The 66,824-nt window shown below is 32.4% G+C and overlaps 11 protein-coding genes and 2 long non-coding RNA genes across 22 annotated transcripts in view; 9 read left to right on the top strand and 4 right to left on the bottom strand.

Annotated features, from left to right (window-relative positions):
- LOC114418013 (rop guanine nucleotide exchange factor 12-like) overlaps positions 1-333 on the top strand; it is a 3,153-nt gene extending 2,820 nt beyond the window's left edge. For both annotated transcript variants that reach the window (XM_028383137.1, XM_028383138.1), the window contains exon 7: positions 1-333. This exon is cut by the window's left edge and continues 438 nt beyond it. The gene's annotated coding sequence lies outside the window, so the exon portion shown is untranslated.
- Positions 334-960: 627 nt separating this feature from the next.
- Positions 961-2,269, bottom strand: LOC114418014 (photosystem I reaction center subunit VI-2, chloroplastic-like). 2 transcript variants are annotated; one of them, XM_028383139.1, is made up of 3 exons: positions 2,074-2,269; positions 1,794-1,938; positions 961-1,316 (listed from the first exon to the last, which is right to left on the bottom strand). In XM_028383139.1, exons 1-3 carry the CDS (start codon positions 2,199-2,201, stop codon positions 1,137-1,139), a joined length of 453 nt encoding a protein of 150 aa, XP_028238940.1. In that variant the 5' UTR covers positions 2,202-2,269; the 3' UTR covers positions 961-1,136. The 2 variants fall into 2 exon arrangements, with proteins under 2 accessions (XP_028238940.1, XP_028238941.1); XM_028383140.1 differs by having other exon boundaries at positions 1,794-1,920; positions 2,074-2,265.
- Positions 1,242-1,878, top strand: LOC114418016. Its single transcript, XR_003667967.1, has 2 exons — positions 1,242-1,354; positions 1,769-1,878. It is a non-coding gene; the product is annotated as an uncharacterized LOC114418016 (long non-coding RNA).
- Positions 2,270-3,155: 886 nt separating the features above from the next.
- LOC114418015 lies at positions 3,156-4,522 on the top strand. Its single transcript, XR_003667966.1, has 2 exons — positions 3,156-3,973; positions 4,087-4,522. It is a non-coding gene; the product is annotated as an uncharacterized LOC114418015 (long non-coding RNA).
- A 293-nt stretch (positions 4,523-4,815) lies between these two features.
- On the bottom strand, positions 4,816-10,604 carry LOC114418012 (homeobox-leucine zipper protein GLABRA 2-like). Its single transcript, XM_028383136.1, has 11 exons — positions 10,407-10,604; positions 10,003-10,256; positions 9,033-9,150; positions 8,734-8,928; positions 8,190-8,573; positions 7,879-7,980; positions 6,830-7,039; positions 6,580-6,754; positions 6,219-6,490; positions 5,726-5,812; positions 4,816-5,598 (listed from the first exon to the last, which is right to left on the bottom strand). Exons 1-11 carry the CDS (start codon positions 10,479-10,481, stop codon positions 5,215-5,217), a joined length of 2,256 nt encoding a protein of 751 aa, XP_028238937.1. The 5' UTR covers positions 10,482-10,604; the 3' UTR covers positions 4,816-5,214.
- Positions 10,605-19,756: 9,152 nt separating this feature from the next.
- On the top strand, positions 19,757-23,720 carry LOC114418011 (protein CURVATURE THYLAKOID 1C, chloroplastic-like). Of its 2 annotated transcripts, XM_028383133.1 has the most exons (7): positions 19,757-19,864; positions 19,986-20,098; positions 21,781-21,875; positions 21,958-22,044; positions 22,877-22,939; positions 23,035-23,072; positions 23,426-23,720. In XM_028383133.1, exons 2-7 carry the CDS (start codon positions 19,999-20,001, stop codon positions 23,478-23,480), a joined length of 438 nt encoding a protein of 145 aa, XP_028238934.1. In that variant the 5' UTR covers positions 19,757-19,864; positions 19,986-19,998; the 3' UTR covers positions 23,481-23,720. The 2 variants fall into 2 exon arrangements, with proteins under 2 accessions (XP_028238934.1, XP_028238935.1); XM_028383134.1 differs by lacking the exon at positions 19,757-19,864 and having other exon boundaries at positions 19,885-20,098.
- Positions 23,721-25,565: 1,845 nt separating this feature from the next.
- LOC114418010 (probable plastidic glucose transporter 3) lies at positions 25,566-33,028 on the top strand. 2 transcript variants are annotated; one of them, XM_028383131.1, is made up of 15 exons: positions 25,566-25,710; positions 26,094-26,224; positions 27,131-27,230; positions 27,321-27,388; positions 27,475-27,607; positions 27,886-27,985; positions 28,096-28,208; positions 28,349-28,442; positions 29,161-29,314; positions 29,475-29,618; positions 29,712-29,785; positions 30,991-31,079; positions 31,475-31,589; positions 32,340-32,548; positions 32,861-33,028. In XM_028383131.1, exons 2-14 carry the CDS (start codon positions 26,158-26,160, stop codon positions 32,526-32,528), a joined length of 1,440 nt encoding a protein of 479 aa, XP_028238932.1. In that variant the 5' UTR covers positions 25,566-25,710; positions 26,094-26,157; the 3' UTR covers positions 32,529-32,548; positions 32,861-33,028. The 2 variants fall into 2 exon arrangements, with proteins under 2 accessions (XP_028238932.1, XP_028238933.1); XM_028383132.1 differs by lacking the exon at positions 25,566-25,710 and adding an exon at positions 25,880-26,007.
- A 1,831-nt stretch (positions 33,029-34,859) lies between these two features.
- LOC114418831 (cytochrome c-type biogenesis CcmH-like mitochondrial protein) lies at positions 34,860-37,193 on the top strand. The gene is made up of 4 exons (XM_028384353.1): positions 34,860-35,015; positions 35,267-35,416; positions 36,298-36,429; positions 36,541-37,193. The coding sequence occupies exons 2-4, from the start codon at positions 35,273-35,275 to the stop codon at positions 36,742-36,744; spliced, it is 480 nt and encodes a 159-aa protein (XP_028240154.1). The 5' UTR covers positions 34,860-35,015; positions 35,267-35,272; the 3' UTR covers positions 36,745-37,193.
- A 1,026-nt stretch (positions 37,194-38,219) lies between these two features.
- Positions 38,220-46,189, top strand: LOC114418008 (malonate--CoA ligase-like). Of its 2 annotated transcripts, none has more exons than XM_028383126.1 (17): positions 38,220-38,824; positions 39,665-39,834; positions 40,496-40,648; positions 41,222-41,411; positions 41,513-41,601; positions 41,863-41,932; positions 42,036-42,088; positions 42,236-42,343; positions 42,673-42,771; positions 43,030-43,122; positions 43,256-43,333; positions 43,717-43,821; positions 44,198-44,288; positions 44,717-44,790; positions 44,920-45,099; positions 45,659-45,712; positions 45,829-46,189. In XM_028383126.1, exons 1-17 carry the CDS (start codon positions 38,656-38,658, stop codon positions 45,871-45,873), a joined length of 1,821 nt encoding a protein of 606 aa, XP_028238927.1. In that variant the 5' UTR covers positions 38,220-38,655; the 3' UTR covers positions 45,874-46,189. The 2 variants fall into 2 exon arrangements, with proteins under 2 accessions (XP_028238927.1, XP_028238928.1); XM_028383127.1 differs by lacking the exon at positions 38,220-38,824 and adding an exon at positions 38,945-38,984.
- Positions 46,190-46,302: 113 nt separating this feature from the next.
- On the top strand, positions 46,303-51,798 carry LOC114418009 (ruvB-like protein 1). Of its 2 annotated transcripts, XM_028383129.1 has the most exons (13): positions 46,303-46,810; positions 47,719-47,861; positions 48,053-48,241; positions 48,344-48,475; positions 48,563-48,712; positions 48,893-49,048; positions 49,687-49,821; positions 50,100-50,165; positions 50,253-50,359; positions 50,789-50,888; positions 50,986-51,077; positions 51,148-51,217; positions 51,316-51,405. In XM_028383129.1, the coding sequence occupies exons 2-13, from the start codon at positions 47,772-47,774 to the stop codon at positions 51,403-51,405; spliced, it is 1,377 nt and encodes a 458-aa protein (XP_028238930.1). In that variant the 5' UTR covers positions 46,303-46,810; positions 47,719-47,771. The 2 variants fall into 2 exon arrangements, with proteins under 2 accessions (XP_028238930.1, XP_028238929.1); XM_028383128.1 differs by lacking the exon at positions 46,303-46,810 and having other exon boundaries at positions 47,682-47,861; positions 51,316-51,798.
- A 723-nt stretch (positions 51,799-52,521) lies between these two features.
- On the top strand, positions 52,522-54,503 carry LOC114418784. 4 transcript variants are annotated; one of them, XM_028384291.1, is made up of 4 exons: positions 52,531-52,982; positions 53,339-53,593; positions 53,682-53,838; positions 53,956-54,503. In XM_028384291.1, exons 2-4 carry the CDS (start codon positions 53,420-53,422, stop codon positions 53,991-53,993), a joined length of 369 nt encoding a protein of 122 aa, XP_028240092.1. In that variant the 5' UTR covers positions 52,531-52,982; positions 53,339-53,419; the 3' UTR covers positions 53,994-54,503. The 4 variants fall into 4 exon arrangements, 3 of the variants coding, with proteins under 3 accessions (XP_028240093.1, XP_028240091.1, XP_028240092.1); XM_028384292.1 differs by having other exon boundaries at positions 52,522-53,593; positions 53,682-53,822; positions 53,983-54,503; XM_028384290.1 differs by having other exon boundaries at positions 52,530-53,593.
- A 278-nt stretch (positions 54,504-54,781) lies between these two features.
- Positions 54,782-59,432, bottom strand: LOC114418007 (protein NRT1/ PTR FAMILY 1.2-like). The gene is made up of 4 exons (XM_028383125.1): positions 59,136-59,432; positions 58,822-59,039; positions 56,163-56,710; positions 54,782-56,079 (listed from the first exon to the last, which is right to left on the bottom strand). The coding sequence occupies exons 1-4, from the start codon at positions 59,242-59,244 to the stop codon at positions 55,134-55,136; spliced, it is 1,821 nt and encodes a 606-aa protein (XP_028238926.1). The 5' UTR covers positions 59,245-59,432; the 3' UTR covers positions 54,782-55,133.
- A 4,039-nt stretch (positions 59,433-63,471) lies between these two features.
- On the bottom strand, positions 63,472-66,587 carry LOC114418006 (protein NRT1/ PTR FAMILY 1.1-like). Its single transcript, XM_028383124.1, has 4 exons — positions 66,221-66,587; positions 65,921-66,138; positions 64,869-65,416; positions 63,472-64,777 (listed from the first exon to the last, which is right to left on the bottom strand). The coding sequence occupies exons 1-4, from the start codon at positions 66,330-66,332 to the stop codon at positions 63,820-63,822; spliced, it is 1,836 nt and encodes a 611-aa protein (XP_028238925.1). The 5' UTR covers positions 66,333-66,587; the 3' UTR covers positions 63,472-63,819.
- Positions 66,588-66,824: the final 237 nt, after the last annotated feature.

The following is a 66,824-nucleotide window of genomic DNA, read 5'->3' as shown; positions in this document are numbered from 1 at the left end:
AGCACTTGAAGAGGGAGAGAAAAAAGGAAGGAAAAAAAAAACAAGTATTTGTGAGAAGCCTGTGGTCTTCGGAGGAGTTGTTTAAAATATAATCATTTATTCTTTATCATCTATTCTTTCTTTTTGTACACAGGAATGGATGAATATACAAAACACAAAATCATGAGGGTTTGAAGCATTGTCGCGTATGAATTTTTAGTCTGGCAGCCCCAAAATGTGATATTTTATGAATTCACAGATGTCATGCATGCGTACTTGGAAATACTATATAACTCTATTCGACCAATGTAGAATGAGGATCAGGCGTAGTAGTAAAAAGCATTTCTAACTCCAGTTTTATTACAAAGTAACTGTAGTTATCTCTGACGTTATGTGTGTCTCCAGCTAGATAACATGAGTATGTAATCATTTTATACTCTCCTTTCTTTCTATTGATGAATCTTATGAAATGGAGGAGGCAAAAGTCATAGGGACTCGATCATTTTCCATTCGTTTAACCCTTTGAGATGACATTAAAATGGTGAAATTCAGTAGATACTTAGGAATTAACCATTGTACTAAAATATTCTCTAGGTGGTTGATTCAGTTATCATCAATTCTTCCTGGAGCTATATGCCATTTTGAAGGCGCCATTTTATTTTTAAATAAATAATGGTTTTATACATATTTATTAATAATGTTGGATTTGAATCCAATAATAAAAACAATTTGTACAAAGGGAGTTTAGCTCAATAGAGCCGGATACGTGAATTGTTGTAGACTTCTTATCTGGCATTAGTTCCTACCAATAAAATAAAATAAGCAATTTGTTGAGAGTCACTTTTTTTATTTTAAAAAATCACTATGTTATTTATGAATTCGTAAGTGTTGTGAAAAGTAAAGTTGTATTGTTTGATGAACCAAAGGATATTATTATACAACTTAAAGAGGTAGTCGGGTAATCAAATTAACAATTTCAGATCAACATCCAATCAAGCATGTCTTTGCTTCAATTGAAAACCAAATCAATGCCACTCAATTAGACGGGAAAGAAGCATCTTTGAATAGTAGTCTGTAAGTATACTTACACATTATGCAAACCAGAAAAAAAATAATTAAAAAGGAACTCAATAGATGGAGTTCTGATACAAATCAAATTAGATCTTGCCACGAGGACCGAGCTTTGGTGGGAGTTGTGGTCCCTTCTTGATTGGTAGAATGTCACCTGAGGCAGTTGCACTGAAGTATGCAAGGGTGGAACCACCTCCCAATATCAGAAACTTGAGTAACAATCCCCTCTTTGTGAATGGAGCAGCAAATGTCTCGAAGAACTTGCTCTGCAAATTCATATCAATGGAAGAGCTATGTAGTTTGAGTATGTATGCAATATTTGTTTGACTATAATTTCTATCAAATGTAAGTGCATATGCCAATTAATCACAAATCATTCTAAGTATGATTTTTAAGTTAGTTATTATAGAAGTCAAAAGACTTCTTATATATAATTTCATTAATTTGTGACTAAACAAGAGGGTATGTCTAAATTAAATTAAATTATATTTCTTTATCAATGAGGCAATATATATGAATTAGATAAAATAGTTTATCTACTGACAGTATAAAAACATTCATAACTTCATTCAATTACAAATTAACATATATGATACCTTTGTTGATTTTTATAATTATTGTTTTAAGTCATATCTGTCATGATTTCTTATGTTACCAAAGTATATATTATATCATTGAATTATCTTTAATTTTCCATGTTTGATTCTCAATGACGAAGATGCACTTGTAGAGGAGGGACGAACCTGAAGAGGGTTGTAGGGTGAAGGTGCATCTGAGCCATACAAGTCCCACTGCCCTGTAGTGTTGCCCAGATCCTCCAAATCAAAGTACACACTCTTGTCACCATACTTTGCTACCACGGCACCACTCCTGTAATGCTTAGTTACACTGTTTTAGCATACAATTACAACACATGCGAATCATAATATACAAGGATATTTCTTTTATGCAAAATTCTTGTATGTATGTGTGTGTGTATATATATATATATATAGCAATTTATGGAAATGCATGGAATGGAACCTGAAGTTCTTGGATTTGACACTGTGGCGAGAGGGCTTGAAAGAGAGCTTAGTTCCAGAGAGGGAACTTCCAGCAAGGCCATTGATCGTAGCTGGTTGAACAGCAGCCAAGGTTGCTAGAGAAGCCATGATCTTCTTTACTTCTAACTTTGTTTCTCTGCTGTTCCTGTATCAGTAATTTAGTATCAGCTGATCAATGGGGAATATAGCTGTTTCTGTTACTTGGAGCTCATGTGTCCACGTGGCCAGCTACTTCCACTTCACCAGATTTGGAAATTCATTCCTGAGGTCACACGTGATTTGGAGATAGATAAGCTTATCCACTTCTCAATTCTTGGCCAATAACAATTAACAACGAGAGAAACAGTGTAACATATGGCATCTATTATTGTACTTATAAATATCACTTAAACTAACTCTACCAATTTTATATAAATAAACACTATGAATTTTAATTTTGTTTCAATTAATTTTTATAAATGGATACCTTAAATTTTGGTTTGAAAGTTTAACACGATGTTAAATTTAGACATTTTTAATATCGGTTTCAAACCAATATAAAAAGGATTTGCTGTAATAGTGTATTAACAATTTTCTATTGTAAAAATTCTTTTTGACCGTTCTAGAGTGCAAACAATTATAGAAACAAAATTAATAATTAAACTAAATGTATCTTTTAAACAAGTGGGAAAAATCTAAACTATCAAATTAATCTAGTGTAAAGGAAAAATCCGAAGACTTTTTTTTTATAATTTTTTATCCATAAAAATTAAAAATATGTTTCATATATTTAACTCAATTAATTGAGTTACACTCCCTTATTTTTTATGATAGAAATTGTCATGAGTATTTTTTTTAATGTCCCAATGTAAAGGAAAAATCCGATGACTTTTTTTCATAATTTTTTTATATGTAGAAATTGTCATGTGAATTTTTTTTTAGAAGAAGACTTTATTGTTGGTCCAAACATATTTTTTTCATTTATTTTTCTTTGGTTTTCATTTTTATAGGAGATTTAAAATATCCTATATTTTACATCGAATTCTTAATTTTGTTTTAAATTTTTATTATGTGAAATATTTAATAATTTAATTTGTGACGAGTTATGGTTAGTGTTGATTTTAAAATCAAATTTTAATTTTCTGACACCTCCGTAAGGTCCGGTCCACCTCAATTCCTCCCCAAGAAAAACACCGCCTCACGTGTGAAACTCACCCTTGACATCAAAGTCACTTGCCGTGACTTCCACAAAGACTCCTCCACCCTCCGCCTCCACGGTCGCAACCTCCAACCCAACTAGCACGTCCCTGCCGGCTCCTTCCACACCCTCACCCTCACCCTCGAACCCCTCAAAGACTCCTCCATCCCCCGACTCCACCGGCCTCCACCACGATCCACACCAGATCGTATGGCACCAGCATCAGTGTGTGCATCACACCGGTCAAATGCAGCGTCTGGAACGTGCGAACGTGCGTCGGCATCACCGTGATCGCCGTCCTAGGGTTTTTCACTCCGAATAGCGCCCCTACTCTTTCTGCACTCTCTCGATATGCGGTGCGCCTTCATCACCTCCCCGAGATCCGAATGCGGCCACGGCCGGATTCGGATACCGTGCCGCCCGACTACCACGAGTCTTGCGGTGCTCGCCATCGCCGTCCGGTTCTTTGTTGGAGGAACGTCATGCAGAGCTACGATTTCTAAACCTCCGGAACGACGCGATGTAGAGGCTTGTTGAGAAAAGGAAGAAGACGAGGCGCGAGAAGTGGAAGTCGAGAACCAAGCTAATGAGACAGCAGACGCTGGATTACCAGCCAGAAAATCGCCGCCAGCAACTTCACTGCGTCGTCGCCGGACGAATCCAACTACGCCAATCCTCTAAAGTTGTTCGCCCAGCGCGAGAGGTAACTCTGCTGCAACGCCGAGAGCTTCATTTTCTGTAAAAAAATGTGTAAGGTTTGTGAGTTGAAGTGCAAATGCCCTGATACTACTATTATGTGTTTGGATTTTATTTTAGAATTGTATGTAGTTCGTAGCAGAATAGATAGAGGTTTAAATTTGAAGAGAAAGGTTGGAGATGGTGCTGACTTTAGGTTTGAGGATCACGAATGCGTTGAACCAGAACCCCTTCAACAATCGTAGGTAATATGATGCAATCTCATGTGCGTCCCACACGAGTTTCCCGCAACAGGCCGCCAGCGTGAACTGCAGCCACACGTGCAAGAGGTGCACCGCATCCCACACGAGTTTCCCGCAACAGGCCACCAGCCTGAACTGCAGCCACACGTGCCAGAGGTGCACCGCATCCAGCACGACAGCGAGTAGAAGATGAAGGCGGAAGGGATAAGAAAAGAAGGTGTATGAAGGACGGAAGAAAGTCCTGAATGATTGATTTATTTATTTTTCATTTTAATTGATTTTAGTGATTTTTAATTTTAAGAAAATTTAAATTTGATTTGAGTCATCACAAATTATATCATCAAATAATTAACTGACATGTGATGACAGTATAGATCTAAAATAAAACTCTTTCAAAGATGAAAGAAAAAAGGAATCAAAGACAGAAATAAAATATATATCAAGAATAAAAATATGTTTAAACTTTTAAAATATCTCAAAAATAAAATATAAGACCATATATTCTGTTTGATTCTTTTCAAGAAGTTACCACAAACTACCCAAGAGTTCAAGATTATATGCGAGCCAATAAAACCATCTATATATATATATAAATATAAGGCCTTAATAAATGGTAACCTTGTGCACAATACTTGATTTCTAGGATCTGAAAGCTTTTTGTCTCTCTTCATGCAGATATACATTTGCCGTTCTGCAAATTCTATTTCCTATTGTAAATAATAAATGATACTAACCCAGAATAAGGAGGTAGACAAAAAAAATCTATTCTACTGCTGAACCGGATACTACGATTCAATTTGATATTCCTTAAAGTTAATCAGAGGTCAAAATTCAAGGATGAGTTTTCCATATAAAATAAAGTCCATCCATGAATTTCGCCTCCTATAGTTTCAAGGGAACACTAAATAAATATTCATCCCAACTGTAAAAGGGGTAGAAATTAAAGCCTATATAACTGTAGCAGCTAATCAAATCCTATGATCTATCTAATTATCTTTTATCTTGACTAACCATCTTCACACTGCAAACTTGTTCTAATATTTCTTAATGTACAAGACACAAGATTATTGACCGATTCCACAGACTCCATTGTTAACTTGGTTGTTGGAGAAGGATTGGCAAGGATCTGGAATGCCATTGTAAACAAAGAGCCTCCTTCAGTGTATTTTTCTTCTTGCCTTGACGTAATTACCAATGGCCTTCCCTCAATCCCATCAGGAAGAATTGAAAATCCTGACGGCAATATAGCAAGATTACTTGAATCACATCCTGTCAGCACAGATTGTATACCAGCAAATTCCACAGGAGCATATACCACCATTGACTCATAAGCACTTGTGCAGCTATCTTGCAATATCCACACACTGTTATCTTTTGATTGTATTATTTTCTGCCAAGTGAAAAGAATCAGATACTTCATTAGTAACCATGTTTTAAACGCATTTTGCACTTAAATTTCATTGTGTGTATTGACCATTCAACCATCCACAAAAGAGAGAGATAGTAGAACAACTTACTTGGATGTTTACAACATTGCCTCGGTCTTTTCCTTTAGCTAAATTTGCAATGGACTGCACTGACCCACCACTGGACATGATATCCCACTGTGACAAAGATAATTTTCAACAGTCAACAACACAATGGCCCCATTTGCCATTATTACTCACCAAACTGCCTATATATATATTTATGGAACTCAGCATCAGCAACTTTAATTTGTATCTTTCAAGATGCCTCTTAACACTACTAGCATTAACTAAAGAAACTAATTATATGACTGTAATATGGATAATAAATAATAGATAACCTTTTCTTTTAAGTATATGTAGTCAGGATTTTAATTTTCTGGACTTGTGTATATTAAAAACTATATGTTTGAAAATATTAATTTTTTAAATAGATATCAATATTTTGGGAAAAAAAAAAAAAACAATTCCTTGAACTTCAGCCCAAGAATACCCTAGGTTTATTAAAAAAAGGATGCAGAAGAGTTGTACACTTGTACTGTACCTCATTTCGACGAGCTTCATCCCTCAAGAAATCAAACAGCACATTAGGAGAGACAGGAAGCCACACAGAAGAAACGGCACACAAGATAACCCCAAGAGGTTCACCAGGCTCATTCAAGTTCTTCCTAGAGCTAATCCTTATGTCTTCTCCTGTTTTACTTGTGACCTTGGTCCATGTATGGAAACTTGATGCACCAACTGCATGGCAGAAACTCCATGTCATTCTTTGTGCCAACTTCAATATGCTCTTCCTCCCAGCCAACGTCGCAACACCTACCATTTCATCATCAATGTTATTAAGAGGATGTTAATTTCAGTAAAGACTCCAACAAAGTACCTTGGAATTCATTAATATTGCTCACCAGTTGAATCCTTCATTGGAACATTCGTTGCCATGTAAAAAACCAAACGTTCACATTGAAGTTGTAGTGTTTCTATCCAATGCCTTGCCCCAAAAGCTAGACCACTATTGACAATGGTTCGATACATTGTATGAATTGTGCTCTTTTGGCACTCCAAGTGCTCCACCCATATCACCTAAAACCAAAAGCAATATCAATATATATATAGCCCGGATTTCACATAAAATGTTAAAAACTTTTGTTCATACACCTTGCAATGGCCATTTGACTTATCCTCAATAATACAACCAGATGGGCGTTTTCTGCATTTCACAAGGGATGCGTCAATGTTGTCTTCTACTTTGTCTATGGAGACATCAACTATAGCCCACTGTTCATCACTTAACTGTTTGCCGCACCTCACGAAATACACTTCTCTGGTGGGCACCATTGGAGTGAGCATTTGAAGCTCAGCAAACATCTGCAGTCATTATAGCTCATGGTTATTAATTACTTAAGACTTTTCATCATCATGTCATACAAAACAAATTAAACCTCGTGCCTTTGTGTACTTTGATGGAGAAAGTCTCATTGTCATTAATTATTGTCCACGTCTAAGGACCTTGAACAGTTTCATGTTTGTCTTGCTAACTTAATGTATTGGATAGGAATAAAGCAGAATTCTACGACCCTGTAGCTTGCAGGATATGCTGGCTAGGAGAGAGGAAGATCTTTTTTCTAGAGATAAAGAGAGATGGAGAGAGAGATTTTGTGTTATATTGGGAAGTGCGAGGAAAGTGCCAAGAGTTACTAAATGATGTTCGATCTTTTCTATATATGTATCCTTTTTAAGCTTTTTTGTGTCCTTGTCAATACTTTCTGAGATACAAATAAAAGGCTATGTTTAAATTAAAGGGACGGAAAAAGGCATCAGCACTTACAATCCCCCTCGGAAGAGTAATGCATAATGGGTTATTAACTTATAATAAAACCTTAATTTATGTTAAGCAAAATTATAATCATAATCCACATGCATCTGAAGTGTTTTTGTTTTTGTTTTTTAAACCGTAAACTTGTATAACAGTTGGTTGAAAATTACAAGTGTGGGAAATGTCACTTTAAAGAGAGGAAGCCCCATCTTTTTCTCTTGCTTGTCAAGGTTGGACCACTTGAATAAATAAAAAAGGATCCACGTTCTAACGTGAGGCCGAAAATGAATGGTTAAAGACATTTATTTTTTGTACGTATATATATATATATATATATATATATATATATAGTAGTGTGCTACCTAACAAAGTGCAGTTATCTTCCCCTTACCAATTGCACTGCACCATTCCTGTTAGAACCTTCCCCATTGCATATAACATCAACAGTTGCAGCCTTTGATATTAAGCATGGAAACATTTCCTTCCATTGATTCTGCAAGAAACATGCATGTTAAGAATATTATAACAAATTATAAAGAGAATAAAGAACATATTTAACACTAATTAATTAATCAAAAAGTTGTAAAATCATATGAAGCAGTCATGTGGTGCAAGATTTAACTCAAATATATCTCTGGTACCATTACCTATGGTACATTCTTTATATATATTTATGCACAGACATATATGTCTTACACTTACCACGTCTAGAAAACTTTGGAGAAGCCGAGGAAGATCCATAAAAACAACCTCAGTTTCTCTTGAGGCTTCGATGAATGTCTTTGGCCTTTCACTACCAGAATTTTCAACTTCGAACTCCTTCACATATTCATCGTAGTTAAGTATATCACGACCTGTTTCAACGCTACGAACCCATAAGGGTTCCCCCATATTTGCCATCTTTATGAGCTCCTCCGTTGCTCGGTTTGCTATATCCATTATCCTTGATTTGTCGAGCCCGAAAATTCCATTGTAAAAATCCAAAGAGCTTCTATTCTCTTCCTCATCATGATGGCCAGCAGAAGATGTAGTAGGAGACGTTGTTCTTGGTGAGAATTTCCCTAAAGCTGTTCGGAGCTTCTCTACCTGTATAATGATTAATTAATTAGAGAATACTTTTCAATAAGATTGTAGTTTGTACTTTGTACACATAGATACACACATTACTCTAGCACTAAATACATTATTCTTTTTTTAAAGTTTCATGTTCCTTGTATTTAGATTTAGTTTTATACAAATTAATTACCTCGGCTTTGAGTTTGGCATTTTCAATAAGAAGTTGTTTTTCTTCAGTGGACATGGAAGCATCTATGGTAGCCGTTACCATGCCACAATTGGGGCAACAAGATTTGTTTATGGTCTCTCTCATGGCCTTATTTTCCTCCCTAAGTCTGTCTAATTCTGTCTTCAACAATGAATTTTCATGGCGCTCTTGTATTGCCTGCAAAAGGCAATAATATTGCATAATGCTTACATAATTTCTAATTAAATAAATTAAGTTTGCATATATTCTTGAGTAATAATTAGGTAAATAAATTTAGATACCTTGATTTGGGTTCGACGATTTTGGAACCAAAACTTAACTTGCCTTGGAGCAAGGCCAAGTTGGTTGCTGAGTTGTTGCCTCTGCTTTTCATCAGGATGCGGTGATTCCTTGAAAAGCCTACAACAATAGTACATTATTCATGTCAGTTTGTCAGTCTTTTTTGCTGTTCTATCTTTCACTACAAGCTTCATCTCAGAGAGACTGATCCAACAATTAACAAATGGAGTTTAATATAATAACGCAACAACCTAAAATAACACAAACTAATCAAGTGGAAAAGTGCTTTTTAATGGCATAAGATAACAAACTAACCGACAAAGCAAAAAGCAGTTAAAAATTTTAAGCAAGCTTTAGCTTTAATAATCTTCTTTTTAGTTTGACTATATGATGTCGATCGCAAACTTTTCTCATAATCTTTGCCATTAGTACGGCATACATACAAGTTATACATAAGCTATATGCTTTAAACCCCACTTGTAATGTCGGCATGCAAATTATTTAACTTCGGAATAAACCATTTCATTAGTACTAATTACTTAACACCTAACATTTTGGTATAGATCACATTGATATTCTCCTTAGTATTGTTTGAATTAAGTAGAATTATTATAAGAAACAAAATCTTATTTTAAATATTTAAAGACTTGTAATGATTAATGATTAATGATTAAACTGAAACAATTTTATATTAGTTAATTGAGTGCTAGTTAACACCCAATATACGAAAGTGTGCATATATAAAATGATCTCACAAACCATAAATTATAATTAATAAATTAATAAGAAAAGCTGCTTCTTAATACTTAGTTAATAACTCCGTCAGTACTCTCTCTCTAACAATGAAGGTGGAACTGAAGACACCTCACAAAGGAAAAGTGGAAGAAAACTATAATTCTCAACCATGATTCAATACTAAATTAATTAATACGTAGAATCGTAGATATACGCAAGGTGAGAGAGTTTACGTACGCTTCCATTTCTCTGATCTGTTCAGCGGTGTGCCTGTGATACTTCCTCTTCTTCTTCTTTCTGTTCTTGTCATCGCCGTCGTCGTCATCCTCATGAAGACCTTCACCATCAAAATCTTCTTCTGACCTGGATCTCACGGGTCCTGAGTTGTCGCTGCTAATCTCAACAGTGTCCTCTCGCCGGACCTCATTGCCGCCTGCCACCTCCATGCCGGACGTCTCCGCCGCCTCCCCAGCATGCCGGAAAATCCCAGCCTTCAGTATCCAATTCAAACAAAAACAACAACACAGAATTCAATCACAACAAAAACAAACCAAGTTCAATTTATTCATATATCATATTTTATGCACACATACATGTATATATAATATATTCATACATATAAGGAGTTGATTATTACTTACTAAGCTAAGAGAGAGAGATGAAGAGGAAAACAAGTCTTTGGTGTGAGGTGGTGTGTTGGACATGTTGACTCCCATTGACAACCACGTTTGCTGTGCTTTTTGCTGTTCTTGATGATGTTTTTTAAGGAGCGAAAATGGCGAGGGCAAGTTCTTTTTTTTTTTTTTTTTGAAGGAATGAAAATGATATTGGTGTTAAGGACCCTTTCTCATGTTGCACGCTCTCATTATTCTTTTTTTTTTTTTGAAAAAAAAAACTAAATAGAAACAGTCTGTCAGAAACAATTTATGAAAATAGCTAGAGATAAATATAAAGTAATAAAGTAATAAATGCTCACAACATTTATTACATGAATAAAAATAATATTTATTGAAACAAGTATTTATTGCATTGGATTATTTCTTGAGTTTCTAATATTATTGTCATTAAATGTAGCTAATATTTACATTATTTAAATTTATGAGTGTTATTTAATGAAAACGGTATTTATTGTATTGGATTATTTCTTGAATACTTCTAATATAATTGTCATAAAATATAGATACTAGCTACTCCATTAATTATGATTATCCTTCTAGATTATTTTACATAAGAAAAACTAATAAATTAATAAAAGAGAATAATAATTTTATAAATTTAACCTTATTATTATTAATTCTTGTATAATTTATGTAGATCATATCATTAATATTATGAGTAATATAAGTGAGAAAATAATTAATGTTACTTTGAAAAGTTAAAATATTTTTTTTCTTTTTATACAATAATTATTATGGAATAGAGAGAGTATTTAAATAATATAAATTTATGACTGTTTTTTTAGTAAAATTTAATGAAATAAGTATTTATATATTGTATTGGATTATTTCTTGAATTTGTAATAATGACATTAAATATAGATACTACTTAAATTATTTAATTTATGAGTATTTTATAAAAATTTAAACTTATATTATTAATCAAAATTAATTAACTTAACTACTTTCATTAATTGGTCTTGATGAATTCATTGTTTTTATTATTTAAAAGACTCAAGATGATGTTTTTAAAGATTTTAATAGAATAGTAGATATTTTTTTATCAATGTAATATATATATATATATATATATATATATATATATATATATAATATCAACCAATCATAAATTATTTTTAAATAATTATTAAAAAAGTCAATAAATTTATATACCATGCTGATTTGTGTTTGTATAACAATATAAAAACAAATATACTATTAATGTATATTTATTCATTTTTTATTAAAAACTATTTAATAAAGCGTGTCAGTAAATATTTATTGAAAAGTTCTTTAAAGCTTAAAACAACACTCAATTAGTACGACACCTATTGAACTTGAATTTAATTAGAATCTAATGATATTATAAAGATTTTTTTAGAATTTAATTTAATATAATAATAAATTTATGGTAGGATTATTATTTTGTAATAATTAATTTAAAATATTTAGAATGATTAAATTTAAATCAATTAAAAGTATAAAAATCTTTACATAATAGTGTGTAAAAATTAAACTTATATAATTTCCACTTAAAAAGTCTTTAATAGACCTTAAAAAATGAAAAATGTTACTTGAACACCTATATGCTATTATATATCTAGAGAGAGAGAAAAAATGTAACGTTTATTTAATGTAATAAGAAAAGAGAGATAGAGACAAATAAAAATGTTAATGATATGTCTAAAATATTAGAGTATTCAAATATTAATATGCTTAAAAAATAGAACACCAATGAAAATTGGATCCAAAAAAGAGATTAGTTGCTCACAATGTGATTTAGTACCTGTGGCTTCCAACAAGATTACTTTCAAAGAAAGTTATTCGTGGAAAAAAAAGTCTTATTAAAAATTATGAATAAATCTTCTAATCATATGTAAATTTAAATATCTATTCGGGAAAATTTAGATAAATACTGACAATATATAAGACACTTGATTCTTAGGAAAATAAAAATATAAGTTATGTAGTAAAAAAACATTATTACAAATATAGAACTTATTTAATACAATATCTTATGCGCTAATAGTTTTCTAATTGTATCTACGTATACATGTTAAAAATACAAAATATATCTTATTAAATAATTTTACATGCATTAAAAAAAAAAGCCTTTATTTGTTAGAATTCTCTTAGATAGAGATGATCATAGGTTAGGGTGGATACACATATAAATTCTTCATCATCCGCCTTGTTAGAGGAAAATTCATTTCATACCTAAATATCTATGGATTTTATTAATACATTTTAGCAGCTACGATTATCCGTTGATACTTGTTTAGAATATAAAACTTTAAACAAATTGTAAAAAGTATTTAAATAAATTATGATTTTAAGTATATTTTAAATTCTTTTTAACTTTTAATTATTTTGAAAAATTATAATAAATACATGAAAAATTAGAAAATATTTTTTAAATGACCCATTCTTTGATGAAAAAAGCATTTAACAAAAGGGTTCCCAATTAAGGAAATTTAAGTAATTTTAAATTAGGTGTATTGACAGATACACAAATACTTTATTATCAGCCTTTATGTCATCATTAAGTGCACAAAGAAAGAATCTATATATTTTATCTATATATACTCATTAAATCATCTGTTTTTAAATCTATAACGAGTTGTCTACGGATATATGAGGTATCTATTTTTCTGTCCTTATTTTTATCTCTTTTATTTGTATTTTTTTTTTATCCTTTCGGCAATCGTTTTCTCTTGGAGAGTAAAAAGGGAGAGAGAGACGTAGGACAGCTGAATTTAAGAATATAAAAACAAAAGAGAGGAACTCGCTAAGGATTTTTTAATTATTTCTTTTTCTTTTTGTCTTTTTTGTTGGCGAGCAAGACAGGGAAATGGCTGGTAGAATTGACGGATAGATATGCTAGGTTCCATAAGTTCCACTGTTCTACAAAGACCCAACTAACCTTAAGCCTTAAGCATTCAGCAGTTGAATTGAATTTATGGCCTCAAGGGTTTTCTTAGGGTATCTCAAAGGATAGGGCTGTCTGCCTCAATGATATCTTAAAAATGATACTAATAACTTGATATATCATCATTCAATTTATATATTTTTCAATTTTTTTAATACGTTTAACTTTTTTCTAAAATTTTAATTATTTTTAAGCCATCAATTTTTTTTATCAAGTACAAAGAGGTCATAATTATGTATTTTAATGATGATTCATTTTTGAAAAAAAAAATACTTATTTAGTCCCTAAAATTATATAAGTTTTCTCTTTTAGTCCAAAACTTAAAAATCATTCCTTGGATTAGTCACAGCAACACACAACAAATGATGTTAGTCTCTGATCAAGTAAATTATCTTATATTTAGAAAGAGCTAAAAAAGAGAAAAAATTATAAATACAATAGAATTTATAATGAGATAAAAAGAGAGTTAGAGTGAAATGAGAGATGTTAATGTGTTATTTAAAATACATGGATGTATGCTTATCATTACCAAAAAAAACTTAAAAATCATATTTTTTTTAGTCCTTATACAAACACTTTCGGATTTACTACAAAAATAAAACATATTTTTGACGGTCAATTTAAAATCTAAAAAATCTGTTCAAAATTTTCGATGGATCAAAATTTGTCGAAAATATAATTATAAGAAATTTTAACCAATAAATTTTTATTGACCATCAGAAACATGATGTTTTTAACTTGAGTTACAATATAGCAAAGATTAAAATGTGAAATTTGTGTAACCGCATAGACCGAAACCGAAAGGGATCCAAAAGTATTTATATAAGGATTAAAAGAGATGTTTTTAAATGTAAGAACTAAAAGATAAAGTTTGTCTAACGATAAAAATTAAATTAGTAATTTTTTCTTTGTTTTTTATGTTCAAAAAATATTATTAGAAAAATGAAGAAATAAAAATACTTTGCAGCAACATGTTTATAAAACTACATTTTTCTTATAATAAATTTGTGTGTTTATTTTAGGTTAAATTACTCATTTGGTCCCTATATTTTTATAATTCTTTCTTTTTTAGTCTTTATAATTTGAAAGTGATCTTTTTAGTTCCTATAATTTACATTTTAATTCTCTTTTAGTTCCTGTCATTTTCAAAGTGGTCTTTTTAGTCCCTTCATGATTCTTACTTTTTTAGTCTTTATAGTTTTCAAATTATAGTAACTAAGAGATAATTAAAATGTAAATGATAGGGACTAAAAATACCACTTTCAAACTATAGGGACTAAAAAGATAAGAATCATGAAACTATAGGGACCAAATGAGTAATTTAACATTTATTTTATGAAAATAATGATTTAAAATAAGTGTTTGTGTGAAATAAACAAAGACTATTTATTTATTACAATTTAAACATCTATAAATATGTTATTATATATTTTATTTGTAACGCCAATTTTTGGAGAAAGAAGATGATGTCTTAATTTAAGATAGAAAAAAAAACCTTCTTGACTTTAAATATGCACACACAAACTTTACATTTGTTTCATTTTAAGGAGATGTGTTATTTCATTTAAAAGAATATATTTTCACGTTATTTTTCATGATTTTTTAAAATTAAAATACATCTTGCTATTATGGAATGAAAATGACAATGCACCATAAAATGAAACAGAAACAATATAAATAGGTAAAGAATAAAGCATGTATAGTATGTTTTATATATAATATAATGTTATGAATCATTTTATTATTTTACCAAATATTATCATTATACATTAGAAGAATTGAACTCTTCATAATAGTAGTAGATTGATTGATAGTAGCTAGAATTAGAGGCCTGACTTGTTTTCTTCATTTCTTTATTTATTTTAACATTATTTTTTAAGAATTTAAATGGCATTTTACTTGAATTTTCATGTCAATTATTGAACCTAATGTTTACATATCGTTTAGTAACAAAAGTAATATAAAGATTAATTTGAGTAATGAATTTGCTGTTTTTTCTTTCTTTCTTAGATTGGTTGATAGTAACTAGAGTTAGAGGTCTGACTTCTTTTCTTGTTTTGTTGTATTTTTTCCCATGAAGGTGTATTTGTCTAGAAACAAATTTTTGTTTGAGATTATAAGTATATATAAGATGAATATTTTTTTTTTGACACAATTTATTTCATTCTTAAGGATTAATAAAAAGTTAAATCCTGAACCACTTGAAAACATAAATCACTTGAAAACATAAATCAGTATCACTTGTGTCAAATGTTAATAATCTTTAATTGTATAACATTATGTTTTAGAAATCAATTTTAGTAACTCTCTTAGTTTGTTTGAAAGGAGAAAAAAATACGACTTACAAAATATTTTTTTATGTTTGGCTGGAAAGAAAATGAAAGAAAAAGTTGATTTCTAGAAACAAAATTTAAAATTTTTCCTCCCTTCTATTTTCTTTTCAATTTAAATTTTAAACTTTTCCTTCCATCCAGCCAAAATGAACCATTTATGTTTTCCTATTTAAAATTATGTTTGACTCAAATTTTCGTGTCAATTGAACCTAATATTTAAAAATATCACACACTGTAAATCCCACACTCGCGCACACATATCTTTTATCATAAATAATATTATTCGAGTCTCATATGTAAAGACTTAATTTTTTTATATTCAACTCCTTTTATTTATTTATTTTGAGATTACTTCACCTTAATTAGTCAATTAATCACACCCTAAGGAAATGTTTTGTGTACTGAATTATAGTCTTGAATGACATTCCTAAGAATATTATTCCCAACAACATATTTGATAACTATTTAACATTCCTTGAAATATTTTAAAATTTATTTCAATTAAAAATATGTAATAAATTGAAAGTAGGAATTTATTTTAAACAATTGCTACTATTCCCATGGAAATATAATATTCCCATCCATTTACATGAGAATGAAAAGTTAAGAAACCAGGTGTAATATATATTTATGAGAATAAAATATGATTAAGAATAATTTTTTTATAACTTTTATCAAACATAAAAATGATCCGTTTCCAACTTATATTCTCATGAATAAATATGACTTGAAATAAATACACTCTAAGTAATAAGTAGTGATATACTTTTCTATCTAAAAATGTTTAACTTTAATATTTATCTTTTAAAAACCAACTTAATTGTTTAAATTACGTTTTTGTAGAGGCATCACGCGCGTCGTTATGTCAACTAACATTTTGTCCAAGAACTTTTATAGCAAGAGGTCCACTTATTGACTCTAGAGCACCAGTTAAAAAATAACTCGGTACAAGAAAAGAAGGTTGATATTTCCAGCATATTAATTAAACTTTGTAATAACATCTCCAATACATGAATGCTAAAGTTGTGAGGTTACAATATCATATAAATTAAAAAAAAATTACACAAAAATTTACTTGAATACTAAATTGTTATAATGGGTACTTAATTAACAAGCCATGTACTTTCTCCTTGCACGGAGTAAAATGTGCAAAATAATTCTACATAATATTTCAAACTCAATGGTGAATTTTGTAACAAGATAAGTCAATAATACTGCTCATAAGTAACTAGAGCATCATTGCATTTTAATTGGTAGCTTCCAAACCTTTGATTATATTCTGAATTATACTCATCATGTTATCTTGGATGAAATGAAGTAAATTTCTTTTTGTCAAAAAAACTTAGAGTAATTAATATTTTATTATTAAAGAGTCTAACTCAATTAATTAAGTAGAATGTATGTACAAAAATATATATTAGAGAGTTTGTTGTTAGTATTATTTTCATATTAATGTTTTACTATTAAGAGATTTAACTCAATGAGTTACTTACAATGGTTAAACAATGTTTAATGATATTAAATGTTTTTAATTAGTTGAAAATAAATAGTAGACAAATTCCATTTTTTTTCATTTATATCTTAATTTTTTTATCGACAAATATTTATTGTTTACCTTCTTAATTATTATCCTAAATAGAGTTATTGAAAATTTTTATTATTAATGTCGTAACAAATAAGATAAAATTGTCAGATGCCTTGTTAACAATTATAACTAAAAGAATGAGACACTTTGATTCCACATTCAAAGTTTTGGTGTGATGCACTCGTCACTCATGCGGGACCGTGCGTAATAGAGAAGTTTATCCGCACGCAATTCATACCAAAGTTTTTGTTGTAGTAGTTGGCAAAAGGTACGCAGATAGCTTGAAGTAGTCGTGTGATTCGTGCACAAATTAACCTAGCTATAGTCCAGAGCAGTATCACTGTCAACTCATTTAATAGATAATCTCCGACCTTCTAACTCATTAGGGTTGGTCTTTGGAGGCTTAGAAAAAATACATGAGATCTTAACTTGGAACTTCATTGCTATCATGGTAAAAAGAATACCTTTTTTTCTTTATTTTATTTTGTCATCATAATATTAGAGAGAATATCAATCAATTTTGTTCATCAGTAATTTCTATCCAAAAAACTGAGTGAATTTTTTTCTTCCAATCACTTCTTTATTTTGGTGCAATAAAATTTTTTAATTTGTTATTTAACCAAAGAAAATGAATTAATTTATTTAATTATTTTAATCAATATTAAAAAATTACTCAACATTTATAAATTATTCAACTTTTTTAAAGATTAAATTACTATTTTCAAATATTTTCTTAACATTTATTTTGTTTTCCAAATATTAATGATGTTATGTTTTTAAATTTTTTAAAAGACATAAAAATAATATTTATATAGATTAATAATAACTTGATAAAGTGGTTATTTTATAGTATTTAAGAGACTTGTTTAATATTATAATTTTTGAATATCTAAATTGTTATTGAATGAATTTTTAAGATATTAAATAAATAATTTAATATTTTTCTAATCTATACTATTTATAAATGGAATACCCCTTTTGGCGTTCACAAATTTTAGATAATTTTATCTTTTTTTAGTTTTTAAACTTCTACTACTTTCTTTTAATCACTACCCACTACTCTTATGTTGTTTATTTTTTATTAGTCTTATTTTTTTTATTTTTTAACTTCTAAATGTTTTTCCCTTTTCTTTTATTTTTATTTAAAATATGTAGAGAGGCACCCCTAGTAAGTTATAACAACAAATTATTTAACTATCAAAATATACACCAATTTAAATAAAAAAAACCCATTTAACATCATTATTAATAAATTATAAATAATTAATAATATAAAAATAAAATATTACATATTTTACAAATTGGGATACAAAACCCAGTTTTACAAGTATTTCCTTGAATTCTCTATCCCATGCTGTTTGCCCCTTTCTGATGTGATTGTGTCTGAAAAAAAACAAAAACAAAACCAAAAATAATTATTAATTAATTAAGGATTTCCAATTTCTTATTTATCTGTGTATCTACCTACTGCACATGTACAATAATAGAGACCAACCTCGCCTTTCTTTAGAATCGGCTAATGCTAATTCCACTCCCCCTTGTTACCAGTGGACTCTCCTTTATATTTTTCCCCCCAAAATACCCAATAAAATACACTTTTCTTATTTCTCTGCCTAACTCCATGAAAACTTCATCACTAAAGTAAGTCAAGATGATTAAGGGAATGGTGTTGCGAATGTGGAATTAGTTTTCTATTTTTCCCCTTTCTTGTGCGTTTATGCCTTTCACTGTGAACCAAAGAGGAGGTTAGAGTCATATTTTGATTTTTTTTTTTAATTTTCTTGCCTTTGTAAGAGAATTTGGGATGATGTTATGCAAAGGAAAGTCACACTTGGAATTCATATTTGTATCTAATTTCTAGAACACACATGGAAACACTTTTTCAAAAGCAAACTCATGAATATGTGGGTTCAATGGTTTTAATTGATTTGGGGCAAGCAAATTCACTAGATCACATATTCAAACATAAAACTTAAAATACTCACTCTGTTTGAAATTGTAATTCAGGAGAGAGAAATTTAAATATTGGGTAAATAAAATAATATGAGAGTGCATTAGTAATAAGGAGGAACATACATAGCAAAAACCTTAGAATTCTATGGCTAGATACTGGAAAGCTGAATAAAATAAAGGATAAATAATTAAATTAATCTTCCAAAATGTATTACAGTGATAAATTGATACCTAAATGTTAAAAACTATAAATTTAATATTTAAATATGTAAAAAATAAGACAAATTTAGTTTTAAACTTTACCAACAAATTAATTCCTAAACTTTAATACTTAATATTAAATTGGTCTCGAACAATAATTTTTAAATATTACAACTTAATAAAATAATTTTATAAAATTTAACAGAAAAAATTAATTTATCATATTTTTTACACGTTCACAATAAAATTTATAATTATCATCTTTAGAGACCAATTTATGAATGCATCCTACTTTTGACATGGATTTGGTTATTTACCCACAAATAAATAAAAAAAAGGGATAATATTTTATTTTGTGGTGCACATTCCTTCGTTGGAATATTCTGTGGCTCTGTCTCTCACTCATCCTTTGCAGGAGTAGAGTAATACATTACAATACAAGGTAATCTTATTTTTGATTTCTGTCATCTGATTATCATTGCAGGGAACCTCAACCCAAATTTTAGTCTTTTTAATTTTAATTATTATTATTATTATTATTATTATTTCTGCCACAACTTTAGGGGTGCATTGCAAATGGCTTCCGTTGTTGCAAGCTTGCCGCCACCATTGCTGCTCCCTGCTAGAAAATCACATATGGGCAACTTCCCAAGTTCCCCTGTTTCTCTTCTTTCAGGTAACCCTTTTCTTCTATTTTGGCTTTCTTTAAAAGTTGAGATTTGTGTTCCCATTGACCCAATATGGTTTTTATCCCCAGTAGTAATTTTTTTTTTTTTAAATTTTCGAAGCATGATTGGTTAAAGTCTAAGTGAGTGAGTAAAGTTTGAACTGGAAAATTCATTTTCAAAGAGAAAATTTTGATTATGTTGAAGGTAATCACAGAGGAAGAAATAGTTAGGTTATCCTCTGCATATTTCCCGTAGTCAAGTGATACAATTAGTAATTACAAACTCCCTCTCGGTCTTTTTTCTTTTGGAGATTTTTGGTTGGCAAACTCCCCTCGGATGAAGCCCTCCAGCAACGGGGTTGCGTTATTGTGCCCATTTGCTCTCATTGTGGACAAGCTTGCGTAACAGCGAGGCACCTTTTGATAGAGTGTCCCTTTGCCAAGTATTTGTGTAGTTGTCTTAGCTCTATCTTAGGCTGCAACCTCCTATTTCTTGAGCCCTTGGCCTTGCTGTCTCAAGGCTACGAGCTCTCAGTTAGAAGATGTTTTTCTAGCTGCTGTCATTAATACAGTGTGGTTTCTTTGGATCAGTAGAAATAACGCAAGTTTCCGTAATGGCCATTTCTCCCATGCTCGTATCATATCAGAGATTATTGGGGCTGTTTCGCTCTCAGGAAACTTATCCAAGGGGGTTATGAAAAACTCAATTTCAGATTTCTCTATGCTCAGGGCCTTTCATATCTCTGGCCATCTCTCCAAGGCTCCCCGTATCCTCCAAATCTCTTGGCATCCTCCCTTGGCAGGCTGGTGTAAATGTTATACCGACCGCACTGCCAGGGGGTCTCTGGGAATTGCGGCCCGTGGTGGCATTTATCGTGATTTCAGAGGAAGCTTCATGGGCTGTTTTTCCTTATCTTTGGGAGACGGAGTTGCTTCCTTGCTTGTAGCTGAGATCACTGGCACTATGGAGGCCATTGAATTGCTTTCGAGAAAGGATGGAATCGCTTGTGGTTAGAATGTGACTTGTTGTTAGCTGTTGCAGCTTTACGCAACTTTGATATTGTGCCTTGGTTCTTGAGAAATCATTGGCTAAATTGTATTTCTCTTACTCTATGCAGTTTGTAGTGTCTCATATTTACCGGGAGGGTAATTGCTGTGCTGATAGGCTAGCTAATTTAGGCTTTCATCAATCTGACAATGGTGGGATTCCTTATCATCTAGTATCCATGGGCCTTTCTTTAGGGATATGCAGTTTGTAATGTCTTTGGGTTGATGCTTTCTGTCTCAATTTTATAAAAAAAAATACAAAGGTTGAACTGTAAACTCACCAGCATGGAATTGGAATTTGGCAATTGTCTGTCTCTAGAAATTAAAAATTAACTGAAAATCTTAGTATAAGTGGTTTCTTGTGGCTTTTTGGCATGATTATGCACTCTGGCACTATGTAATATTCATGAGATTTTTGCATTAGGCTGGATCCAGTTATGAAAGTCACTATTGTTCCATGTATGCCAAATTTGTATACTTTTCATGCACAAAAGGCTCAATTTTGAACTACATTAGCTTACTGTTATTTGGAGCAATTATGATCATTGATTACATATAACTGCTGCTGATTTTTGTTACCGTGTTAGAAGTGTTTATATCTCTTATGTTTCTGATTCTTGACTTCCATTTTGCTCATTTCACAGGGAGATGGAATCGTGTTTCTTTTGTTGTGAAGGCTTCTGGAGAAAGTTCTGAATCTTCAACTACCCTTACTGTTTTTAAGTCTGTTCAGAATATTGTGAGTTTCTCCTTCCACTCCCATCCTTCTCGTCTCTCTTCCACTCCCATACCTAAGTTGCTGTTTGTTGATTTTAAATCAGTGGGATCAACCTGAGGACCGACTGGGACTTATTGGTTTGGGATTTGCAGCCGTAGCAGCGTTTTGGGCATCAACAAATTTGATTGCGGTAATCTTCACCACTTTCAGTGTTTTGGAAATGAATACGTGGTTGTAGAATTTTAGCTGAACTATTCACATATAGGCATCATTGACATATGGGCTATGATGCCAGATTCGACACATTGTATTAGTTATGATACATATGTTATACTTCGATCCAACTTTTCTTAAAATGTATAGGATATAGTAGCATGTACAGGATACATTTAAAATTTGATAAAGCATAATAAGTATGTAATTGTCAGCATTAATATAATAAAAAAAATTATAGATCATTGTCATCATAAGTCGCTTACTTATTGCCTATAAGTAAGAATAGTGTCAATCTCATTCCCTTCTTGAGCATCATCTATAAAGAGGACAACTTCCATTTTTGGTTCTTCAAGAGACTATTTCTTTATTATGTACACTTTTATGTTTCATATCTTGTGTACTAGATTTCCGTAATCTTTTTTAATGGCTTGGATACTTCATTGATATGTATTGGTGAAGTACTCGAAAGTATCAGTTTCAAATTATTCAATATGGATATGTGAAGCAAATGCAAGTGCAAGTGCTTTATAGCATATTGGCTGACATGGCCAATGCTAGAAAAAATTGATCTGATGGTGGAAGAACAAATCCATTGGGGCTATTGCAGTTTGATCCATAAATAAATCGTTATTTTTTAAGGATTTGAAAACCTCTTTTAAGTGAAAACAGCTTCACAAGACATTCCTTCTTTCTTTCTTGATGTGGCTGTTGAGCCAGTACATATTTTTACCATGAAATTTAAGTATCTGTATATGTTATCCCAATGCTTGCACCCTAATGATTTTGTTTGTCATTTTTGTATGTAGGCCATTGACAAATTGCCACTTTTCCCAACTGTACTGGAATTAGTTGGAATATTTTACTCCGTGGTAAGTGTTGTGCTGCATAATTGATGTGTTTCCATTAATGCAATTATTTATATTTAAATTTGGCAAGTAAATTAAAATTTTCCTTTCTATTTCAGTGGTTTACTTATCGCTATCTCATATTTAAGCCTGACCGGTAAGCATGTTGGTGCCCTTTATTCTAATTTCTACTATTTTGTTTAATATTAACCACATCATAATATTAAGACGTTTGATTTCATAATTGAAGTGAGAAAAATAAAAGAAAATTTACAGCGGTTGGCTACATTTACAGCAAAAGACCTATTAACCACTTGTTTGATTAATCCAGTTACAAAGTGGATAATGATTAACTATCTAATGAAGAGATTAATCTCATGTAACTAATGAAACATTTTATTCCATTAATAAGATCACTCACGGTTTCTTTTCAAGAAAACCCCATTAAAAAGGTTTAGCTTCTAGTGCACTCAGTTTGCAAGCAACTTCACTTGGATTTTCTCAATACAGGGAAGAGCTTTTTCAAATTTTGAACAAGTCAGCATCAGATATCTTGGGCCAGTAAGATGTGCGGCCAAAATTCTATGCTAGATTGGGAGGAAAAGGTGAAAGAAGGGTTTGGGAGAAGGGGCTTTGGTTGTCTTCACTCCAATCGTAAATGTCAGTGCAAGGATTATTTATTCGGTTTAAGACCACCATATTACATCAATGAGTTAAAGCTTACTTCTTTTGTGTTGGTTACTTTGTATACAATTTTAACGAAGTTCCCTTGTGCATAAAACTCTTGAGAATGAACTAGCCTAAATAATGCCCAAAACATAACTGCTAACTTATATACTGTCATTTCTTAAAAATAAAATAAAATTATATACTGTCATAAATCCTTACAAAATCATCGTATATGTATTCTTATAATAAAAAAAATACTAACGTACCCAATGTCAAAGGCTCGCTACACATGCATTCTTATAATAAAGTAATTTATACAATGCTCTGGGAAATTTTGTATAGTCAATCTCTTTAGACTAAGGCCCCGAGGAATGTTTTGGATTAAGATTAGAAATGGGATTGATTCTCATTTTTTGGCGGGGATTTTATGTGATGTTCCAAAGGAAGATATGCAAAAGAGAATGATGCAAATATTGAATATCCAATCTTACATGTATCATTCTTCAAAACCATCTATTATGTTATACCTTTGTGCTCTTGTACACGCTTCAAATTCCTGCGTTCGTCAATACAAAGCACGAAGTAGTCAATCAATGAATTACGAAATCACAGATGGATGAACTGCTTGTCAATCAATGAATTACGCTTCAAATTGAGGGTTATTGCCAATTTGCCAACCCCCCATCATTATATGTTCACAATTTCAATCAAAATAATAATAAAAAATAGATAAAACCGTATGTTCTTTATTATTCATATAATGCCATCATCCACCGAGGTGGGTTGGTTAAGGAGGTGTGCTCTGTCTGCCTAACAAAAACAATTGTCAATACTCACCTTTATCACTTTAAACCTGATTCTTTCTTTATCGGTTTTATATTTATGCCATCGTGTGTTTTTTAAGACTAAGTATTTTTTCACAATAGATGATATTTTCTTTAAGCAAATACGAGATAAAAAAAACATATTTTAGTTTAAGGGATTCAGGTACAGTCAAATGTTAGATAGAATTGTAAAAAATAGCTAGCCCAATGGCTGGCGGGAATTTTTTAATTTGTGGCTCACATGAAATTAGGCTAATTAGACCTGGTCCAATGGGCCAAATGGATAGATTGGGCTGATGAAATGTTGGCCCAAGAAATTAATAAATTTATTTAGTCTTTATTTTTTTTTATATTATGAAATACATATAAGTTAATAAAAAAAATGAGTCAATTTGGCTCAGTCTAACGAGCCATGCCTAACTAATAAATCAGTGGCCAATATGAAAATCCATCCATTTTCATGTTTTGGCTCAATAAGTCAGCCGAAACAGATCGATCGAACGATCCATTTTTAATTTTTTATTTATTTATAAAAATAAAAAATAATATTAAAAAAATTACAATACTCACTCAATTAAGTAAACTAGATCCTTAGTTCAACCCATTTTAGTGTAAACACCAACGAGTGAAATGTTTTTATTTTTCTAATTTTTTTGTTACAACAGAGAAAAAGGAAACACAGACGGAAAACCAAGACTAGAAACGTAAAAAACGAGACACCTAACGCATCCCCTAGCAGTAACATCCTCGTCTGATAGATAGTTTAATAGTTTAGTAATATAACAATAGTAACGTAAAAACGAAGTTTGATCTATCTTAGCATATAGCCATACACTTCAAGTGAAAAAAGCTTCCCTACTTTTTTTAGAACATTTCTTTTTAGAGCCATTCATATTCACCACCAGCAGACTCTACGTTCTTCTGTTGTACTACAACTCCCGTTGAAGATTCATGAGCAAGCAAATGTAAATCAAATTTTCAGTCTTCTTGGAAGCACATGACAGACACAGATACTGCCACATGTCCAACTACACAGACATCATTTTCATATCATGCTTAACTTTTTTTTTTGTTTGTTTTTTTGGTGAATACAATACACGTATCCATATGCGGAATCTATGGTCGCTTTATATTGTATTGACCACAACACTGCGTGGCATACTGACACGTGCTTCGTCCTCAACTGCCATGATAACACTTCCTTTACTCAACTTTTCTGATTCAATCGGCATCATTCTCTTTCTCTCTGTCAACCTCTGCATTTCAAACGCCATTCCAAATTCATCATCTCAGAACAACCAGGTATACCCCACCTTTTAAATTTCTCTCCTTTTTTATTATTGTTTTTGCTGTGTTGTGTATGGTTGCATTTTGGGTGTTCAGTTTTCTTCTGATTGGGGTGGCGAGTGAGAGATGCTTCTTGATTTGTGTGATTCTCTTCAAATTAAACCCTTTCGAAAAAAAAAAACAACCAATAACCATTTTACGGGAATGACAATGTGCATGGAAAAATGATCGTAACAGTGCCATGTGATAGAAAATGAAGTTCTGGGGGTGTTAGATCTGAGAAAAACCTTTCCAATTTTGTTGTTGAGATTGGTGCGTTGTTGTAATCGATGTTGTTGACAATGCCTTGTGCTGCAATGCAACTGATGAGTTCTTTGTTTGTTCTTGTGATGATGCAGTAGTGTGTGCTGTGTGGAAAGGTTCTCGCTGGCGAACTTTGGAGAAGTTTTCTATCGTTTTGCCATGCGGGGACGACAGCGAGTGGCATCCAGGGAGCACATACTTGGCCATGATAAAGATGAAAATTTAGGTACCTTGTTTTTGTTTTCTTATTCATGTATATCAAGGTTTTAAAAAATGGTCTGCAACCGCAATTTCAGCCTCAACTTCAAGGATTTTGGGCACTCGCAGAGTGCCACGTTTGTTTGCAATTTCCTGCGATGTCAAGGATTGCAACAAAACCACAACAGTGACTGCAACCACAGTTTAAAATCTTATTGTATATACTTATTTTATTAGTATTACACTATTACGATTAAACTAAGTAGTTAAGTTTTATTATTTAAGTTTTGTATTTGATTGTTTATTTATCAAAGATACAAAATATACTAAAGGAATTATATATAGAAGCTGAGACTGAACTCAACACTTCAGGAAAAAAAAATGGAAATTGCTACCTTAAATCGATTTATACCTCATAAGAATTCAGCTATAGTATCTCCATTCTCCATTACATAAATCATGTGTTTTGATGTGCCTTTCTTGAAAAGGGAAGTCAGGGAATATATTGTGATGAGCATTGATTTCTGCAGCATGGGCTTAAAAATTGAGTACACGTTTTTATTTTGGTAAAGGGCAGTGAGGGTATATGTTGTGATGAGTATTGATTTTTGTAGCATATGCTTAAAAATTGAGTACACATTTAGCTTACGAAATTTGGTTTGACATTGAGAGAGAAATTGTACATGTACATATAGACTGATACACATCACAAAGCGTGATCAATCATGCCTTGTCTAATTAAGAAAGTTAAAATGTCAACAAACGACAAGCTTCTGTCTCATTTTCTATATGCAATTTCAGATTCTTATTTTTCTTTCTGAAGGGAGAAAAAAGACAAAGAAGTGTTTTTTTAATTTCTCTTTAATATTTTTATATACCAATTGAAGAAATTGGTTTGTAATGATATGACTGAGAATAATTTTGTTCCTCATAGCTTCAGTTCGTATACCAAATGCCAAACCTAGTTGGCGGTGCTCTTTGCGACATGTAATTGTGGCTTCTCTTTCTTCATTCTTGTATGGATACCATATTGGGTATGTTCTTCTACACTCAGGCTTGATCCACAATCATTCTTCTTGTGTCTATGAAATTATCTAATTTTCTTATTGCTATTGCCAATGCAGAGTAGTCAATGAAACCTTAGAGAGCATTTCTATAGATCTTGGCTTTAGTGGGAATACAATGGCTGAGGGTACTTCATCTTAATTTTCTGAATGTCTTTATCATGTTTTACATTTAAATATTTATCTACTTCCTTTTATTTTTATTTTGATGAAGGTCTTGTAGTAAGTATATGCTTAGGAGGTGCTTTTATTGGATCTCTGTTCAGTGGATGGATTGCAGATGGTGTTGGGCGTAGAAGAAGTTTCCAGTTGTGTGCTTTACCTATGATAATCGGGGCTGGAATGAGGTATCAGCAGCATAAGTTGTAAATTAATTTCTCTTTCATTATTTGTATCGCCTTGCATTCTTATGCAATAAAATTTGCATTTTATTACTGCAAATGATGTACAAAAACTATGCTCCAAATTAAGGTCATCCTATTCCAAGGTGTTTTCTATAAAAACAGAAGATAAATGAGATAATGCAAGGAAAAAGGGAGAATGAGAAAGAAGGGAAAAAAAAGTCCTTACAATCACAATAAAACAGCGGATAAAGCTATAAACTTATTATTCAAAACTTTTGCAGTGCAACAGCAAAAACTCTGTGGGGCATGCTTTTGGGAAGGTTATTTGTTGGTACTGGAATGGGACTTGGCCCACCTGTTGCAGCTCTTTATGTGACTGAGGTATATTAGATGATATCCCCAATTTGTTTCCTGTTTTCTCTACAGTTTGAGATCAATATATTTTTCAGTAGAGGTCTTTTCAATTTACTTAAATCCACTTGCATTTGTAGGTCTCACCTCCAGCTGTACGAGGTGCTTTTGGGGCCTTAACCCAAATTGCAACATGTCTTGGACTCATGGGTTCTCTCTTTATTGGAATTCCAGCCAAGGAAATAGTTGGTTGGTATGGAATGTTAAATAGGCTTGGTGAAATTCATGAACATATGTTTATTGTAGATTTATAGGCCAATTCAATTTCCAGTTACTTTTTTTCCATGTGTATTTTCTTAAAAGGTAGTATCTATGTGGAAATTATGTGCACAGGTGGCGGATTTGTTTCTGGGTATCTGTCATTCCTGCTACAATGCTTGCCCTTTTTATGGAGATCTGTGCAGAGAGTCCTCATTGGCTTTTCAAGGTTGTCTAATCTCCACTTGTTTAAAACTGATAAGAACTTTCAAGTTAACTAAAACTAATTATCATAATTTAATGTATTGGCTTTCAACTATTTTAGATCCTATTTTGGAGGCTTACTGCTAGACTATAAATATTTTTATCCCAACCATGGCTTATAGATATTTGAGTATGAACTAATCTTTGCTATGATATATAAAATTTAATGCCGGATGATATGTGAATCTTAAGAGGGAGGTAATAAAAACTACCATGTTTTAAAATCTCTAATTTATGTTTGTTTAATTTTTTTGAAGAGACGCTTAAACTTATTCTGAAGAGGGCTTTTGAAGGGCTGTTTCTTTGATGCCCTCTTTCCAAACAATGTTTTGCTGATGTGGTGCTATAGAAAGACTGTTGCTCGGTGCATTTTGTTCTACTATGTTGTTTCTCCTGCTTTATGAAAAAAAAAGAGAGGAGATTCTCTCTTCCCATTATGACTGATACCTCTTCTCTAGATTTCTGAGAATCTGAGTCTCCCTCTCCCTATGATTAATTCCCTTTTAAATTAATAAATAAATATATCCTTCCTGATATCTATTTTTTAACTTGTTATTGACTTATTGTGTATTATTTCATAAGAAGAATACCAAGTGTGTCATTGTTCCAAATTTATTTCCATTTTGTTATTGATTAATGTTATTTTTCTACACAGGCACTTATCTTTCTTTGATTTTGTTCAGAGAGGAAGAACCATTGAAGCTGAAGCTGCATTTGAGAAGCTCTTGGGGGGAGTACATGTGAAACCTGCAATGACTGAACTGTCAAAGTCTGACAGAGGTGATGGATCTGATTCAGTAAAACTTTCAGAATTAATCTACGGCCGCTATTTCAGAGGTACATAACTACATATCATAATATTTTATTTTTTTGGAACAGTAGTGTATCTTTTAGATGATTGCTCGATCATATCATAATTTCTAAAATCATTTGTTTTTGCAAGAGTATATAGTTGCGTCTTTTTTATGGTTGCTAAATCACTAAATGCATTTTGCAGTGATGTTCATTGGATCTACACTTTTTGCGCTGCAGCAGCTATCTGGCATAAATGCTGTTTTCTATTTCTCTTCAACTGTCTTTGAAAGTTTTGGTGTACCATCTGATATTGCAAACACATGTGTAGGAGTTTGCAATTTATTGGGTATCTGCAGGCTTAACTCCTTTATTTTTGTTTATGTGTTGATTTGTAATTACTCTTTATTCCTCTCAACCTTGTTTTCTAATACGTCTTCAGGGTCTGTAGTTGCAATGATTCTGATGGATAAACTTGGAAGGAAAGTGCTTCTCCTGGGTAGCTTTCTGGGCATGGTAGGAAAGAAAAATGAAAATTCGTACTTTGCTGAATCAACCTCTTTTAAACTTATATATTTACTTCGTACCCCATTGCCCAGAGGCTCTTCGCTATGCGAAGGTATGGGGGAGGGATGTTGTACGCAGCCTTACCCTTGCATATGCAAAGAGGCTGTTTCCGGATTCGAACCCATGACCAACAAGTCACCAAGGCACAACTTTACCGCTGCACCAGGGCTCGCCCTCCTTTTAAACTTATATATTAATTGAACAAAATTTCATTAGACATTCATATTGTTAGAAAATTCAAACTAAACTGTGGTAGACTTCTATTCAGTAATTGGTTTAGTTATTCATTTACTGGTTTCCATATGAATTAACTTTCGCTGGAATTAGGAAGGCACTTTAATCATTTAGCTTCTGAACAACGTATTTGGACACCAAATTATGAAGTTTCAAACCTCCCTCCTTAGGCCTGCAACATACCTCACATTTGACTAGGCCAGTAAAAATGGATAGAATGTAATCTAGAAATACTGGACAAAGAAGCCTAAAATGGGAAATGGAATAGTTTTGCGGGATTTAGGTAGGATGTGTTGGTAGCCAATTAATGGAAGGATAAAAGGTTCAAAGAATGAATTTCTCTATCTTGTAATGGAATAGAATGACAGAATATATGCAAGAGGAGAGTATCTCCATCATGATTTCAGATTTTCAGGACTGAAATGTAGTACCAAGAAGTTAGTATTGATTCTATATTTACATAGCTAATAAGAGAAACACAAACAATACTAGCTTAGTTAGACTGATCAGGAAAAATACACTCATAAAATTTGTATCAATAACAACCAACCAGATTAAGGCTCAATTGTTTAACTAGAATCTCCTGTAGTTTTCAGTGAAAATTGAGTAATTGAAAATCCACCCAAAAATTATTATGCTCAATACATGGCCATTTTCTGCCAATTCACAAGTCACTTGCTTGTTTTCCCTTTTAGCAAACTCACCAAGAGTAGGACTTCACTTTTGCACATTCCTATCTTGGGTTTTCCTACAATCACCAGGGAAGAAATCTAAGCCATTTGATTGTAGGAACTTACCTATGATGCTGTTTAAGAGTTGGATTTCCTTCCATTGTTTCCAATTATTACATTTTCTACTAATTTTCATAAGCTACGTAATGAGAATTATATCATCTGATCTTTTCCTATTTTCTTGCTTAGGGGTTATCAATGGGTCTACAAGTCATTGCTGCAAGTTCTTTTGCATCAGGATTTGGATCAATGTATCTATCTGTTGGTGGCATGTTACTGTAAGTGGTCAGAAAGTTCAACTTGCATTTGTTGGGAGGGAGATTAATTAGTCAATGATTTTTCTGAAATGCATAACTTGCATCCTTAGTTTGCCACTGCATCAAATACACAAGTAAATATATGCATTAGTAATTGTTTAACGTATTTTTCAATCTCATTTTATCTTCAGAATCACAAGGCAATGCTTATAATATGGATTTTTAAATATTTACTATATTTTGAAAATATTTGCATTATTTATTTTGAAATGAACTGCTGCATTGATTGTTGGACACTGCTTATGAATCTGAAATACCTTCATTCCTTCATTTGACTGCCAAATTACAAATCTCTACCAACTTTGAGAGCTCATGTTTCGTGATATATGTTGCTAAATGTGAAATGCACAACACAGGTTTGTGCTGTCATTTGCTTTCGGCGCTGGTCCAGTTCCTTCTCTTATCATGTCTGAAATACTACCCGGCAATATCAGAGCAAAGGCAATGGCAATTTGCCTGGCTGTGCATTGGGTAATTGTCTTTCCAAGTTTTCATATATATTCAATTATTCATCTTTAAAGTGTCCTTACATCATTTTATTTCATCTTAACTTTCCAAAGTATTTAACTCGTTTTGGAATTCTGCATTCTTATAAACATGAAATCTACTATTAATGTGTAATATTTTACCATATTTAACTCAGATAGTGCCAGTAAATATTTTATGATATTTTTACATTTTAAAATTAAATTGTGCTTATATATTTGAGTGATCTGTACACTTATATTCTAGTAAGGTTACTTTAGGTCTGCAAGTTAACCCTTTTAGGTAAGAGATTATCTGTAACTTGACATGGTATCTGAGTCCGATTATTAAGAAAGTTATTAATTTGAAAAATCTTGTTTTTTTAGATAACTCCCTTTATAATCAATAATATTTTTACATGGTGCTTATGCTAGACTGCAAGTATAGTTGGCGATGGCTTTGGCTGTATGCAGTTTAACAGTTTATAATATTTTTGGGGTGTTCTCACAGATTATATTGCTCATGTTGATTGCCAAGTATGGGATTAAAATTTTGAGCTCTGAATATTATCTACTAATTAGAATTGCTTAGATCTTTTCTCTAGTTCTCTTGGTATATGTTCAATAGCAGGCTCCACATCAAATACAAAATACACGTTTGAAGGAAGTTTTGGCCTTTGAGATTATATCAGTGTCATTTAGTTTGTCTCCTTCGGTGTTATCATGTTCTCTGAGATTGTAAACATTTCTTTAACAGGTGATAAACTTCTTCGTGGGTCTATTTTTTTTGCGCTTGCTGGAGCTAATTGGGGCGCAACTCCTGTATAGTATTTTTGGTTCATGTTGTTTGATAGCGGTGGTTTTTGTGAAGAAATATATTCTGGAAACAAAAGGGAAGTCACTTCAGGAAATTGAAATTGCACTTCTTGCACAAGAAGCAAACTAAAGTGGTCATATATGGACAAGGTATAGGCATATTTTCATTAGTTGAATGAGTTGTGGAAACATTTTCGGTTAAAAGTAAAAAGAAAAACTTCTTTCATGTACTATTTTCATTAGCTTTAACCCTTGTGCTGAATGCTACAGTTCACAAAAATAAGTGAATAAATGCAGTTTCTTTCCTCAGAAAAAAATTTCTAGCATCCATTATTTCTGGTTGAATTTTGTGAGAAATTGAATTATAGAAATAGTAGCTAAACAAAATATATAATTCAAATAATTTATATCGTTATTGTGGTTGTATTAATCTATCTGTATTTCTTTCTTACTCATTTGCAGGAAAATCTGTGCTTTGGTTGCGTGGGGTCAAGTTTTGAGAGTCTTGATCATCTCATGCTATATTTTGAGTCTTTTTGGGCAATGTAATTGCTAATTACATAATTGATATCATAGTTTTTGTTTCATGGTTTTGATTTCACGTGAATACGACAGGAAGAATTGCATGCCCTCTCCCTGTTCAAAATTCTCCTAAGAAAAAAATTAATTACTTATTTCATCCAAAAATTACAAAAAAAAAAAAATCCTTTTAGTCCCTATGTTTAAAAACATTCCCTTTTAATTTTTCATGCATATATTTTTTTTAAATTCCGTTTAGTCCTCGCAGTTGGGATTAAAAAGGTTTAAATTATATGTATAGAGATTAGAAGAAATTAAAAATGATACGTAAAGTATTAATTTTTTTTTATAATTATAAGAATCAAATGAATAATTAAACATTTTTTTCCTGACAAGCTTCTTAGCATGGCTTGTCTTTGCAGATCATCTAATAACAACAATATTACAATGGTCCCCGAAAGTATATAAGTTGTCCTTATTCGGAAAAATCATGACCTGATGCATGGTTGATGCCGTGATAGGGTTGTTCAACTCGTAAATACTATGCTTGGCAGAAACTTATGTGCAAATTTTCTAGCTAAGAAGGGTGTGTCTCAATATGTTAGTAATTTAATTTCTTGAAACTTCTGGTCATTGGTTGGTAACTTCTCGGGGTTGTTGCAGTTCCTCTAAATGGCGTATATGTTTAATGTTTTCTAGTTGTAACTGCTAATTCAAGCTTATATTATGGAAAGAAAATAAACAGTACTACGATATAACCTTGTTTGTTGAGAGATCAAATAGAGCTTTCAGCCATAAAGGGAAGGTCAAAGCGAGGGAATAGAGCTTCAGTCCTTATAGGAATCATACCTACCATACAATGCAAACCCTATCCTTCTAAGCCCTTAAAGAAGTTAGGTACAATGGTCTAATATGACCTATATTCTTTATATCTAGTTCAATGAGGAGGTTATGGTTCTAAACCGTTTTTTTCATTTGTTTTTCCAATAGAACATGCCGCGAGTTTTATTCGATTTTCAGAATAATTTATGAAAACAACTTGTGACTTGGACTTATATAAAATTTTAGTAACAGTATTTTTCTTCAGTTATATAAATAATTTGAGTTTAATAAACATGTACGGCTAGTGTAAAAAGAATTATCCTATCAATCAATCTCAAATGATAAATATTAGTAACATAACCTTTAATATATTCTTTTGAAGATACTTTTTATTATTAGTTGAAATTTATTAAAAATAATAAATTTTCATAGATCTCATTTCTCATTTTAAATGGGACTCTCTTTTAAAATTTGTAGTACATATTAATATATTCATAATAAAATAAGTACATGTTAATTAAGAATATATTAATAGGTCTCACGTCATAAATAATTTATTAATATGCACTAAATTAAGGGATCTTGTTATATTTTTGTTTATTTTCTCACTCTCCATTTTTTGAAATTTTTTAACAAAAATATTTTCATAGAAACAAATTTTTGAAGTTTCCATTGTATATTTCATCAAATTTTTATTAATATACATAATGAAAACTTGTGCTCGTATTGTGTATATTGACAAATGAAATAAGTTTTTATTATGCATCTTGTCAAAATCTTGATAAGATACACAACAACATATTTTTATTGTGTATATTGACATAACTTTAAGAAGGGATAAAATAAGAATCATAAAAAAAGGAGTTAAATAAGTTTGAGTTTAATTATCATGCAGTATAAAACAAATTTTACATTGTCAACTAGAGTACTAGACATCAAATTTTGTACTGTCAACTAGACATCAAAATAAATGAGGCCAAAAACAGACCAGAAACTAGACATCAAAACCTGAAATGAAATAGTTAAGGGATAAAAAAGCTTATATAACAAAACAAAAAAAGTGGGGTCGAAAGATGAAAAATGAGTGTGGGAAAATAATTTTCCGTTACTCTGAAAAGAGAAGAAAAAATGATATGGATCCGTTGATGGATGGGGCTCTCTAGAAAATACGAGTGGCTTTGTTTTGTATGACCCAAAAACACAGTCTAATCGAAGCTTTGAATTGAAGGCAAAGAAGGATCACACACTCTCCCTTACTTCTTCATCTATTCTTTCCGTGAGTTTCTTCTTAAAACCCATTACAAATTTATCTACATCCAATAAATTCATAGTTTACTGTCAAAACTACTTTTGTTTTTATCTCTAGAGGATGTTTTTTCTCTGCTGAAATATGTGCATCCAAACTGTTCTTCCCCTTTCATAATCATTGAAAGCTAAAGCATCGTGATTCATTTTATGCTTGGTTTTGCGCTCTTCTTGTCCTGGTTTTCCTATGCAGCTGTTTTACAATGCTAGTTGTTTGCGTAGGTTTGAATGGCGAGTGAGGATGATGCAGTAAAGAAGGCAATGATAGTAGATGCTCGGGCAAGAAACATTAGTCATAATGTGAGGTGCACGGAGTGTGGGAGTCAATCCATTGAGGATTCTCAAGCAGATATTGCCATTTTGCTCAGGAAGGTACCTACCTGCATTGCACTGCACTTTTACTTTCTGATATGGGTGTTATTACTTATTTGATTCCTTACTGCTAACTAACATGATTTTATTATTTATTTTTGAGTTTTGTTGAACTACTTGTTTGGAACTTCAAATGGCTTCTAAACTTGAACTAATTAGGAAACGGGACTGAGATGAATTTGTGCATGAGGGTGCAGTCTAAATATTCAGATTGTCATTTTCTCTGTGTGGCTTAAAATATAACATCCATGATCCAACAGCCAAACTCCTTTTTGATGTAATTTTTAGCATGAGTTATCAAATATCTATACATTATACATCATGTTAATCCTCTTTCCCTTGTAATAACAATTCAACTTTTACGGAGTTATAAAGTATTCTTAGTTAATCTTATAATTTATCTTCTTTCATGCTTACGTTGGCTTTCTGTCAATTAAATGGCTGTCAGTTTTCTTTCCTGCAACCCCACAGAAAAGAAAAGAACCCCCCCCCCATCTCTGAATGCTGATCAGTGGTTTAATTGGATACATGGTTTGTAAAGCTTTGTTGGCTTAAATTAAAACCTTTTGTTTTCTGTACCCTTCATTATCATTGATATGAATTTCTGTCTTTGTGAAGCTAAGAAAGATTAAACAGAATATGCCAGGCTTGTAGGGGAATTATGGGTGTGTGAAGTAACCGCTTTCCATAAATTTCTAATACATACATTTTAAGATTTTGAAGTTTCTTGCCTAGTTTTATGCCTGTTTTTCATCCATTTCTGCTCAGAATTTCTTTAAAGTAAAACAAACAACCATGTCTACCAGTAGTTTCTGGAAGTCAGTCAGCCTTTGTGCTATCGTATAAAGTTGTAAACCCTAAATACTTGCAATATTTTTCAGTTAATCCGTGATGAAATTCAATCTGGAAAGACTGACAAGGACATCTACAAAAAGCTTGAGGACGAATTTGGAGAGACTGTACTCTATACGCCCAAATTTGATATGCAGACAGCAGCTTTGTGGTTATTACCGGTATATTTATTTTCTGGAGGACTGTAAGCACTTGAGTTTCTTTTTTTTTTTTTTTTTTTTACAGTGCAGTTTAAATTTGTGCTGATTCCAGAAATATGTTCTTTCAAATAGCTCCTAATTGCAGGTTCAGCTGCAGGAGTATGGGCTTACAACAGGCATAAACAAAAGACTAATGTCCATATCATGGCTTTAAACCTTGTTAGAGGTGTTCCATTGACCCCAAAAGAGAAGGAAACAATGCTTGATACTCTTACACCTCCTCATTCACAGGGAGCTAGGACACCCTTCTGGTGGAGGAGATGGCAAGGTCAATGATCACGTTGACTAGTATCTACTATTATGGCTTTAGCCTTGTGGGCAACTAAGTTGGCTAAGGCTTCAATAGACTTCGAAGATAGTAGTAAGTAAACTTGAAGATAACCTTCCATGTGGTACATGTTTATGACTATACTAGTTTCAGTCTTATGCTAATGCACAAATTTTCAAGCCTGGTATTTTAGTTTTATTTGTCAACGCCCAAGCTTGGTGCAGATATAGTACATGCTAAGAATGATCTGGAGGATTTCATTGCTTAAGTTCCATAACAATCCATAAAGTCTTCTGTATTTGAGTCTTGACATCCAGGATTTCTGGCATTATGATGTATTTCTAGGGTTAATATAGGATATCTTTTTTAAAGAATTTCCTCCTCCGCCCACTTGTTAAAATTCTATTGGTTGTGGGATTACAGAAGATTTACACCAAGAAAGAACCATTTGAACCAATGTCTATTATATTTAAAATTATAAAATTAAAAGGACAAAAATGTATTTAAATGTATTTTTATTTGTGTATTAAACTGTTTTCATTAACACAGAGAACACGCAGAAGAAACAAATTGTACGAAATGAAATGTCAGATTATCAGATATGAAACATTTATGATTCCATCTTTTGCCGTTAAATTGAAGGCATTTTTTTTATTTTATTAAACTAGTTGCTATCAAATTCCCGTCATCTTATTTTTCCACACGATTTCTTAAGAATATGGTTTGACAATGAATTCAATAGCAATCGACAAAAGGCCCCTATAATCTGGTTTCTAACGCGAGACTATTGGAGAAAGTTCATAGTATTCTCCACGCTAACACTTCTAATGACTCCTTCATGACGTGGTGGATATACATTGAACCAGAATTTGCGACCCATTATTTTGGGGTCAGACATTTGAGACCCTTCGAGTAGCCGAGAAGTTACAAAGATTATTAAATAAGGTTATCAATTCTGCATGTGATTCTTTCTTCTGCTGTTTTTATTTTTATTTTTATTGTAGAATGGCGTGAAGGACACTTGACCTGAACCTTCTCGTCACTAAACGTTGAATGATCAAATACGAAACATCGCTTTAACTTGTCTAATACAAAACTTTTTTAAGTGTTTTGGATAATGAATTATCTAATGGTACTTTCTTGTAACATAAATAGATCATATAAAAAAAACACTAAATAATTACAACTTGTCAAAATCTGGAAAATTCTATTTAAAGTCCTCCTCCTCCCAATATAAAAAAACCCAAGACCAAATCTTACGGGTCAAACAAAACATATGTGTGACCCACTATTATTTTACTTATTTAATAAAACCCGGTAGGCTCGTCTCCGATTATACGCATATCCATATAAAAATACTACGGATATGCATTGTTTTATGCTCATCCTTACACATATTTTAATTACATACCTCTTTTTTTTTTTTTTTCTTAAACAACGTGACACCTTTCGACAATATAAAACGATGCCCTATTTTTGTTGGTGTGCTAAGATAATTCCTATCACAGAAGAAGAAGAAATCTTTTTAATAAATCCTACCACAAAGAAGCCTATCTTCAAAAAGGCAAAACATAAATACAAAATGTGGTGACAAGTTGCACGCTGTGACACACAAATATCCTAGTACCAATAAGTTTGTCCAGAACCCTAAGAAACAATAATCAGGAGGCCCCTCGAAACAAAAGGAACCCAGAAAAAAAGAAAACAAAGAAAAGAAAAAGGAAAACAGTATTGGACCATTGGTATTGCAATTGGAATTGAATAGGCATTAGCATTATAATAGCCCCCGAAACTGAAAGCCACATTTGACTGAAAGAAGGAGACAAAAATAGAGGAGCAAAAATTAGAATTGTAAGCACACAGTTTCCACCTAACTCCACCGCTCAATTAGTTGGTTACAATATCTGCCACCCACCCAAATGAGTCGCTCATTGAAAGCTTTCAACAAGCACCTTACTCTCCTCCCTCTTCATCAACGCACCGCTTCTTCTTCTTCTCATGCCTTCATAGCTTCCTCTCCTCTCCCTCTTTTTCCACATCTTGTTTCCTACCCCAGCTTCTCTTTCTCTCTGTTTCGTCCACTCTCTTGTGAGTTTCGCTTTTCTCCACTCTGTTTCTGATTGCTGCTCTCACTGAAATGATTTTTTTTTTATTATTATTATTTTGAACGTAAAGTCTTGTGCTTTTGAGGTTGAATTTGATGGAATATACTGTTGGGGTGTCTCACTGCTGCATACAGAAGTAAAGGGTGTGCTTTCCCTTTCTCCTTTTTAAATTTAGTTGAGTTTGCTAGAAAATGTTTCTTGCGTGCAGCTCTGTTTGCTTCTAGCTTCTAGCTAACATCATACGTTAGCGCACACAATTTGGATTTTGTTTAAAAAGAAACAATATTTAAGGATAGAGATTATTATGAAGCATCCAATTTCGGTGTTCAGTGATAAGTAGCTTTTTGGGTTTGTAGCTCCTAACTACTGATCAAGTTGTAACTTTGCCTATCTTGCAAACCTGATTATTGCTCTATGGAGCTTTGAAAATTTCAGTGCACAGGAAGATTAAGAGGGTAAAATGTCATTCGGTACCTTTGGGCGGACCGTGGACTAAATTTACCTGCTATGGTTTCGTTCTAAATGTAAAATTAGTCTCAATTATCATTACTTGTTAAAATACTTAGTTAACGGTTTGTAAGAGATGTACTCTGAAAAAATGAGGTTGTCAGTGGCTTGTTATGATAATGATATTGCTGTGCTGGAAAGTTTAGAAGGGACATCTTGGTTCGGAGAAGAAGCCACCATCAGTTTATTGAGTAGTCACTTGAGAAGAAACACCAAATTGATATTCTGGCTGTTGAGTTTACATAATGTGGAAATTATTTAATATCTAATACACTCATTTATAAAGGTTATTTGTCTATTTATGCCTTTAATATAGCATCTGCACCTGCTACATTGATGGAGGTGGTCAAAGCAATTGCCAAGCACGAACCTGCAGCTCCTGAAAGTGTTGCTATCAGAGCTGATCAGAAGAGTTATAGTTACAAGCAACTCATCACATCGGCACAGAAGATATCTAATCTCTTGTGTGGCAGTGATGCACAGACAGTGAGTTACACCTTATAATTTCCTTACTATTGTTATTGCTAGATGAAATTGTGCATAACTATTGGTTAGCATTTGACCAATATGATGAATGGAAGTTCCTAAAAACTCAATCCATAAAAACAGTTATGCTATTCTTTTTCAAATATAACAATATAAATTTAAAGGAAAATACAGCATAGTATGGGGTGCAGCATGCTGGAGCATAAAATGTGAAAACTTTCTTAGAACAATAAGATAACTAGCAATGCAGCAATGCTGCCAATCTCTCTGCATGTAAAAGATAGAAAGTAGCAACTCCTCTGACACAAACAGGGGCAGAAACCTGAGAACATAAAAAAGAAGTTAAAATTACAATCACATTCCATTACATACTTAAGAGCATAGAGGCACTCTAAAAGATACATTCTGGTTTAACTAAATGCAATAAAAAAATAGCATAAACTAGACACTGCAAAATTTTTAGGGCCTTCTTGTTTTTACCAAAACAACCTTAATTAAAAGTATGGGACGCCATATTCTCATTAGGAAAACCCACTTTTTTTTAATTCTATTCTGATCACCTGCTATGAATTGGTGATTAATTAAATTCTTTGTCTGTTGCTTACATTCGTGAATATTTTCAAATTAATCATTAATTAAACTTAGTGGTATCAAAATCCAGGGAAATCTCGGTGGAGCTCGAATAGGAATTGTAGCCAAACCTTCTGCTGAATTTGTTGCTGGAATACTTGGGATTTGGCTTAGTGGAGGTGTTGCTGTTCCGCTTGCAACCAGCTATCCAGAAGTAGAGCTCTTGTATGTGATTAATAATTCGGTATGCTTTGAAATCCCTATTCTTGCATTTCTTAATCATTTTGGATGGCTTGCAAACTTTATGAAGCCCAGGCCTCCTTAATCAGCCCTTGAATTTGTCTTCATATTTTATCTGAACTTTCAAATAGCTGATTTATCTATAGATAAGCCTTTGCTAAATACATGACTGAAATATGCTTTGGAAGTATACCTTAAATATTATAAATTAAATTTTATTGATGTTCAGTTCAGACATGAATGAGGGATTCTTCTATTCATCTGTCCCTAACAAAATAATCCATATTGCTGTTGGATTAGTTTTTATACTTGTGTTGCCTGTCATTTATTATGTCCCACTGGTTGCTTCTGCAAGTATGTCTGTTCTCGAGGAACAAAATGAGTATTATATGGGTTGGTAGCTTTAATATGGTTATTGTGGTATAGGTTGAGTCTCACATATCTAAGGTAAAAAGAATTGGTTACGAGTTAACTAACAGATTAGTCATTTAGTTAAACCATTTAATTATTACCTTTGTGCTGTACTTCTGCTTTGCAGATTAAATCTTAATAGAAATTTGACATAATTTGGCTGTAGGATGTATCTGCAATACTGAGTACTGAGGATCATACTGAAATAATGCAAAGCGTAGCCAATAAAAGCTCTTCTCAGTTTTTTCATCTTCCACCTGTTCTCAACAAGTCTTCTGAGAAAAGCAGAGATAAACATTCACAGAATGGGGGAATTCATACAGATAAAATTTTGTTGGATAAGTTTGGAAGATCAAGTAAGAAAATCAGTTTCAGTTTTTATAAACAGAGTGGGTTGAATTTTTTGCTAGCAATTTGTTGACAGTTAGTTCTTTGTTTTTCATATCCATTCGCATAGGTGAAGATCCAGCACTGATTTTGTACACTAGTGGGACAACGGGTAAACCTAAGGGAGTTGTTCATACACACAGAAGCATCATTTCCCAGGTATGCTCTGTGATTAACTCTAGTTGCATTTAATACTTTGAATTGACAGTTGCATCTACAAAAATTAAATCCTCTCCTGAACACTGGCTCTGTGATTGTGCAAATTTTTTTTTTGGAATGATCATGAAATCATGCACAAAGTACTGTTTATGATGTAATTATAATCAAATGCAATTTAATCCTTGTTGAGTGGAGCATGGCAGTCCATTCCTATTTGGTTATTAATTTTGTATTTGTTTTTGAATCTTGTCTTGATTTTAGGTACAAACTTTGACAAAAGCTTGGGAGTACTCATCTGCTGACCAGTTTCTGCATTGTCTACCACTACATCATATCCTTGAAAGTTTTTGTGTATACATTATTTAATATTTTTGTAATTATTTAAAACATTTGGGACATCTTTATTATGTCAATCCTTAACATATATGATATACATGTTCATGGGCTTTTCAATGGTTTAATGGCCCCTCTCTATGCAGGTTCCACGGTAATATATTCTCTTCACTTCTGCTTGTGAAGAAAATACAAAACTAAAAAAAAAGAAAAGAAATCTTTACTTTTGTTCTAGTGGCCTCTAAATAGACAGTATCTATTTAACTTTTTTTGTGCTAAGAATTTAATTGTCTTGTTGAAGGTTGAGTTTTTGCCAAAATTTAGTGTGAGAGGAGTTTGGCAGAGATGGCGTGAGTCATATCCAACCGATGGTTCTAAGGCTGAAGAGGCTATAACTGTGTTCACTGGAGTAAGTATAATTCTTATTATCATTGTTCATGTTTATGATATGGTTAGCTCTCATGGTACCTTGGTTTGTGTATATAATCCTAAGCTTTGCTGAAAATAATTATGTTTACTGCTATAATCATACAAAGACGGCATTTATAAGTTATAGGCCATATGATGGCATTGTTTCATTTCTTTGTTATGCACTTAGGCATAAAAAAGTATTGAGTTGCTGCATAGTTTGTTCTTTTAAAATTCGTTTGTATACTATTTGCTATCAACTGTGTTTGCTATGATTAGAAAACTTGTCTTGGGTGATCTGATTATGATTGAATCCTTTTGTAAATGAAGGTTCCAACTATCTATGCCCGATTGATACAAGGTTATCATGCAATGGATCCTGAGCTACAAGCTGCTTCAGTATCTGCTGCAAAGAACTTGCGTCTTATGGTAAGAGAAAGAGGCATTGTGGCATCCATCAAACAATTTTATTTCTTATAAGAACATAAATGGGAAGTTGTTTGAATTTTAAAAAAATGGACAATATTGAATTTTTAATTTGACTGAATCAGTGTGTAACTTAGTGGTGTGGTAATTTACCATGCATGGGCATGCGTGCAAGTTATGTTGCATGTTTTCCTGCATTAATGTTTAGTGCTGACTTCTAATTCAATCTGAGAAATCTGACATTATCATGTTAGCATTCAGATGTGTGGGTCCTCTGCACTTCCACTGCCTGTTATGCAAGAATGGGAAGCCATCACTGGGCATCGCTTATTGGAACGATATGGCATGACTGAAGTAAGCAAACTTTAGTTTAAGTCCTTTAACTTTGCAGGGAATCATATATGTATTTTAATTTTTACTACTTTTCTTATTAAATTGATAATGATATTTTTAGATGAATCTTATGTTATTATGTTAATGCTTCTAGTTTGTTATGGCATTGTCGAATCCATTGAAAGGTGAGCGCAAGCCTGGAACCGTTGGCAAACCATTTCCTGGTATACAGGTTAGTTGAGCTTGCACTTGTTCACTGCTGCTTGCCATAGAATATGGGCTGTTTATTATCACTCATTCATTCCACTGTTGCATAGTCTGTTTACATGATCAGATAGCCTAAACAACATTGTTGGGGGGGTTAGTAACTAATGGTCTGGGGCTCTTGGCACAAGTTTCAACTTCAGGTTAAGGAAACCAAATTTATTGTTCTAACAACACTCAATAAAGTGATATCTGACTGAAACTTGAATAACACATGTGAATGTTTACTTTGACATACTGTGAGATGGTTGTTTTACTATGTGTCTGGAGGCGTTGTCTCAAGTGTTATGGACACTCAATGTGAAAAATAATATCATATTTATAAGGTTGGCATTTCTGTTTGCTTGACAGGTCAAGATTATTGCAGATGAAGAGAGTGTGAATGGAAATACTGGAATGGGTGAGCTTTGCATTAAAAGCCCTTCATTGTTTAAAGAATATTGGAAACTTCCTGAGGTACTTTCAAAATGTTAAGTTCTTCTATTTAGCAATTCTGAAGTCATCATTTAGCAATAGTATTACCTGTTCTTTTTTTATTTTTTATGCTCCAAACACTTTCCTTATTGATTTATAATGTATCACATGATTTATGTACATCATGATATTATACCCTATTTCCCTGTTATGCCCCACCACTAGCCAACTGCTGTTCATCTTGTTATCTTAGAAGCAATTATTTGAGCTACAGAAGTTCCAAGATGCTAAAGATTGGGCTTAGTAAAAGGAATAGAGTATTATTTTACTCACTGAAAGTCTAAGATTCCAAATATAGAGAATGGTACAAGGAATATAGTAATACCTAATTCTTAGAAATTTTACTATTTCTATGCAGGTAACGAAGGAATCATTTACTGATGATGGATTCTTTAAGACTGGAGATGCAGTTACTACAGATGAAGATGGATATTTCATCATTCTAGGACGTAAGGAAATTTATATTTCTTATCTATGCTGTCATATGTTTTCTCGTAAGAGTCAGAATCTTGAGTGCCGCCTGTAGCATAATTCGCATGCTTTAATTAATAATTACATATCCAATTTGAAATTCCTTGGAATTATCCTTGAGCCAGGGCTTTCCATTTTTCCAAAATGAATGTCACAACAAAAGTATGAAAAAAATGCTTAAATTGTTACAGTTTGTAAGAAATGTTGATCCCAAATTGCCAGATAGCTAGGACATTTGGTTTTGCCTAATATTTTTATTTGGACATGCATGAAAACTCAAATATTTCATCTTGATTGACAAAGGATAAAAAGATCCCTACACCTGAACTTATCATCAGAGTAGAAGGTTAGATTGTGATGGCGTTAAAACTAAAAGAAACATGCATGTTCTCTACTTGTTTATCAGGTACTAATGCTGATATAATCAAGGCTGGTGGATATAAGCTGTCTGCATTAGAAATTGAATCGGTTATAATAGAGGCAAGTGGCTACCATTTTCTCATTGTGGTTGTTAGTTGTTATCAACCCCTAGTATTGTCGCATTTTATTTTTCTCTATGGAGAAAAGCTGAGTATTATATGAATATTCACATTCAGAACATTTTTGCAGCATCCAGCTGTCTCAGAATGTTGCGTTTTAGGCCTACCAGACAAAGACTATGGAGAGATTGTTGGTGCAATCGTTGTGCCAGAGGCCGATGTTAAACGAAAACAAGATCAAGAATCAAAGCCTGTTCTAAGCCTAGAAGAATTATCCAACTGGGCCAAAGACAAAATTGCACCTTACAAGGTATGGCAGCATGGCCATTGTTTGTGTTATATTTCTGTGCGTGTGTATAAGATATATCAGGTAAGAGTGTGAAAGAAAGTAAGTTTCATATAATGACATATATACCTTTTATTTTAAAGTTTCTAAAAGAATTCTATTATAAAAAAAATCATTTTATTAGGAAATATAAATTATTTGAATTAAGAGGAAAAAAAAGTTGAGTTTTCTCTCCTCATGTTTGATCGGACAGAGGAGTGAAAAAAGAAAGTTTCATATAATGACATATATACCTTTTATTTCATGTTGCCAAAAGAATTATATTATAGAAAAAAATCATTTATTAGGAAATACAAATTATTATCTCATTCCCTCCTCCGTTTTCTTGGCTCATGAGATGGCAAAATTATGCACAAAATTCATTGCTTTTTTATTTATTTCTTGGCTATTTCTCATACTAATCAATCAAACAATTGAAAAACACCATTTGTTTTCTCTCTTGGTGTTTTCTTTCCTGCTAATTTCTTGGGTTTCAAATAAAGCATAGTAATTCTCTTCTGATAATTTGTTTATATCTTGTTAGATTCCAACTCAGCTAATCGTGTGGGATAAACTCCCTCGCAATGCCATGGGGAAGGTAATTTTCTTTAGGTTCTATCCTGTCCTAATAGACATCATTTCCTTATTTCCCTTTTTCACCCTGAATCATTCTTTAGGATGGAAAGTTAATTCTTTTGTCCTGTGAAATTTCAGGTAAATAAAAAAGAGCTGAAGAAGCTGCTTGTTTCAGAACAGTGAAGACCATTTGATCATTTATTCATATTCACTAGGCAAAGTTAATTTATTGAAACCAGTTTAAGATGGTGGCAATCTCAAATAAAATTGCACCAATTATTGAGTGAAATAGAAACCTTTATATTATGACATTTATAAGTTGAATAAGTTTTAGCATATTATTAGGGGGAAGATAAAGGAGAAAGTATAGCATAATTTTAGCATTTTAGCTGTATGAAGGCGATTGATTGAATGTGTTTAATAAGAAGTATTTATTGTATTGAAAATGAAAAAATGTTTAATATTTACTTCCTTTAGTAATTAAAAATATTTAATACTATGTATTTCAGCCAATATTTTCATTTGGGGTTAACAAGTTCTGTGGGTAAACCGTGGGAATATAATGTCAACATCATGAATTTACGAGCAATTTTAATTTCAATAAGTTCTATGATATCCGCCGTCATATTCGCTTGATCATTACACCAACAGCGAATGTTCTTTCTTGAAGCAGTTAATTACTGCGAATACATTGCAAAAAATTTCAGCAAAAGTACACAAGACTGTATCTTAACTTAAGCAAAAGAGAGGATCTGGGATTCTCACACAGGCAGCAATATAGCAACACACTATTTGTTAAAAGGGAATGTTTGTTTCTCAGAGTAGATTATCAAAAAAATATGACTCCGTTTCTTTGAGCTTTGTGTATTATATGTTGTATAGTCTTGGTTTTAGAGAAACGTGGATTGGGTGGATGAGAATGTGTATAGAGACAGCTTCCGTTTTTATTCTCGTAAATGGAAGCCTGACTTAAGAGTTTTCTTCACAAAAAGGATTGAGACAAGAACACCCATTAATTCTTTTTCTTTTAATTGTGACGGATGAACTTAGTGGACATATGAGATAAATGGTGGGAAGTAATTTCTTCAAAAGCTACAAGGTGGGAAATGAATTGTTGAAGGTAAATCTCCTCCAATTAACGGATGATACATTGTTTGTAGGGAAAATTGGTCATTGAAATTTATTTAAAACATGAAAAAATCATTAAAAGAATATGTTCAAAAGAATGTCTTATTAGCATTTTTCATAAGTAAATACAAGTAGAGAATCAACCAATCTTAATCATTTAACCTTCTAATATCTGTTAAGAAGACTTTGCATCACAAGCTTGATTAGTTAACATGAAGACCATGTCGTGATTCAAAGCACAATATATGTCGTCCTCTTTCGAGTAAATCTAGGCTTCTAGCTGATGGATCACACATGCGTTTTTACAATCTGTGATTAATTTGGAACTATCTTTTTGTAGAAGTTGTATTGCTTTGAGCCATTATGAATAAAGAAAATTTAAAATTTAAATATAACTCTTTTTGACTAAAATTAAGTGAATGGCTATTTTGATAATCTAAAAATATGTACAACCAATTCATATTTTAAATATCAAATTAGCCATGAATAGATTCCATCTTGTCCGAAATTTCATGTGGTACTTGAATTTTATTTTGAAATAAAAATATATATTTATGCAATTTTTTTACAACAAATAAAAAGATAAAATGGTTAAATTAGCAAGGAAAAATACTGAATATAATATTATATAAAAATATTCTATAAAAAGTATAAATCTTTTAAAAACATGTTTTTAACCATCAGATCTCTTTCGATGGTAAGATTTTTGGAAAACCACATTAATGATATAGAATAGAATAAAGGAAAGTAAAAATGAGAGTGTAATGAAAAAAAAAAATGTTCGGCCCAACAGGGTTTATGTATCTAGGCCTGGGTTAGGCCACGGCCCAGTGAATTCGTGTTCTTCTTCCCTTCCCTTATGCTTCATTTCAATTTTCAAGAGTGCGTTCTTTTCTTCAGTGTCCGCTGCTGCAAATTGCAAAGTGCAAAACCTGAGAGAGAAAGAGAGAAAAATGGAGAAGATGAAAATAGAAGAGGTTCAGTCAACCACGAAGAAACAGCGTGTTGCTACCCACACTCACATTAAAGGCTTAGGTCTCGAGGTGAGTTCCTCTTCCACTTCCACCTCTGGGTTTTTTTTTATTTTTTATTTTATTTTTAATCTTCGTTTGATTTTGTTACGTAAAGAAAATATTGTGTAGTCCTGCTCTGCTCAAACGGTTTTCACGTTGCTTCAATTTTTAAGTGAACAGTTGCATTTGTTTTTGTTTTTGTTTGATGATTATTCGTTCAGGCGAGTGGAAAAGCATTGCCTTTTGCTGCTGGGTTCGTGGGACAAGTTGAGGCGAGAGAAGCATCTGGTCTTGTGGTTGACATGATACGGCAGAAGAAGATGGCCGGCCGGGCACTTCTTCTCGCCGGACCACCCGGAACCGGCAAGACGGCGTTAGCTCTTGGGATAAGCCAGGAGCTTGGCACCAAGGTTTCCCTCTCAAGACTCTCATTCTCGTGGTGTTTTTTTTTTCTCTGTGTTTTGATTGTGACCCTTCTTGCTGCTGATAATAATGTTTATGCCACTCTGCAGGTTCCTTTCTGCCCAATGGTTGGTTCTGAAGTTTACTCCTCAGAAGTAAAGAAGACCGAGGTTCTCATGGAAAATTTTAGACGGGCCATTGGTCTGCGTATTAAGGAAAACAAGGAAGTATATGAAGGAGAGGTGAGTTTGTGCTATTCTCTTGTCAAAACTCGGATGTGATTGTGCCTTGTACATATTGTAGTTTATGTTTTGCTGGTCTTGTTTAAGGTCACCGAGCTCTCTCCGGAAGAAACTGAGAGTGTTACAGGTGGTTATGGTAAAAGTATTAGCCATGTGATCATTGGTTTGAAAACAGTGAAAGGAACCAAGCAACTCAAGTTGGATCCCACCATATATGATGCCTTGATTAAGGAAAAGGTGAGGTTTCTGAAATTATTTCCTCTTGTTCTTTGTGTGCTTCTGTCTTTACAAGTTATAAATTTCTTTTCTTATTATTTTTTTTTTCTTTTTTGTATGATGCTGTTTTAGTTTTAAAGCTGTGTGATATTTGTGTCAACAAATGTGATGTTTTGATTTGGGATTTCTGCCAATGTACAGGTAGCTGTTGGGGATGTAATATACATTGAGGCAAATAGTGGGGCTGTAAAAAGGGTGGGTCGAAGCGATGCTTTTGCTACCGAGTTTGACCTTGAAGCAGAAGAGTATGTTCCACTTCCCAAGGGAGAGGTTCACAAAAAAAAGGAGATTGTTCAGGTATTTAATTTGAAGACCAATGTTATATTTATGCAATACCTATAAGATTTGATAATTTAGTATAATTATTATATTTGAATCCTCTAATTGATGCTATGAGTAGTGTGTCCTTGCATCCGTAGTTTTGTTGCTTTTCTTTTCCCACTGATAAAAAAAACTGTATTGATGTCAATTTTCATTTCTGAGTTTAATTGTTTTTGTCAATAAAATGAATTCTATAGTTCTACTTCGAGTTGATCTGTGAGTGGTTGATAAATTAAAGCCCAGTCACCAAGCCGGTTCTCAATCTAACCAATTGAACCAGCCAGTCTGGTCTTGTTTTTATAACCATGGTTGTGATTGTCAATTTTTTTTGCAATTAAGCATAAGGCCCTAATTACGGTGGTACCAAATAAAAAAAAAATCTTTTTTCAATTATTAAATTGAAGCCATATCACCAAGGGGGGAGGCAAGACTTTAATCCAGATTTATGTGGACATCAGAATTTTTTATTCTAGATTTCAATTTAGTGGAGATAAATCTTTTTAAATAAAAATAATGAGTGGCTTGTACTAGTGTACTCTGTAAGAATGTGTTCTAGACATTGAATATTGTATATTTCTGATTTCTTATTGTGATTTGGATTGTTGTTCTTAAAGGATGTAACCCTACATGATCTTGATGCTGCCAATGCACGACCTCAAGGGGGACAAGATATTCTGTCTCTTATGGGTCAGATGATGAAGCCTAGGAAAACAGAGATCACTGACAAGTTGAGGCAAGAAATTAACAAGGTATTTTCATAACTTTTGATACAAGTTTGTAGTTTCATCTTTAATTAGTTATGGGGAAAATTAAGGGTCTAAAAAATGAGCTTTTTTCTTAGCAATTTCTTCAATTACGTTCAGTTGTCCTACGGCATGTTACTTATTGTTTAAGATGTTTTATACATAAATTGAAATTGGTGATTAATAAAGTCATACTCATGAGTTGTGTCCAGAAAAAACCAAAGGAAAAAAGAAAAGGAGGTACAATATAAAAATAAGAGAGTAACTGTTTTTGTTGGTGGCAGGTTGTCAACCGATATATTGATGAAGGTGTAGCAGAGCTTGTTCCTGGAGTTCTATTCATTGATGAGGTGACTGTGTCTTTAAATTTCTCACCAACTAATGTCTGCAAATACTATTGCATCTAATTTATCAAAAAATTTAATGTTTTTTTGCAGGTTCATATGCTAGATATGGAGTGTTTTTCGTATTTAAATCGTGCTTTAGAGAGCTCCCTATCTCCAATAGTAATCTTTGCTACTAATAGAGGAATATGCAATGTAAGGTATGATTAAACTAATGTTGCTTTTAAAGAAGTTTTGGTCCAGTGGTAAATTTGGATAAATCAATCGAATGCAATGTAGTGATTGATAGCCGGTCATTTTTGGTGTATTATTACCATAGCTGGCATCATTGCCATAGTTCTTATTTTGTTAATTACCTTTCCTTAATATCTCCATGATGTTGAGTTTAAATCTTGGTCATTTAAGATTTCAGTGCTTGTGATTAGTAAAAATTGAAAAGTTAATCTCTCTGGTTGTGGACCCTTGTTGAATGTTTAGGGTTTATGGTTCATACTTAATTGACAATTTCTCATACATCAATGTAAACCTTAAGTCAATGGCCATATTGATTAGTTGTTTGTTTGATATGGTCCTGTTTTCATTGTTTCACCATGCTTAAATTTGAGCATTATTGCCTTCTTTTTATACAGAGGGACTGATATGACCAGTCCTCATGGCATACCTGTTGACCTGTTGGATCGGTTGGTGATCATTCGAACGCAAACCTATGGTCCTGCTGAAATGATACAGGTAGTATGGCTTTCATGTGTCTTTTGAATAGATTTCAAAATGCTATGTCTTATGTGTTTGGATATACAAACATACATGCTTCTTAATTGTGGAACAGATTCTAGCTATCCGTGCTCAAGTAGAGGAACTGGTTGTGGATGAAGAAAGTTTAGCTTTCCTTGGGGAGATTGGACAACGAACATCTTTAAGGTTTGGATTCTTGATTGGCTTTTTTCCTATGCTTTTCTTTCTTATGTTACTTACACTTTTTGCTTATCAGGCATGCAGTTCAGCTGTTATCACCTGCCAGCATTGTTGCAAAAATGAATGGCCGAGACAACATCTGCAAGGTAATTATGAAATTGGACCATTTGATGTTCATAACTTGAAATAATGTTTGCTATGTGCTTATCCTCAACTCAATGAGTTATTATTGTGAAATTTATAGGCGGATCTTGAGGAAGTTTGTACGCTATACTTGGATGCCAAATCATCAGCCAGGTTACTTCAAGAGCAGCAGGAGAAATACATTTCATAATATTATTTTCCAACTGTTGCGATGGCTGGTGGTTGGGTTTGAATTACAACCAGTTTGTTTATTGCTTCTATACTGTCTCCTGCATGATTGAGATAATCGGTTCAAGGGATACATCTGGATATTATCGATGGTAGCAGGAACCTGAGATAAAGAACTTGGCTCGTTGGATAGCAATTACATGGTTAAAGTGTGCTGTAACTTTGTTACTTAATTCATTTTAGGATTCTTTTTCATGATGTTTTTGATGACTGAAAATGAAAAACAACGTGGAAATGTAATGAGGCAGTTATGTTGATACTGGACTTAAATGTCTTTTGTTCTATCCCTTCTACAACTTTCTAATGTCATTTGGAATATTTAAATATTTTACGATGTGCTTAACATTTATGAAAATCCTCGACTTCCCTTTGTCTTGTAGAAGTTTAGATTTTCTTTTTATTTCATCTTATTCCTTCTAATTTTAAGAAAAAAGGGGAACAATATTAAATGGTAAAAAAGTGTTAACTATTGTTCTGAAAACTGAATCAGAAATTTGGTATTTGGTGAACGATCGAATGTCTGGTTCAAGTGTATATCATCACAAAATCAGCGTAGAGAAGAATTAGTAAAAAAATTGAAAAATAGTAAAAAACTAATAAAACCTGGTGCTAATTTTTTTTTCCAAAATGTAATTGTATATCGAAAATTTTCTTTTCAAAGTTTTTAATGTTGCTGTATTGTGAGGATATTTCTTAGATATTTTTTGAGTTAAAAGTAGAGTATTTTTAAATTAAAGAGACCGAAATAAGATACAAAATGTTGGCAGGACTAAATTTGGATTTGAAAAGTTTTGAAGAGAAAAAAAAAGTATTTTGTCCTTTAAGAAATACCCTATAAAAGCTTTGACACTTGACTCAAGAGGGGTTAGATTTTGACACTTAAGACTAGGTCTCCTTCCCCAGAATAATTTATTCAGAGAAACAGTTTTATTTATGAGTTCCAATGACTGACTAAATGTTTTTGTTTATAAAAAAAAATAAAAATAAGAAAGCATTATAGATGGTTAATTCTGGATGCATCCAAGCCACATTGGATTGTATCTAACATTTAAGTCTGTAAGGTTTTGATGTTAACAAATTATAAATTTTATGTGTTAATCTTATGCTTTAGCTATAGATTTATCTCTGTCTATGAGATACAAGCAGAAAGCATAAGGAAAAGGCTCTGGACGATGAATCAAAATTTTTTTTCACCATATCAATTTCATCCATTAAAAAATGCTTTAAAACAGAATTAAAATGCGAGGAAAATGGTACATGTTCCCCTAAATATGGCAGTGTCCCACAAAACACTTGGGTCATTTTCGCTTCTGTTGGATTGCGCTCTTGTTGATTGCTGGTCTGGTTACTTGTTCATTTGCGCATGCTCTTTTCTATTTGATAACTGGTAGTGTTTGTTTTTCTATTGCTTGTGAAATATAATTTGTCTTCTTTTTTTGCTCTGCAACAACCAACAACATAGATATGTTTTTTAGTCTCTGTTTTGGGAGCAACTTGGAGATCAATAACCTTTCAGCTTCAATTCCCTCTGTCACTAAGGTGGATCTTTTGTAATTATCTTTTAATCATACTTACTGTCATTATTTTCTTATTCATCTCTGTTATCGATGTTAACAAATCCGAAGTATGTATTTCTCCCTTTCCTTCTTTTAAAACTAATACTCAGAACTGATTTTGGAGAAAAACCATTTCTAAGACCAGTAATGCGTTCAAAAACCCAGTTTTGAACATGGAACCGGTTTTGATACTAAAACCGGTTTCTCCATCTACAACGATGCCCTTAGGACGCATCTAGTGGTCTAGTAAAATAAAGTTGTTACTTGTGAAAAGGTAAAACCAGAATGAATAAAGTATTGTGACTTTGTCATAAAAGTAAAACAAGGTTGATTTTTCAGTTGTCACCCATCTAACACACCCTGAAGGAAGAGTGATAAAGTGAAACAGGGAAAAATTCTGTTTCTCTCTGGTTTGTGGGCATGGTTGAGAAAGAGATGGAAGATCCCAGTCTAGAAGTGATCCGGAAATGGATAAAAGGCCTGTCAGATGGGACTTATGGTCAAGAGTTTACTTCCACCACAAGGGTTATCCGGCTAGTAAAGGCACACAAAGGTTTCATCCTTTGTGACTTGATCATACACAGTGGCTTGTTGGTAATAGATTGATAATAATCTGATTCTCCTTTTACTTGAAGCATTTATCTTCCCTTTTCATGGAGATTCTTTGCTTTTATGTCTATAGGATGAAAATGGAAATTGGCATGTCAGTGCCATAGCAACATTAGTTGACATCATTGCAAGTTTTACCTCCTACTCCGTTACCTCGTGTCTGCAGGTCACTCTTGATTTAAGTATCTCATACTACTCAACGGCAAAGCTTCAAGCAGTTTTCTCTTCATGTAATATCTTTGGTGTTTGTGAAGAAACTTAAAGCCTTGACTTGAATCTAATTGTTTCATTCACCAAATGCATTCATTTTTTGTACCAAAATTTAGTTTTTTTTTTTTTTTCTGTAGCTTGTATAATTCACTTTTTAACCATAGGAAGAGGTTGAAGTGGAGGCAAAGGTTATAAGAAAGAAGGATGAGTTGATTTCTGTGATTGTGGAAGTCAGGAAAAAGCATAATGGAGAACTGGTTGCTCTTGGAAAGCTGTGGATGGTAGCTAGAAAGAATCCAAGAAAGTAAACTCTACTTTGGTGTTTTAATACTAGATCCCATACGAGTAAATTCAGTGCTTCCTCTAACTACTTCGGTGTTTTAATATATAGGTAGACGAGTAAATTCAGTGTTTCCTCTTAGAGTGTATACTGTGAGAGGCCTAACTCAACCCCAAAAGCTAACTCAAGGGATGAGGGTTGCCCCTTACTTATATATTCTAATGCGGGATTAACTTTTAGTCAATGTGAGACTTGGATTATTTCTAACACTTAGTTTGTTAACAGTACCTATATATTCATTGGAAGTCATTGTAATTACTGCAATAACAATAATTTATCACAACTATTACTACTACTATTAACGACAATAATGAATAATTAAATAAACCGAGTAGTTGATCTGGTTGATACTCTTTCCATTAAAGTAGACATTACTTTTATACAATGATTCATTTATATTTTTCCTTAGTGCACTAAAAGTAAAGTGAACCGTTATCTAGTTTCTTGAGTCAATGATTCAATAATATTTGAAATCATGGAAGGATATCGTCTGTGGAAATTATCATTGGGTACTGGCCACCAGAAGTCCCCACTGTCATTATAGAAATTCATGCTTAAAAAATTCATTTTTTTTCATCGGTGGTTTTAATTATCTGTATATTCCAAGATCATTGAGAGTATTCTCAGATCAAATTGTATCGTTTGCAACATTTTAGAATAACAATTTTACTATGGAGCAAATATACATATTGACATACCAACACAGTTTACAGTTTACAGACACACATTAATAGCCTGTTGATATCTGCATCTACTACTAACCAAAACATGAAAATATAAATATGGCTATCCAAGTAGTGTATGTGCCTACTAAGTTCAACATCTCAACTAGGCAATCATCGGGTCTTCTGCACAAATCCTTGCTCTTTCCCTTTTATTGTGAACCAGTAGTTCAGTTAACTTTTCCTCCTTTGAGTCATTGTTTTCACTAATCTTGAATATCTTCTCAACAGGATCCCCCATTCATTGCCAAATCTAGTTAACTCTTTTCTCATTTGAGCCAATTCCTTCACTAACATCAACCTGGCCCATATTGCCCAATTGAGTGAATTCTTTCTCATTTGAACTATTTTCGTCAGACACCTTGAATAGTTTATCAACCGTGGGTCCATAAGCCCAACTGCATACTAGATAATACAGTATATTAACAGCACTCAGTGAAGCAAGAACCCAGTAGTACCTGTCATAACGACCCTTGTTAATATTATCTAAAACCCATCCCTCGTTTCCTCCTCTTGAAGTAGCATTTTCCACAATGCTGAATATTAAACTAGATAACACATTTCCTGCAGCCATTCCAAGTCCAAAAAGGCAAGCGGCAATACTTGACATAGTTCTTGGAAACTCAGTGTAATAAAACTCATTTTGGCCTATAGCATTGAATGCTTCAGCCATGCCTGACAAGCAAAGTTGAGGAACAAGCCACATTGCAGACATATTCAACACTGCATGTGTGTCATTAATATGTCCCTCCCTGATTGCTCTCCTTCGCCTTTCATTCTCCACAATAGCTGCAGTTGCCAAGTGGAGAAAAGAGAAAACCAACCCAATTCCCATTCTTCTCTTGGCACTGATCCTAACTGGTTTGCCTCTGAGCTTTGATGCTATAGGAATAATGACACGATCATAAAGAGCCACCCATATAAATATTATAAACACAATGACTACGGCAAAAGAACCCGCTGGGATTTCAAAGTGTGAAGTGATATGTCTGTTGAGGGATTTAGCTTGCAGTAATCCAAACGAGCCTCCAATGTTAACTGACACCATGATCCCCGTAGACCACAGTGGAATAACTTTAATAATAGCTTTTAGCTCTTCCACTCGATCTATTGTGCAGAGACTCCACGGATTTGAAGCTGATCCATCAGAGGCTATATCTTTTTCTGGATCTTTAGTGATGCAAGCTTTATTCAGAAACCTAGAAAACAAAACATTGTCAGAAGTTCAGAATTTTTTCATCCAGTGAACAAGCAAAACATGATAATAATGAGAGTGGTCAACCTTAGTTTATCAGTAGGAACAACAAGATCAGAGTCCTTCCTACGATGGTACATTGCAGCTGAGTTCCTAGGTGGTAAAGGAAGCTTCCGGTTCTTATAGGCCACGACAATTACTTGTGCTAAGCCAGTGATTAAGCTGCCTTGTACTTTATTCTTTACATAAAGTGGAGAAGCAAGAAAGAAGAAGAAAGTGGACATGAACATAAGTGCTGCTGGAACTCCAAAACCCACTTTCCATCCAAAATGATCTTGTATATATACTATGACTGTGAGGGCAATTATAACAGAAAAAGCTGTAGAAGCATAATACCAGCTGAAAAATGTTTCCAATGCCCTCTGGTTGTTTGGGTTATCTTTTTTATTCACCTGGTCTGCGCCAAATGCGATGGAGCATGAAAGGCCACCATTTCCAATGGACATGAGAGCAAAGGAAGAGATTAACATTGTCATTTGCCCAGCTGTTGCTGGTTTACATCTTTCAGTTGCAGGGTTGCAAGGAGGAGGCCGAGCCTGTGGGATGATGGCTGTTAGGCACAAGAGTGCCATTCCCTGTTAGCAAAATAAAAAGTTATAATAAAATTAACTCATTTTAACTATTTTGAATGTCTTGTAACCGTGAAGTCTGACCAAGTTTTACAGATAACAGAGAAGAATGTGAAACAGGTTTGTATTTAGTGTTAGACTGTTAGTGCATTAAAAATATAAAAATGTTAATATTGTCTTGTATTTCGTGCATCAGGATTCAGGATAGCTTATTTATCTCCATATATGTCACTTATACGTTGAAAAGATCATATAGTTGTGAATTTATATTTTATCATATGTGAAATGGCTTTTGGCTTCACATTTCTGTTTATACAAATATATAAAGGAGGTCCAGTGGAATAATCATCGATTAGACACTTCAATATTATATAAAGAAAGTAATTTCTAGTCGCTAATAAAGTTGCACTATTCGTTCTTGTTTCATCAGTAAAAGTATAAACAAATCTCAGATCATGTACAACTTACAACTTTTAGACTGGAACTAAGAGCAAGGGACAACTACACAGATCATGCCAATAACCAATGAATTTTCAGAGGACTAGTAATTGCCATGAGGTTTGTTCATAACTAATGTGCAACAGAACTAAATATTTCTTTCTTCAAAAAAAAAAAAGAACTAGATATTTCTTAACTTTTCTTGCTGTAAAAGTATTTACTTCCTTATAGATTTATATAGTATTCAGAAGAGATGGACCTTAGATGGATCATTCCCATTACATCATATCTCCAAAGGATTATGGTTTACTTTCGTGAAGACTAAAGACAACAGAATCACAGGTTTTGATATCCAATCAACTCGATGCAATCAAATGTGTTTATGGTTTTAAGAAAGAGTAGTTCTATTTATTATGAAATGAAAACCACACGAATTTCACGACAGTAAAATGGACGGTGGTAATTTTTTAATATTGATTAAAATATTTGAAAAACATGTTATAGGACTATAGGAGAATTCACAAAGATCAATTGTCGTGCACTTATAACGAAATCTGTTTTCGTAACAAATAATATTTTCCTTTAGGAAGAGTTTCCTTTAATGGTACATTGGTACACAAACGCAATTTTGGCTGTTGTGTCAGTTTTTGGGTATCCACAGTTTTCCACAATGTTAAAGATCGTGCAAAACAGTAATTATGATCACAATCGTAATTTAAAATCCTATACATATCCATAGCTTCATTAGATGAATTCTGCTCTTGTGGTACTTAACTTTTAACAAAAAGGTGATCAACTCTATATTGGCTAATTATCTCAGAAAATCCTCCCTCCGCCAACAGAAAGAATAGAAAAAACAATTAGTTATTTCTATCAATAAGTTACACTTCCGTGCATAGAAAGCTTACTTAGAAATAGCAACATGGAAGAAAACTACAAACATTTTCCAATTATCTCGGTTTTTTTTTTCTTAAAAAAAAACGTGGAGAGCATAAAGCTACAAAAAAAAGTAACCACTTCCCCCAGAGCAAAGCTAACTTAAAGATAGCAACATAGATGAAAACTACAAACATTTTTCAATTATCACATCTGTTTTTTTTTTTCTTTTAAACTGTAGAGTGCATAAAGCCACAAAAAAAGTAACCGCTTCCCTGCAAAGCAAAGCTTACTTAGAGATAGCAACAATGAAGAAAAAACTACATAAATTCTCCAATTGTCTCAGCTGTTTTTTGTGAAACCGTAGGGTGCATAAAGCCACTTTTGTGTCATGAGAAGTAAAAAAGTTTTCGGTGCATTTTGTTCCGCACTACTAAAAAACCAATTGATTTTTCCTTATTACTACTTTGAGAATAATTGGATGGGAAAAGGACAAGTGAAGCTCCTTAAACTGAACACTAGAATTGTGAATTTATCAGAAATTTGAGATGAGACGCAAGTTATTCCAACTTAATGAAGCCAAAGCTCATAGAGTTCAAGTATAAGAGACAACTACCATGGAAATATCTCATTGTATTAATATGATAAAAGATGATGAATTATTACAAAGATATTCCTATTTATACCAGTGATGTGTGTCTAACAAACTAAGTCAATCTGAACCATTGAACATAACAGTGATCTTATGATGTTTAACAGAATTCAGAAGAGAAAAGGCAGAAAGGAATCTGAAAAGAAAGTACCAGGAAAGAGATGGAGGAACCAAACCCAACAGAGAGGAATCGACCGAGGCAAGAATCAGCAATGAAAGCACCTATGAGTGGTGTGAGATTGCTTGTTGCAGAGGATAAGAGAAGCACCTGAGTTGCTTTGGCTAAATGAAACTTGTAACTCCCCATCAAATACAATATCATGTTCGGCAGAAGACCGATTTTCGCCACGCTTGCAAGTGCTTCATTTGCTGCGAACACAACCAAAACCAAAAACAATGAGAATCCTTAACCAAACCAAATCCATGTTTTTTCTTTGTTGTTATGTGGAACAAAACAAAGTTTACCTATGATGAAAGGCATGGTAACAATACCACCCTTTTTCCTTTGTGGTTGTGGAATGTGTTGAGAAGCCATTTCCAATTCACTTGAACAAAACTCCACTTCCTTCTCCATTATTGATGCCTATGAAGGAGGCAACAACAATATAGAGCCCTTAAATACTAGTACTCTTCATGCAGCAAAGAAAGATGTCAGAGCTTCCAATCTGTGTCTATACTCTGCTAATTAACAAATAATATAGAGCTCCAGTGTACCATGTGAGTGTTTCTGTTACAACATATTCTATACCATCACTGTCCCACGATATTTACAATGTATCCGTTATATAAATGCATCAGTTACATGCAAGAAATAATTAACTAATGCATTAGTATCAATTAAAATAATTACATTAAGTTACTTAATTTTAATTAATAATATCATAAATTAAAATTGTTAATAAGTTATTCCGTCCATCTTAATATAATTGTCATCTTAAGTTATTCTATCATAACAAAAAAATTAATAAATAGATAAAAAAAATAACAATTTTATAAAATTAACTTTTTTATTATTTTTATTTTTTATTTTTTTAGTCCATATAATTAATATTATAAGAGATATAAGTGGAAAAAAATAATTAATATTACATAAAAAAATTAAAATAATAATTATTTTGGAATAATTATTATTATGAGACAGAAATAGGATAAATGTATAAAACGAGTGTCTCCGTAAGAGTATAAAAAGAAATGAATTCTCCTAATCAATGGCGTATTGATTTTTTTATATTGAAATTCACTATAAATGCATTAGAAATCCTAACAGAAGTGTATTAATGACATGTTTTTAATAAAAGCTGCTCTTAACGTAGTAGTTAGCATTTGCCAAAAGAATTAACAATTAATAATTTGAAAATGGATCAATGATTCTTGTAGTTAAGATAAAGAAAAATTCACCTGTGCTTATTATATTTCTGTACTTCATAATTTCTACATAAATATTTTTAAAGCACTCTGTATATTGAAAATAGAAAAAGATTTAATATAAAACACTTTTAAAAATTTAATATATTATACTCTTTTAGTTTTTAACTATTATTCGTTCGTTACAGTGAAGCTGCATTATATATATGCTGAATTGGCAATGAAAAAATGCATGATTGGGAGTCAAATACGCGTATATTCTAAGTTTCCAGATTATCCTTTTGGTTTCAGACTGCACGCCTGAAATGGGACAAATGACATACAGACGAAGCTTAAAGATTGCATCAACTTGGCAATTAATTATTCGCAAGCATGCAAAAAATATTACTTATCTATGCATTTATAGCAAGATTAATCTAACGTGAAAGAACCTATGATAGCAACATTATAGTGAAAAATTATGGTCCATTACCTAGTAAGATGATCCATCCTGACATTACTTGTGCCAGTAAAGATATTAGTCGTTATTCAAATTTTGTTTTTATTTATTTATCAAATTAGTGTATTTTTTTTTTAAAATTACTAACACGGAATTTGTGTACGATTTCCTTTTACTTTTTACTCAAAAGATTTTTTTAAGACTTTTTACAACTACAAATATTTCTAAATGTTAATTATATCCAAATGCATGCATTGATTATACTCTGTTTGGTTTAACTTAATTTTTTAAAAAAGTGATTATTTCTTTAAAAAATATCTAATAAATTCGTTATGTATCTTGTGGATAAAATCAATAATTTCTATCGCGTGGATATATATATAATTTAAGCGCATATTTTAATTGTTTTTAATAATTAAAATTAATATTCTTACTTTTTTTAAGGAATGACAAATGAATGTTTTATTTAGAATCAGTGTTAAGTTTTGTACATCAGACAGAATACAATAATCTTTATAATAAGGATAATCCTTCATCCAAAGCATTTCGTAAAGAATTTAAAGCAATTAAGTTTTGCTAAACAATCTGCCACCCCATTTTACATTCCTTTTGCACAAATACCAAGTCTCATGTGTTGAGGCTTTGTTTGTCCCTCTATCATCAATTGCTTTAAGATAAACCGACCCTCAGTCATCAATTAGTTTCTCCCGAATGTCATTAATTAATTCAATTTGATTAATTTAATAACCCTTTTTGACTTTTGGAAATTCTTATTTCTATATGTAAAAAAAATAATCTTATTTCTAGTTTAAATTTAACTAGAATTAATTTAAAGTAAAGAAAAGCTAAAATATATTAAGTTTAACTAAGTTCATTTTAATATAATTATTTTTATTTTAAAAATGTATTGCTACTACAAATATAATTTATAAATATAAAATTACTGAAAAAGAGAAGTCTACTTTACCTAGACTTTATGAAAAGGACGTGATAGCACCTTTGTAATTTAGCTAGTGTTTTGGAATCTTGTGATCATCGTTACTTCCTTGTCTACAGTGAGTTTCTCACTTGGGCATTCATCTTTAAAATGCTCATTATATTCCTAAAGAGTCAAAGACGTTGGGAAATATAACTATAAGAGAAGAGAAACCACACGATTATCATTTTGAATACGACTAACGTTGGTGTTCACATTATTAGTTGCTAGGAAGATGCAGTACGATTAACGATTAATTCTATAAATAAAAACATAATAAAAATAATATCAAGAATGCTGATCTTATTTTAATTAATCTTTTACAAATATTCATTAGAATTATTAGATCTTTTTACAGGTACTACAAAAATATTATTAAAAAATTTGGTTCCATTATAATTAGTTTTAAATGATTATGATACAAGTTAGTTCACTTTAAAGTACGTGAGCTTATAATATTAAATTGCTTGGCCAAGCAATTTTCCATTTCTTATAGTCATGCATAAGCAATTTGTATTACTTTCTTTCTTTTTTTTAGGGTGTCTGTATTGCTTTCTTAAAAGAGGAGGATATTGAAAAAATCATTAGTGCAAAATTTATTAGAAAACAAAACTTCATAAAAGAGGAGGAATATAATAGTCATAGTCATGTGCTGTGACATATACTCTTTTCAGAAAATGTTCATTCATATATGCCATACAAGACCAAAACTTCTGCCAAGACAAAGATCCTAAAGAAAGAAAAGCTAAGGCGTGAGAGCCAAAAGGTAGACTTCAGGATTATGATGATGGGATTGATGGCTACTATATTGTAATATTTTTCAGAAAAATGTAAAGAATGCAATATTACTTTCTTCTAAGTCTATAAATGATACTATCAGACAATACTACAATAACATCACCGTAAACTTAATGGCTTCCAAGTCAATAAATGATATCAGACAGAGTTACTCTTTTTTTTTAACAGACACTGTTACTTTTAATTAAAGTGTACTAGAATAAAGTTATGTTTCCATAAACTTCTTCAAAATATTTTAAGAAAATAAAGTATAAAGAAAATAAAATAATTTTTCTGATAAATTAAAATTAATTTATGCATAACTTAATTTGTTGAAATTCTTTTATTTTAACTCATATATAAGTTAATTTTAGCTTATGAAAAATATTATTTTATTTTTTCTTATTATTTTCTGTTTTTAAGTATTTTTATGGAGAGATTTATCTAAAAAGAACCTTATAGTAAAGTAGTTAGATAGTTTGTATGCAATTATCTTTTATTATTGTTGTAAAACAAAATAAAATAATAAATATTTTTTATTAACATAACAATATATATAATAGGAAGTTCAGATTTTTCTTAAAACTAAATTTAAACTTTTAATCAGTATAAAATGTCTTGCATACCATTTATTTATTTTTACTCTCTTCTACTTATCTAAATAAGAGAAAAAAAATTCTACTTTTTTTTCTCTTATTTCTATCTATCCAAATAACATGTTTTTTTTTATATATTATTTCTCTTCTATTTATATGTATCCCATTTCTTTCTCTTTTATTTATTATCTTCCTATTCCACTTTTCATCTACCCATAACATTATATTTAACTTGTCTTCCGAATATGAGATGTAAAAGAGGTTCATGACTAAAATCAATGCAATTTCTCTTATTTTCATTTACTAGTTCTTATTTACACAAGGTATTAAAATTAACAAAGAGTACATAAAACTATAATTACCTAGCAATATATTTTTGCATATAAAACAAAAATATATATAAAAAAGCATCATAAAAATGTGTTCTTTTATATCATGTTACATTTATCAACTAGTTCAACAATTAATTTCACCATTCACATTAGCTAGTTCCAACATTTAGTTTTCTTGAACACTTCTAATATAACAAGTTAACTCAATAGTTTTTAACTAGAAAATTATTTTTTAAGTTTCAGTTATCTTTTCTATTAGTTTTCCCAAACATAATCTATATATAAGTGTGAGAATATATAAATCAGAGATTCAGAATACAGCAAAATGAAATAACTCAGTAACTAGCAACTGAACACGCATGGGAAAGATAGGTGCTTTGCAATCCTTATGTAGTATGATTTGAAGAATCTTGTCAAACCATATGAAATATTGCCTCGTACAATATCAACAACCGGTTTCAGTTGCTTAATAATAAAGTAGAACAGAGTTCAACCAATGATTGGTCAATTTCAGCTATCACCAAAAAGATTGTTGTATGGATGACCCACAAAGGAATGAAGGGCGAGGCTCCAAAATAAGAATATTTTGTTTGTTTTTGTAAATTGAAAACACTAACATTCTTATTTATTTATTGAAAACACTAAAACTAATCTCAATCAGTTACTATTTATGTGAAGTTCTTAAAATTTCTTCACTAACCTGAGATACCTTATCAAACTGACCCTTAGTCCTGGATTGAATTAATGGCAATTCTTCCTCATTGGAACCATTTTCTTCAGTTACCTTTGATTCTTGATCAGCAGTAGGTCCATAAGCCCAACTGCATACTAGATAATACAGTACATTAACAGCACTCATTGTGGCAAGAAGCCAGTAGTACTTGTCAAATCGACCCTTGTTAATGTTATCTGAAACCCATCCATCTTTTCCCCCTCTTGAAGTAACCTTTTCCACAATACTGAATACCAAAGAAGATAACACGTATCCCACAGCCATTCCTAGTCCAAAAAGGGAAGAAGCAATGCTCGACATAGTCTTAGGAAACTCGGTGTAATAGAACTCATTTTGGCCTATTGCATTGAATGCTTCAGCTATGCCACCCAAGCAAAGTTGAGGAAAGAGCCACATTGCAGACATATTCAACACTGCATGTGTGTCGTTAATATGTCCCTCACTAATTGCTCTCCTTCGCCTTGTAGTCTCAACAATTGCTGCAGTTACCAAGTGGAGAAAAGAGAAAAGCAACCCAAGTCCCATTCTTCTCTTGGCACTGATCCTAACCGGTTTGCCTCTAAGCTTTGATGCAAGAGGAATAATGACACGATCATAAAGAGCTATCCAAATAAATATTGTAAATATCATGATTACACTCATAGACCCAGCTGGAACTTCGAAATTTGGAGTGATATGTCGGTTAAGGGATTTAGCTTGCAGCAATCCAAACGAGCCTCCAATGTTAAGATACATCATGATCCCTGTAGACCACAGGGGAATAACTTTAATAATAGCTTTTAGTTCTTCTACTTGATCAACTGTGCAGAGACTCCACCGATTGTAGGCTGACCCATCAGAGGCTATATCTTTTTCTGAGTCTTTAATGAAGCAAGCTTTATTCAGAAACCTAGAAAAAACATCACTAAAAGTTCAGTATTATTTCATCCAGTGAGTAAGCAAAAGATAACAATTTGGGTAGCATGAATATGTGATTCAACCTTAGTTTATCAGATGGAACAACTAGATCAGAGTCCTTGTTACGATGATACATTCCATCTGAGATCTTATGTGGTAATCGAAGTTTCCTGTTCTTATAGGCTACAACAATCACACATGCAAAGCCAGTGAGCAAGTTGTTGTGTGTTTTATTCTTTACATAAAGTGGAGAAGCCAAAAAGAAGAAAAAAGTGGACAAGAACATAAGTGCTGCTGGAACTCCAAAACCCAATTTCCACCCAAGATGATCTTGGATATATACAATTCCAGTGAAGGCAATTATGACTGATATCGCTGACGAAGCATAGTACCAGCTGAAGAACATCTCCAAGGCCCTTTGGTTATTGGGGTTATCTTTTCTATTCACCTGGTCAGCACCAAAGGCTAGGGAACATGAAAGGCCACCATTTCCAATGGACATGAGAGCAAGGGAAGAGATTAACATTGCCATTTGTCCAGGTGTTGCTGATTCACATCTTTCAGTTTCAGAATTGCAAGGAGGAGGCCGAGCCTGTGGGATCATGGCTGTTAGCCACAACAGTGTCATTCCCTGTTACCAAAAAGTCAACTTTCTTTTTAAAACATTAACTAACAGAATCTAAACTAACTTTTAACAAAAATAACTAAGTGCAAGGTCATCATTTAACAAATACAGAATTACTGTGAGAACATCTAATCAACTAATGAGTAATGACAAATTTGAATGTCTTTTCTGGGTAAACCAAGGGCATCCCATTCTTCTTTGAGCCAGTTAAATTTTGAGGGACTGATCTCTCCCCACAAAGGCTTGCTTTTCTATACACATGAACATGATCTTCAGGGATCGAATCCCTAAACACATCCTTAAGAGACATGGTTATCTGCCAACCATGCCACACTATATTGGTAACTAATTTGAATGTCTTGTAACCCAATGGACTGATTATTTTATTTCTCCAATAGAAAGGGACATTAAAATGTCAATATTGTGTTCATAATGAAATATATGGAAGTTGAATTTAGAGAATGACATGATATGTGAAGGAAAAGGAATAGCTTATACAGTTATACCTACCAGAAAAGTGATGAAGGAACCTAAACCAACAGCGAGGAAGCGACCCAGATAAGAATCAGCAATGAAGGCTCCGGGAAGAGGCATGAAATTGGTGGTTGCAACTGATAAGAGGAGTATCTTGGTAGCTTTGCCTAAATGAAGATTGTAGTTTCCCATCAAATACAATATCATATTGGGCAGAAGCCCCAACGTTGCCACCCTCGCAAGTGCTTCATTTGCTGCCATTCATTCAGATCAAGTCAACACCCAAATCAAAACAGGATCTGAGAAAAACATAGTCCGAGGTTGAGGGGCACAAACCTATGATGAAAGGCATGGTAACGAGGCCACCCTTACCACACCTTTGGGGTTGGGAAATGCGCTGGGAATCCATTCTGGATTGAGCTGAAGAAAGTTCTAGTTCCTTCTCCATTGATTAGCCACTGTTAGAGTTAGAGCCTTCTTCTTCAACCCTTTTACTAATGCAATTCAACAAAGACATATATATATATATATATAGTACAAATGATACACATCTTCGTCTACTCGCCACAGCCACAGCCACAGCTTGCCACCTCCTTCTATCAGACCCCTCAACTAAGTCAATGGTCAACAAACCCTCTCTTCTGTTCTCCTCCCATTATCAAAGGCTTCAAATTATACTGTCGTCGCAAATGGTTTCAATTAGAATATAGTAATTAGGAGGCATGGATAACAATGTGGTATATAACAATAGATAGTTACCTATTGTAAGATTTTATAAAAATTAAAACTCTTATAATTATTCTCGTAAATTTGTTCATAATTTAAACTAAAATTAAGAATAAATAAATTAATATATCTATGGAAATGGAAAAAAATTAATTAACCTCATTTAAGTACACAGATTCCATTTAAGAATATACTTTTTTTCTTAAATTATTCG

Source organism: Glycine soja, chromosome 7 (genome assembly GCF_004193775.1).
Source record: "Glycine soja cultivar W05 chromosome 7, ASM419377v2, whole genome shotgun sequence".
NCBI lineage: Eukaryota > Viridiplantae > Streptophyta > Magnoliopsida > Fabales > Fabaceae > Glycine > Glycine soja.
Note: the sequence above shows the minus strand (reverse complement) of the source record. Positions and strands in the feature narration are given on the sequence as shown.

Coding starts and splice junctions, on each gene's coding strand:
- LOC114418014 (XM_028383139.1), bottom strand. CDS start 2,201: ATGGCTTCTCTAGCAACCTTGGCTGCTGTTCAACCAGCTACGATCAAT. Junction 1,939..2,073: donor GTCAAATCCAAGAACTTCAG/GTTCCATTCCAT, acceptor ATGCTAAAACAG/TGTAACTAAGCATTACAGGA. Junction 1,317..1,793: donor CACCCTACAACCCTCTTCAG/GTTCGTCCCTCC, acceptor ATGAATTTGCAG/AGCAAGTTCTTCGAGACATT.
- LOC114418012 (XM_028383136.1), bottom strand. CDS start 10,481: ATGGGAGTCAACATGTCCAACACACCACCTCACACCAAAGACTTGTTT. Junction 9,151..10,002: donor CAGATCAGAGAAATGGAAGC/GTACGTAAACTC, acceptor CTATTGTTGTAG/GCTTTTCAAGGAATCACCGC. Junction 8,929..9,032: donor ATCGTCGAACCCAAATCAAG/GTATCTAAATTT, acceptor TGCCTTTTGCAG/GCAATACAAGAGCGCCATGA.
- LOC114418011 (XM_028383133.1), top strand. CDS start 19,999: ATGGCTTCCGTTGTTGCAAGCTTGCCGCCACCATTGCTGCTCCCTGCT. Junction 22,045..22,876: donor CATCAACAAATTTGATTGCG/GTAATCTTCACC, acceptor TTTTGTATGTAG/GCCATTGACAAATTGCCACT. Junction 22,940..23,034: donor TTGGAATATTTTACTCCGTG/GTAAGTGTTGTG, acceptor TTTCTATTTCAG/TGGTTTACTTATCGCTATCT.
- LOC114418010 (XM_028383131.1), top strand. CDS start 26,158: ATGCGGGGACGACAGCGAGTGGCATCCAGGGAGCACATACTTGGCCAT. Junction 27,231..27,320: donor TTGTATGGATACCATATTGG/GTATGTTCTTCT, acceptor TTGCCAATGCAG/AGTAGTCAATGAAACCTTAG. Junction 31,080..31,474: donor TCTGTTGGTGGCATGTTACT/GTAAGTGGTCAG, acceptor TGCACAACACAG/GTTTGTGCTGTCATTTGCTT.
- LOC114418831 (XM_028384353.1), top strand. CDS start 35,273: ATGGCGAGTGAGGATGATGCAGTAAAGAAGGCAATGATAGTAGATGCT. Junction 35,417..36,297: donor TTGCCATTTTGCTCAGGAAG/GTACCTACCTGC, acceptor AATATTTTTCAG/TTAATCCGTGATGAAATTCA. Junction 36,430..36,540: donor CAGCTTTGTGGTTATTACCG/GTATATTTATTT, acceptor TCTTTCAAATAG/CTCCTAATTGCAGGTTCAGC.
- LOC114418008 (XM_028383126.1), top strand. CDS start 38,656: ATGAGTCGCTCATTGAAAGCTTTCAACAAGCACCTTACTCTCCTCCCT. Junction 39,835..40,495: donor GTGGCAGTGATGCACAGACA/GTGAGTTACACC, acceptor ATCAAAATCCAG/GGAAATCTCGGTGGAGCTCG. Junction 41,933..42,035: donor GCATTGTCTACCACTACATC/ATATCCTTGAAA, acceptor TATATGATATAC/ATGTTCATGGGCTTTTCAAT.
- LOC114418009 (XM_028383128.1), top strand. CDS start 47,772: ATGGAGAAGATGAAAATAGAAGAGGTTCAGTCAACCACGAAGAAACAG. Junction 48,713..48,892: donor ATGCCTTGATTAAGGAAAAG/GTGAGGTTTCTG, acceptor GCCAATGTACAG/GTAGCTGTTGGGGATGTAAT. Junction 50,360..50,788: donor AGAGGAATATGCAATGTAAG/GTATGATTAAAC, acceptor CTTTTTATACAG/AGGGACTGATATGACCAGTC.
- LOC114418784 (XM_028384292.1), top strand. CDS start 53,420: ATGGTTGAGAAAGAGATGGAAGATCCCAGTCTAGAAGTGATCCGGAAA. Junction 53,594..53,681: donor TCATACACAGTGGCTTGTTG/GTAATAGATTGA, acceptor TTATGTCTATAG/GATGAAAATGGAAATTGGCA. Junction 53,823..53,982: donor ACTCAACGGCAAAGCTTCAA/GCAGTTTTCTCT, acceptor TTTTAACCATAG/GAAGAGGTTGAAGTGGAGGC.
- LOC114418007 (XM_028383125.1), bottom strand. CDS start 59,244: ATGGAGAAGGAAGTGGAGTTTTGTTCAAGTGAATTGGAAATGGCTTCT. Junction 56,711..58,821: donor GTTCCTCCATCTCTTTCCTG/GTACTTTCTTTT, acceptor TTTTGCTAACAG/GGAATGGCACTCTTGTGCCT. Junction 56,080..56,162: donor GTTCCTACTGATAAACTAAG/GTTGACCACTCT, acceptor TTTGTTTTCTAG/GTTTCTGAATAAAGCTTGCA.
- LOC114418006 (XM_028383124.1), bottom strand. CDS start 66,332: ATGGAGAAGGAACTAGAACTTTCTTCAGCTCAATCCAGAATGGATTCC. Junction 66,139..66,220: donor TACCATGCCTTTCATCATAG/GTTTGTGCCCCT, acceptor AATGAATGGCAG/CAAATGAAGCACTTGCGAGG. Junction 65,417..65,920: donor GTTCCTTCATCACTTTTCTG/GTAGGTATAACT, acceptor TTTTGGTAACAG/GGAATGACACTGTTGTGGCT.